The following is a 72,089-nucleotide window of genomic DNA, read 5'->3' on the forward strand; positions in this document are numbered from 1 at the left end:
AGGCTTGACTAAGCACAGCAATGATAGTAGTTATTCACCTGGATCTCAAGAAGACCTTTGACAAGGTGTCACACAGGAGATGTCTGAGTACGATTACAGAGACATGAGGGAGGAGCTGGGTATAATTGACTGGGAGAAGGGCCGAGCAGAAAATGCAGTGCAACAGCAATGACAGGAGACTTTTGGATTTTTGTGAGAGGCAAGATAGTGGCATTGTTAGAAGCTTGGCTGTCAGGCAGAAAGCAGAGAGTGAGGATGAAATGGTCGTTATCATGATGGCAGCAGATGACAAGTTGTGTTCCACAAGGCTCAGTGTTGGAATGGTAACTGTTTACTCGTTATGCTACCAATCTAGATCAGGGAATCGAAAGCACTCTGGCTAAGTTTGCAGATGATGAAAAGATAGACAAATGGACAGGTCGTGTTGAGGAGGCGGAGAGGCTGAAGATGGATTTCAATATGTAAAGAGATTGGCAAATGCATTCCAGTGTTGGAAAGTGTGAAGTCGTGAACTTTGGCACAAAGAATAGAGGCATGGTCTATTTTCTAAATTGGGAGAAAGTTCAGAAATCTGAAGTGCAAAGGGACTTGGGAGTTATATTGCAGGGTTCTCTCAAGGTAAGCTTGCAGATTGAGGCAGTAGTTAGGAGTGCAATTGCATTTATTATTGATGACATTTATTACGAGAGGAATTGATTATAAAACTGGTTGCATACGGCTCTGGTGAGACCACATTTGGAGTATTGTGCGTAATTTTGAGCCCCGTATCTCAGGAAGGATGCACTGGCCCTGGAGTGTGTTCACAGGATCTTCACGAGAATGGTCGTAGGAATGAAAAGCTTATCGTATGAGGCATGTTTGAGGAATCTGGGTCTATACTCAATAAAGTTTAGAAGAATGAAAGGAATTGCAAAATACTGAATGACCTGGATAGAGTAGATGTTGATAGATGTTTCCATTGAACGAGGACCCGAGTGCACAGGCTTAGATGAAAGGGAACACCCTTTAGAACAGTGATATGGAGAAATGTGTTTAACCAGAGATAGGCCAATTTTGAAATTTATTGCCACAGAAGGCAGTGGGGCCAGGTCATTGATAATATTTGAGAAGGAGGTAGATAAATCTGATTATTCAATGGATCAATGGTTACAAAGAAGAGGTCGGAGAATGGGTCAGAGAAAACTGTCAGCGATGATTGAATGGTGGTGCAGACTCGATGGGCTAACTGGCCGAATCTCTGCTCCTATGTCTTATCGACTTATGGTTTAAACCTCAAGGAGGCACCTTGCATCTCTGAGAAGATGGATACATGTCCTTCATCAATGTCAGTAGCTGGAGGGAACAGTTAACTGTTTTAGAATGAAGCTATTGTGGCTGCTGTCAGGGTGGTGGATAATATGATATTTCGTGCTGGATCACACCCACTTGACTGTATTAATGTGGAGAGTTTATTCAAAACCTTGACGTCTCTGTCTCTCTCATTCACCGTGGAGAGTGCAGGTTGGGGTGGGAGGGCGTACCGTCCTCCCAGGCACTTAAATTATCCAGCATCATGCATCCTGAGTGAAATAATAGTCATGGAAACTACGACCTTCTCATTGTCTGTTTAAAATATAAGGAGTGATTGTCGATCCCACTCAGTGTTCAATGCGCTCCCGATCAACTTTCCCTCACTCCTCGTTGTGCTATCATCATAGATATTAATCTGGTGGAACTCTTGTTTATTCTCCTGTGGTAAGAAGCTCACGCTTTATAAAGGAGAGAAAATCTGCCCACAATGCCCCAAATAGTGCCTCAACAACACTCTTGGGTTCGATCGCAATAATTACTTTCCCTCACTTAGCTTGCTCTGTTTCTTTTGTGTGAAATAGGAAACTCTTAATTTACGATGCACTGTCACTGATTAAAAATGTAAAACATTCTTACATCTATCGGTCAGCATCAACAAAGCCAGCACAGGAGGTTTCTGTCGAGATCGACATCACTGTCAGCGAGAGACTCAATCACAAAGAATCCATCTAAAACACTGAATGGCCACCTACCTGAATGGTAATCAGCTGCAGGAATTTAGGAGAGAGGCAGAGGAAGGGAGGTATCTTTCCTTTTGATCTGCCCTCACGGGATGTGTGCAGATCTGATCAGGCCAACATCTTATGCCTTACTTGAACTGAGTGTTCAGTTGCTCCACAGGACAGTAAATAGTAAAACACAGTGCTGTGGGTTTGCAGTAACACAGAGACTTGACCAGGGAAGGATGACCCAATGCTTTCTCTAATGGACATGAGGCAAGCCGATATCAACAGTTTATTATTCTGTGCCCCTAGATTATGAGCCAATGGTGTGACCACCATACACTGTCTTCCCATCTTTGTGCAGAGAACAAGTTAAACATTTCAAGTGCAATTATTTTCCAATGGACTCGTGGTAAGAAGGGTCTTGAAACAGCTGTATCCGGAATTAACAAATGTACAAATTATGGTTTATTCAGGCGTTGCACTGAGGCTGAGGAGGAGCCTGGACGTCATAACGGTGGTACTCGAAAGGATTGGTGAGTGCAGCGGGTATGAAGATGTAAACTGTGCAGGAGAAAATGAATCAAGGAAGTTGAGAACAGTCTGTTTCATCCTCACATATCGGTGAGCAATTTGTATTGGGTAATTTGCTAGTTATAATTTCTAAGGAATGGAATCATTGATGGGAAATGAAACGTTGATTAGCACCTTTCCAAAATCTACACATCATGAGCATCAATTCAGTTCAGACCGTTTCACTAGACAGCTCGAGTGACTTACCAGAAACACCAGCTATAGCAAGGATAGGATAGTAGCCAGCTTGAATAACCATCAGTACATCTTCAATCCGCGATGCTAAAGATATCCAGGGCTGAGAAAGTCATGAAAGACCAGCGGAAAAACTTCTGTCCATTCTTGCAAAATTTCATTCTAATTGTTGTGGTTCTGTTGGCCGAGCTGGGAATTTGTGTTGCAGACGTTTCGTCCCCTGTCTAGGTGACATCCTCAGTGCTTGGGAGCCTCCTGTGAAGCGCTTCTGTGATCTTTCCTCCGGCATTTGTAGTGGTTTGAATCTGCCGCTTCCGGTTGTCAGTTCCAGCTGTCCGTTGCAGTAGTCGGTATATTGGGTCCAGGTTGATGTGCTTATTGATTGAATCTGTGGATGAGTGCCATGCCTCTAGGAATTCCAAAGGAATTCCCATTCCTAGAGGCATGGCACTCATCCACAGATTCAATCAATGAGCACATCGACCTGGGCCCAATATACCGACCACTGCAACGGACAGCTGGAACTGACAACCGGAAGTGGCAGATTCAAACCACTACAAATGCCGGAGGAAAGATCACAGAAGCGCTTCACAGGAGGCTCCCAAGCACTGAGGATGTCACCTAGACGGGGGACGAAATGTCTGCAACACAAATTCCCAGCTCGGCGAACAGAATCACAACAATGAGCAGCCGAGTTACAAATCTTCTCATAAAGTTTGAATTTCAGTCTAATGTTCACAGATTCTGAACCAGCGTTGGAACACTCCAGTCTAATGCTATCAGTTTCTGATCTCTCCTCAGCCTCTCTCTGAAGCAGCGGATCCCTGTTACTGGTGTGGGTGATGTTCACACTCATACGATGGGATAAAACACTGAAAGCATTCCTTATTCATAGAAGAGAGACGCATAGGATCCATGGAGACTGACATAATCAGAATTGCTGAATAAACAGCTCAGTTAATCCCTTTCAATTCAATACAATTTCATTAAAATTCAAAACAACTTTGAACATTAGTGCATTCTGGGTGTGATATGTAAGTGTGACTGAAGGAAGGACTGTTGAAGATGGAAGATTGTTTGCGTATCATCATTCAGTCTGCCTTGGGTATGAAAATGATGCCAGAGGTTTAACAGAACATAAACATACTTCTCTGCTCTTACATGGAGAAGCAAATCCTGGAACTACAGATCAGTCCTTCAGATTGTTATTCCAGAATCAGAGAGGGCTGGTGTGGGTCATGCTGATGATGTTATCGATGCTAAGAAACTGTGACGGTGTATCACTTACTGGACTTCATTTACATTGTGATTATGACATTGGGGAAAAGAGAGAAGGTGGAGAGGATTCGGAGATATGACTGTTCAGTCTGGACGGAGGAACAATGATGTTCCCCAATCACGAGCATTGGAACTTTGCTCTTTATGACTCATACAAAGAACAGATTCAAGGATACATCTACAATGAGGTATTAACAGAGACAATATTAATGAAATGCATTTATGCAATACAAAATACAGGGGATAGATGATTTTCTATACAGACCGAAATATGCACACTACAAAAGGATCGGTTGTTAAAATGCACTCCTGATATGGAGCTATATAAATTGAAATGTGGATTACAAAACTATGGAAGTGGTGTGAAATATTTATCAATCATCATCCTGATTTCATTAACCTGAGACCCTGATTTCCCCTCTGTCAGTGTAATGGAAAATTAACAAACTGAACATTTTCTGTGAAACCTGAAAGAGAATGCTATGCTAAATTTCAAACTTTTCTGAACTTTGCTAATAGTTTGCTGAATTCTGCAGTCGAGGAGACAGCTTGTGTTTACTGAACATTGTAAACACTCAACCTGGACTGGCGAGGAGTCGAATTCAGCAGAAAAGAAAAACATAGAGACAGTTATTTCCACGGCAAAGGAATGAGAAAATAAGAACTCGAATGTTTCCCAGCCCTTATTCTTGAGCGTGTGATACGAACAATTTACAGGAATATATGAATTTTGTTCAGGGTCCTTACACAAAGCGTTTTTTGCCAAGTGCATTGGTTCCCTGCTGTGGTTAAAAATAAAGCATTTTCTTTGCTCTTGATAGCTTCTGAGTTCAGTCAGTTTAATTTCCATGACAGTAAACATGGGGGCTCGTCTTATATCCCGCGTTTAGGTAAGATTCTGAAGATTCCTAGGAGGCGCAGGTGGCAGCGCCTTGACGGTCCTTCACATCATCTTGAGCACGAAGTGTCCTCTTTGCGTGAGAGGACTGGGAATCTGTGGACTGCACCAGAGCCGGGGGTTTGAATCGAATAGTGTCGGGGTAATAGCCGTCACTTTAATATTCCTATGTAGAGACTCATTCTAATATAATAAATTAATCAGGAAGAGGGTTCAGTAAACTCTCGCACGGTATTCGAACAAAACTCAAGGGAATAGATTGCCGTCTCTAGAGTGGTTAAGAGACAGCAGGCTAAGGGTGGTTTTAGACTTGGAACCAACACAGGTTGAGTTTGACTCGCCGAAGACATACCGGGTACGTGGTTTCTTGGTTTACAAAAATCAAGGCATTGTAGCGGACGCGCCCAATGCGAGAGGAGACCTCCAGAGGTAAAGGCAGGTCAAATGGAAAAGATAACGGTACCGCGAGAGAGCTGAACATTTTTCCAGTAACGCTAAAAATGGGCTTCAGCAAGACCAAAAAAAAAGAGGGTTAACAGAGGACTTGGAATGGCCAACCAATAATACAGTATATGTTAAATAATTACGGCCCAGAATCTGTAAAGCAGTTAGAATTGTGGATCAAGGAATGTGATTTTAGTAAAAGGCAATTGGAAATACTGAGGTCACGGTTGGAGGAGAGAGAGTAGGAGAAACGGAAGGGGAAAATAGAACCTAGGAATTGGAGTGTTTATAATATGTGAAAGGCTGAGGCTGATATCAGAGAAAGAAAATCTCAAGTAAAAGACATATCAAATACGCGTACAAACACTAGAGCACATGCGGACGCGTGCAGAAAACACCCGAACGAAGCTAAACAGTGCCTTAAGTCTGTTTCTGATCCTGACATTGACCGCTACCCTCTGAGACCAATAGCCCTCCAAGATCTGATGAAGATCCCAAGTTAGCGACCGCAGCCTCAGGGTCTGCTGAATCACTGATTGCATGCCAAAGCCAACCAACTGAAGGAAGAAGGCCAAAAGAAGGATTCCCACTCCACAGAGGAAGGGATCCAGAGTCTGTCCGCGATCACCCCATGACGGATGATGAGTCAGGCAGTGAGAATTTTGGCGTATGATCATCTTACCAGGTAGTTCTGCAAGCACCAATGGTTGATGTTGCAGGTCCAGACGTTTACCCAGTGTGGGTCCACTGACCATGGACCATTAAAGATTTCGGACGTGCCTCTTGGCCGTTGCCTGATCCACGTAAGATTGGAAGGAATAAGTTCACCGAAGAAGTGACGAAGTTCTGTACCGAGTTGCGTCCCACATTGCATGCGATGAGACGCCTCTTGGGACGAAAGCTTTGTGCTGATGTCACTAAAATCAAGTATAACTGGCCAGCCGTAAATGTCCATGCCATATCAACCGACCCACAAGAGGAAAAAAATAGAGACTTTAATGCTTTTGTTGCAGCGCTGGCAATCGCCTGTAGGGAGCATTCCCAGTGTGAATAGACATGACCAAAACTGCAATGTGTAAACAAGGAGAAGATGAGACAGTGTCCCAGTACCTTACACGCCTCACTGAAGTCCATAACATCCATAATGGACTAAGATCACCCGACGACGTAATGGCAGAAATCACAGCGGATGAGGAACACCTGAGGAACAGCTTCATCAATGGAATGAAGGACGAAATAGTGAAAAAAGGTAAAAGGCACATATATTACCTGGGACACGGGAAAGCTGAATTTGATAGAACGACATGCGATACATGCTGAAAAATTGCTTATCCAGGAGAAGGATAGGTGGAAACTAAAGATGGACAACAAGTGCATAAAGCTCAGCTTACTTTGATGCAAATGGTCATCCAGCCGTTGGAGGGATGTGCTGAAGGAAAAGAGAGAGGCAGAGGGGAAGGTTGTGGAAGTGGAAGAGGAAGGGGTTGCAGAAGAAATGCTGGCAGAGGTCGATCTGGTGGGAGTTTAATTTGTGGACCAATGGACCACTGGTCGTGACAGTGCCCACACAGACAGACTCACTCGGCCCTGGAGGCTAGGCAGCAGCGTGTCTGGCAGGGGAAGACTGAGTTGGAGGTCGGAAGCCCACAAGGTACAGGTAAGCCTCTTTCCTTTATGCTTAGCAACGAAGACTCGCTTATGCTAATCTCGTCTACTAACCTTATTGGCCCCGAGACGTGTCCTACCTCGATATTGAGCACTGCGATTGTGAAGTGTGGACAATACGTTCATTATAACAACGATGCCGATAAGTCGATGCCTACCTATATGTTATTTTTGGAAGGTACACAAGTTACTTTTTTTAGTAGACACAGGGGCAGCATATTCAGTCATTAAATCAAGCCAGTTCAGAGAGTCAACGCCTATAAAGTTGAGTGGAAGGTTCCTGAACTCAATGGGTGCATCAGGAGTTGTGCTACGAGGGAGATTTACGGCACCGCTGCCAGAGCAGAATGCCCGTTAAAACCTGAGGCTATAGCAGGAATTACTCCAGTATTTGAATCCCCCTTTTCAGGCAATAACTCTGTTAATCCACGCGCCTCAAATGTTCCTAAGCCCTGTTCTATATTAGATCAAATTCCACCGGACAGTAAATGATTCTGTGTTGTGGATTTAGCAAATACCTTCTTAAGTGCACTGGGACACCCAGATCGTCAATTCTGATTTATTTTTTTTGTTCAAAGAGAAATCATATAACTTCACATGACTTTGTCAAGGTTACTGTGAGTCCCCCACCATATACAATGAGGCTCTATGCAGGAGTCTGGAGACTTTTGTCTTAACCCTGGGGTCAGGGCTTCTGCAGTGTGTAGATGATTGTTTGATAGCAGCATAAACTACACCTACATTGGGGATTCCGAATCCAAACAAGCCTTTTTGACAAACGGTAGATGAGAAGCGTGGCTGCATGACATCTGCCTTGTTGCAGGCTTATAGGGGTACGATTGAGGCCAGTAGCTTATTTTTCAGTTAAACTAGACCCCATAGCGGCAGGATTGCCTAAATGCTTGCAAACCATGACCGCATCTGAAAAGGCTGTTGTAGCATCCAGGGATATAGTCAGCTATGGTGAATTAACTCTCCTGGTCCCACATGCAGTATCCTTACTGCTTTACGAGTAAAAGACAGCACACGTGTCGTCAGCACGTTGGCTCAGATATAACACTGTATTATTGGAGACACCTGACATTACAATAAAGAGATGTAACGTCCATTACCCTGCTAGCCTTATCCCCACAGAAGGAGACGGAACCCACAGGAGTGTGTTGCTGTAACTAATGAATTTTGCAGCCCTAGACCAGACTTGTAGGATTCTCCACATCAGAATCCGGATATGGAGGCTTTTGTGGGTGTGTTGGCATTCAGGAGCAAGGAGACAGATCAGAAATGTGTTGCATATGCTGTAGTGACTACCCAAGAGGTAGTCAAAGTGGAATCATTCATTTCTCATCATTTGCCTTGACTGAGGCATGTAAATTGGCTGAGGGAAGGACAGTGAATATTTACACCGACAGCAGATATGCATTCGGGGTTGTACATGACTTTGGAACCCTATGGAAACACAGGGTCTTCTTGACCTCCACCGGAAAGCCCATCACACACCGTGGTCTGATTTCTGACCTCCTGCAAGTGGTGCTACTGCCCAAATCAATTTCTGTATGTAAATGTGAAGACCCACGAAAAATAACGATTGTATTTCTAAAGGCAATGCGAAGGCAGACACAGCAGCAAGGACGGCAGTTCAGCAGCTGCGAAGTTATCAGTTTGACATGTGCATGATAAAGATTTGTACCCCAACAGCAGACGTACGGGAATTACAGTCACAGGCAACGCTGGAGGAGAAGCATGAGTGGACAAGGGCAGTGCGCAGCATGAATGAAGCGGTGTGTTGTGGCCCTAATGGGAAAGCCTGTCTACCACAATCATTATTTCCATTCTATGCCAAACTGGCACACAGTAAGGGCCATGTGTCAAAACGGGGGATGTACAACAGTATTTCGGCACACTGATACACTAAGGGATTTACGCATTAATCAAAGAAATATTGTGAACGATGTGTTATCTGTGCCACTAATAATGTGGGGAGGGGATTACAGACGAGACAGGCAGCACACCCCTAATCCCAAAGACACTTTGAGCATTTACAGATGGATTTCTTTGAACCAACTACCAGCGGAGGGAACATATATTGTCTGATTATAGTTGACATGTTTTCCAACTGGTTGGAAGCGTTATCCATGTCAAAACAGGATGCCAGTGCCTCGGCTTTTCTAACTGAAATAATTCCAAGATGGGACATCCCTGAAAGCCTTTTGTAGTGACAATGCGACACCATTTGTCAATAATGCCTTGTAGCAGATCCGTGATTATTTGGGAATAAACATGAGACAACACTGTGCCTACCACCCAGCGAGCGGTAGGGCAGTGGAAAGAAAAAATGCTACCCTAAAACATATAAATGGACGAAATGTTGTGAGGAACTAGGGTTGACATGGACAAAGTTTTGCTAACGTATATGAGATCTAGGAGGAGGGGAAGAGCTAATCTTAGCCGATTTGAGATTTTGTTTGGTAGGCCACCAATTACAGGAATGGTCCCATGACCTAAGGTAAGACAGATAACAGGCCACTGTGAGGGTGAGATGTTGTGTTACTGTGCAAAACTCTCGACACCTTTGTGTCAAGCATCGAATCAAGTGAAAGCAACACTACCCCAATCAGCAGAGGGGAAGTTGCACAATCTGGAGACTGCATAGTGGTGAAAACCTTCAGGCGAAAAAGCTAGAAGGCGAACAGGTGACTGGGACCGTTTCAAGTGCTCCTTACAACACAGGCAGCTGTTAAGATCTCTGATGTATAGATAGTGGCTCTGTATTTTTTGTAAATGTTGTTTTGTACATTGCTTTTTTAAAATTCTGGCTCTGTTTTCTTTGGACTTGTTGCCATAAAATGACAAAAAAGGGAAATGTAAGGGGAAATTAACAAAATTAACATTTACAGTGAAATCTGAAAGAGAATGCTATGCTAAATCTAAAATTTTTCCGAACGTTGCAAACACTTTGCTGAATTCTGCAGTCGAAGAGACAGCTTGTCTTTGCTGAAATTTTTAAACATTCAACCTGGACTGGCAAGCAGTCGAATTCAGCAGAACAAGCTAAGGAAAACATAAAGACAGTTATGTCCACGGCAAGGGGATGAGAAAATAAGAACTCGAATGTTTCCCAGCCCTTGTCCTTGAGCGTGTGGCAAGAAGAGCACAAAAGGAATACGTTTATTATGTTCAGTGCCCTTACACAAGGCGTCTTTGCCAAGTGTATTGGCCCACTGCAGTGGGTCAAAATAAACCTTTTTCTTTGCTCTTGTGAGCATCTGAGTCGAATCAGTTTAATTTCCACAACAGTCAGTGATCCACCTGACTGAGATTCTCTGGATCAGTCTCTCACACAGTGGGGGCTGTCATCATTTCCTGCTGGTCTTGGAATAGTCTATTTTTAAAAAATCCAACTTCTCTAAGATGCTAATCTATTGGCCAAATGGATTTTGTTTAGCTGTTAGTAACCTAGCTCTGTAATAGTATTGGGAACAAGTGATCTGGGCAGACAGCCAGTATCAGCACACTGCTCACAGTGTATGATACCGAGACAAAGGGCTTGCAGTCTAGAGGTATTTCTAAAACTAAGTTCTAACGTCTGTCTGTCCATATCTATCCACCTTCATGCTGTCCTTTGATCTATTTAACTTCACCCTCATCTAACACCTCTTCATCTCCCACTCAGTTAGTCACTCCCCTTTCTATTCTCTCTCAGTTTATCTCTCTTCACGTTCTTTCTCTCTGTTTATTTCTCTCTCACTCAATGTATCTCCACATACTCTCTCTAGCTCCAATTGTGCCGTTGACGAGATTGTGACCCCACGATGGACTGACTGACTCCCATTTGTGCTATCATAATTCCGCGGTTCTCTGACAGACACGCTGGTCTGGTGACAGGTACAGTGCACAATTACCATTATCTCTTCATGTTCTTCTCTGATGTGCAGCTGCCTTGACATGTCTATTCAAACAAAACAGACTGAATGGAATTCGAGCAGTTGGGATGACTTTCATCACCGTGCATTTCAATCAGGATTTAATGAAGGATGAGGTGCCACAATAACATAACAATGATAGAAAAACTGGACAACACAATGAATAACAGTTGAATACAACATGTGATTCCAAGTAGGCTCCATGTTATTACCGCGAGATTATCAATCCAGAACATCAGCTCCTGTCCTGCGGACCAAGGTTCGAATCCTACCACTGCAGATGTTGGAAATTCAATTAAATAATTTTTAAAAATCCCTGGAATTAAGAATTTACCTATGAGAATGAAATCGTTGCCGATTGTCAGAAAAATCCATCTGGGTCACTGATATCCTTCAATGAAGGAATTTTCCATTCGTCATCTGGACTGGCCGACCATTGACTCCAGACCTAAAGCAATGTGATTGACGCTCAATCGCCCTCTGAAGTGGTTTAGTGAGTCAGTCAGATGTGCTACAAAATCTCAAAGAAATGAAACCGGATATATTGGCCTGGATTCCAGAAAAGTGAACGTTAGAAACATCATTGTCGAACCTGCAAAGTCCTCCTTACTAACAATGAGTGCTCATGCCAAAATTGGGACAACTGTTTTACAGACCAATCAAGCAACAGCCTGACATAGGCATACTCACGGCATTTTACCTTAGAGATATAACCCAGACAGCACCATCACCATCCCTGGATATGTCCTGTCCCAAAGGCAGGACCGATCTGACACAGGAGGCAGCTCAGTGCGATAGAGTCGGGTGGTCGATGGTCTGGGAGTCCCTGTGACCTGTAACCTCATATACCCAACATATCCCCCACTCAACAATTACCATCAAGCAAGAGGATTAAACCTGGTTCAAAAGATAGCGTAGGAGGGCAAGCCAGGAGCAGAACCAGGCAGACATAAAGATAAAATGTTAATCTGCTGAAACTTCCAAACAGAACTATTTGCATGCCAAATAGCATAAAATGCAAGGGACAGGCAGAGCTAAGCGATCCCAGCACCAACACATCAGATCTAAGCTCTGCAGTCCTGCGAATCTGATCGCGGATGCTGGTGGACAATTAAACAACTCACCGGAGCAGGAGTGTCCACAAATATCCCCAACCTCAATGATGGAGGAGCTCAGCACATCAGTGCAAAAGATAAGGCTGAAGATTTCACAGAATTCTTCACTCAGATGTTTCGTGTGGAAGATCCACTTCGGTCACCTCCGGTGGTCCCCATCATTACAGATAGCAGTCTTCAGCAAATTCGATTGACTGATATCAAGAAACGGTTGAAGGCACTGGATACTGCAAAGGCTATGGACACTGGTAACATGCTGACAATAGTCCTGAAGGCTTGTGCTCCAGAACTTCCCGCTCCTTTAGCCGAGCTGTTCTAGTATGGTTACAAACCAACAATGGGGAAAAAAAAACTGCTCAAGTGTGTTCTGTACATAAAAGCAAGACAAATTCAACCCGGCCAAATACCACCTCATCAGTCTACTCCCCATTGTCAGTAAAGTGATGGAAGGGGACTTCAACAGTGCTATCAAGCCAGCACCTGCTCAGCAATAACCTGCTCAGTGAAACCCAGTTTGGGTTCCACCAGTGACACTCAACTCCTGACCTCATTACAGCCTTGGGTCAAATATAGAAGAAAGAGCTGAACTCTCGCCCTTGACATCAAGGCTACATTCTTTCAAATGTGGCTTCACGAAACCCGAGCAAAAACGGTATTGTGGGAAAATACTCCATTATTGGAGTCATAATGATAGATAGGAAGATGGTCATTGTTGTTGGAAGTCAGTCATCTCAGCTCCAGAACATCTCTGCAGTAGTCCCTCAGGATAATATGGATGGAGGTTAGCTCGCTGAACTGGAAGTTTCATGATCAGATATTTCATCAACACGCAAGACAACACCTTCAGTGACACTCCAGATGAATCCTAGATCAAAGCATCTTCAGCTGCTTCATCAATGACCTTCCCTCCATCATAAGGTCAGACGTGGGGATATTCGACAATAACTGTACAATGTTCAGCACCATTCACAAATGCTCAGATGCGAAATGCAAGAAGATCTGTCCCTCTCCATGCTTGGGCTGACAAGCGGCAAGAAACATTTTCACCACACAGATGCCAGACAATGACCATCACCAATAAGAAACAATATCACAACTTAGTATTTGCAGCATTATCATCACTCAGTTCCCCACTATCAATATCCTGGGGGTTATAATTGATTAGAAACTCAACTCGACTCACCACATAAATGTAAGAGCAGATCAGAGGCTAGGAATACTGCGTGAGTAACTCACCTCCTGACTTCCTAAAGCCTGTCGATCATCTAAAAGGCACAAGTCAGGAATGAGATGGAATTCTCCCACTTGCCTGAATAAGTGCAGACCCAACAAGACAAAAGAAGCTTGACACCATCCAGTACAAAACAGTCCATTTGATTGGCATCACATCTACAAGTATTCACTCCCTTCACCGCCGTCGCTCAGGAGCAGAAGTGTGTACTATCTACAAGACACAATGCAGAAATTCCCCAAAGATCATCAGACAGCATCTTCCGATCCCATGAACAATTACATTAGAATGAGAAGGCCAGCATACCTATGGAAATGTCACCACCTATAAATTCACTTCCAAACCAATCAGCATCCTTATGTGGAAATATATCGCTGTTCCTTCACTGTTACTGGTAAAAAATCTGGAATTCCCTCCTTCATAGCATTGTGAGTCAAAACACCGCAGGTGGACTGCAGCGGTTCAAGAAGGCAGTTCAACACCACTTTCTCAAGGGGCCAATAAGGGGCGGACAAGAAATGGTGGGCTCATCCAGCGATGCACTCATCCAAAAAAAGGTTTTTAAAAAATATTTCCAAGTTGAGCTTCTCGATGGGACAGGTTATCTGATTTGAGCATGAACAGGAAAACTGAGTTTCTTATACAGAACATGATCGACGTTTCTGTTATTAGAAGGGTGTTCAGTGTTCGATGACTTATTGTTGCTGTGTGCTGTGATAAATTGCAATTGTTTTGTTAAATTCAACAATACTGGCGTAACAGGATCGATCCTTTGAAAATACCAGTCTGAAAATGGCAATTATTTGAGAGACAGTGTACTTCCGCCAGATGAGACTCACAGATAGCTGTGTATATTCAACGTTTAATAGACTACTGGCCGACACTGAATCCTCCCATCATCCATATCACAGGGGTTACCATTGAACAGAACGTGAAGTCAAATCAACATACAAATACAAGTGTTACAGAGATGCTCAGAGACTTACAATTCTGCACTGAATAATAGACCACATGGCCATAAGAGCATGAGATATGGCTATCGATTGAGGCCATTCAGCCCAGTCCTTCTCTGGGAAACTGTGCCATTTTGTCACAGTCTCGATGACTAGTGGATATATCTTCTATACACTGACGGTCTCAATCTTTGCAGTAATCAATCAGTTTCTATCAGATGCATCACCTCCCATTCTTCTAAATTCCATCGAGTACACACACTGCCGCTCATGACAAGCCATCATCCCCAGGATGGATCGCCTCCAACACCAGCTGATCTTGCCCCAGAGATAGTGCCCAAAATAGCTCCCAATATTCCAAATGCTGTCTGACCATTGCCCATTACATTCTCAGCGGCATGTCTCCTCTCTTGTATTCTAGGTCCCTTGAAATGAATGCTAACATTGCATTTTCTTTCCTAACTGCCAACTGAACCTGCACTATAACCATAACAGAGGACGGGTGCTTCAAAATTCTTTTTGTGCTTCAGATTTAATGGATCCTTTTAGAACATAGTGTCTGCCTCTAGTCCGCCTACCAAAGTGTATAATCTCACACGATCCCATACTGTATTCCATCAACCACATGTTTGCCCACGGTCCTAAACTGTCCAAGCTTTTCGGCAGCCTCCTCACTTCATGAATATCGCCTGCCCATCCAACTATCACTGTATCATCTCCAAACTTAGCAAAAATGCTCTCAGGTCCTTTGTTCAGGTGGTTCATGTAAATGGCACTTCCTGACTCCCTAAGAACTGTCCACCATTGAAAAGGCACAGCACTCAAGGTGCTTGACTCCATTCAGGTTCAAGCAGTGAGTTGACTGGAATTATACCTGTAACATCTTCACTCCCTGCACCACTGACACCCAGTAGGAGCACACCCTGCCTCCGAATTGTTGTGAATTACCCCGTTATGGTGACAAAGGATTTGTTGGCGCAAAATCCCAATCTAATGATGTCACTCTGACTCAACACTAACTGTGTGCTGCTCACAACAACAAATGTCACTGTGTGTTGTTGATGACGGAGGGAGGTGGTGGAGGGAATGTCTGTGATGGATGACTGTCAGCATGAAAACTGCCCTGACAGCCTCGGATGTACCTGTGCCCGCTGTCACCACTGCAGACATGATCAGTCTTCCTGCAGGTCAAGTCAAGGAAAGCGACAGGCCTGGAGAGTGTTCCCGGCTGAGCACTCAGATCCTGTGAAGACCAACTGGCAGAGATATTAACAAACATCTTCAACCTCTCTCTCCTGAAGCCGAAATCCCAACCTGCTTCAAGAAGACCACCATCATCCTTGTAAGTGAGAAAGCACATGTAATGTTTCTTAATGACTTCCGCCCAGTGGATCTGACCTCAATAAACATGAAGTGCTTTGAGACGCTGGTTGTGGCCCACACCACCTTCAGTCTCCCAGCCTGACCTGTTGCCCTATAATGTGCCGACTGATGTAACGGGTCCACAACGGATGCCATATACCTGCTCTGCACTCATCCCTGGGACATCTGGACAACAAGATGCCTACACCAGACTCCTGGTCATTGACTACAGCTGTACCTTCAATATCATTATCCCCTCCAGGCTGATCCCAATACTCCGTGACCTTGATCACGGCTCCACCCTCTGCAACTGGATCCCCGGTTTCTGACACACAGACCACAATCTGTGAAGATAGGTATCTGCACATTCCCCATAATAAAACTCAACACTTGAACTCCTGGAGGATGTGTTCTCTGCCCCCTATTGTACTCTCCGTGCACCCATAGCAGTGTCATCAACCCCCTTCTGTACTCCCTGTATATCCACGGCTCTGCACTCAGCCCCCGACTGTACTCCTTGTACACACATGGCTGTTCCGTCAGCCCCCTACTGTACTCCACGTACACCCACGGCTCTGCCCTCAGCCCCCTACTGTACTTCTTGTACACACATGGCTGTGCCCTCAGTCCCCTACTGTACTCCCTGTACTCCCATGGCTGTGTCCTCAGCCCCCTACTGTATGCCCTGTACACACGCGGCTGTGTTGTCAAATTCCAAACAGCACCAGCTACAAGTTCGCTGATGACATCACCAAATCAGGAGGGATATCAAACAACGATGAGTCAGAATACAGAAAGGAGATCGAGGGCTTAGTGGCATGGTGTAATTATAATAACCTCTCTCTCAAATCCGTCAATAGTAAGGAACTGATTATTGACTTAAGAAAGAAAGGAGAGGAACATGACGTCATCTATATCAATGGTTGAGGGAGTGCAGAGCATCAACTCCCTCAGAGTGACAATAACCGACAACCTACCCTGGTTTTCTCGCATAAGTGTGACAGTCAAGAAAGTTTAACAACGCCTCTTCTTCCTCAGGAGGCTCAGGAAATTCAGCATGCACTACTTCGACAGATACACCGTTGAGAGCATACTGTCTGGGTGCGTCACGGCTTCATACAGCAACGCTCTGCCCAGGACCATAAGAAACTACAGAAGGTTGGGTGCACAGACAATCTCCCAAGCATTGACTCGTTGCCGCAGAAAGGCTGACAACATCTAGAACATTGAACATAGAACATAGAAAAGTACAGCACACAACAGGCCCTTCAGCCCACGATTATGCGCCGACAATTGATCCTCATGTACGCACCCTCAAATTTCTGTGACCATATGAATGTCCAGCAGTCTCTTAAATGTCCCCAATGACCTTGCTTCCACAACTGCTGCTGGCAATGCGTTCCATGCTCTCACAACTCTCTGTGTAAAGAACCCGCCTCTGACATTCCCTCTATACTTTCCACTAACCAGCTTAAAACTATGACCCTCGTGTTAGCCATTTCTGACCTGGGAAATAGTCTCTGGCTATCGAATCTATCTATGCCTCTCATTATCTTGTATACCTCAAATAGGTCCCCTCTCCTCCTCCTTTTCTACAATGAGAAAAGTCCGAGCTCAGTCAACCTCTCTTCATATGATAAGCCCTCCAATCCAGGCAGCATCCTGGTAAACCTCTTCTGAACCCTATCCAAAGCATTCACATCTATCCTATAATAGGGCGACCAGAACTGGACGCAGTATTCCAAGTGCGGTCTAACCAAAGTTGTATAGAGCTGCAACAAGATCTCACGACCCTTAAACTCAGTCCCCCTGTTAATGATAGCCAAAACAGCATATGCTTTCTTAACAACCCTGTCCACTTGGGTGGCCATTTTAAGGGATCTATGTACCTGCACACCAAGATCCCTCTGTTCCTCCATACTGCCAAGACTTCTATCCTTAATCCTGTACTCAGTTTTCAAAATCGACCTTCCAAAATGCGTCACCTCGCATTTATCCAGGTTGATCTCCACCTGCCACCTCTCAACCCATCTCTGCATCCTGTCAATGTCCCGCTAGCCTACAACAGCCCTCTATATTGTCAATGACACCTCCAACCATTGTGTAGTCTGCAAAATTGCTGACCCATCCTTCAATCCCGTCATCCAAGTCATTAATAAAAATGACAAACAGTCGAGGCCCAAGGATAGAGGGAACTCACCACAGACTTCCAGGCAGAATATTTTCCTTCTACTACCACTTGCTGTCTTCTGTTGGCCACCCAATTCTGTATCCAGGCAGCTAATTTCCCCTGTATCCCATTCCTCCTGACCTTCTGAATGAGCCTACTGGGGGAACATTATCAAATGCCTTGCTGAAGTCCATATACACACACCCACAGCTTGACCCTCATCAACTTTTCTAGTCACATCCTCAAATAACTCGATAAGGTTTTTGAGGCATGACCTGCCCCTCACAAAGCCGTGTTGACTGCATTTAATCAAGCCATGCTCTTCCAGATGGTCATACATCCTATCCCTCAGAATCCTTTCTAACACCTGGCAGACGACAGACGTGATACTTACTGATGTGTACTTGCCTGGGATTTCCCTATTTCCTTTCTTGAAGAGAGGAATTACATTTGCCTCTCTCCAGTCCTCAGGTACGACTCCAGTGGTGATCGAGGATGCAAAGATCTTCGCAAGCGGTTAAGTAATGGCATTTCTCGTTTCCCAAAGCAGCCGAGGACAAATCTGGTTCAGACCTGGCGACTTGTCGATCTTAATGTTTGACAAACTTTTCAATACATTAGCTTCCTCTATCTCTATCCATTCCAGCATGCACATCTGCTCTTCAATGGTTTCATTCACTACAAAGTTCGTTTCTTTCAGAATGACAGAAGTAAAAAACTCATTTAGAGCTTCCCCTACCTCCTCGGACTCCACACACAAGTTCCCTATAGTCTCCCTAATCGGCCCTACTCTTTCATTGACCATTTTCTTATTCCTCACATAAATATAAAATGCTTTTGTGTTCTCCGTATTACGATCTGCCAAGCTTTTCTCTTGCCCCCTCCTGGCTCTCCTAAGACCATTTTTGAGCTCTTTCCTCGCCTGTCTGTAATCATCTAGAGCTGAGCTTGACTCTAGCTTCCTTCATCTTCGTTTGGAGGAGAAGCTCCACCGCTATCCAAGATTACTGAGTGAAGGGGAAGAGGAAATAGTTGGGGCATGAACAGATATCTTTGTAGCATCCTTGAACACAACTGAGGTCCCGGATGACTGGAAAGTTGTTGTTTAAATAGGGTAGCATGAATACTCCAGTTAATTATCGACCAGTGAGCCTGTCATCAGGGGTTGGGAGCTGCTAGAGAAGATACTGAGGGATAGGGTCCATTCTCATTTGGATGAAAATGGTCTTATCAGTGATAGGCAAGATGGTTATGTGCGGGGAAGGTCATGTCTTACCAACTTAATAGAATTCTTTGAGGAAGTGACAAAGTTGATTGATGAGGGAGGGGCTGTAGATGTCATGTATATGGATTTCAGGAAAGCGTTCAATATGTTTTCCCATGCTCGGCTTACGGAGAAAGTGAAGTCACATGGTGTCCCGGGTGTGATAGCTACATGGATAAAGAACTGGCTGGGCAACAAGGTACAGAGCGTGGTAGGGGAAGGCAGTTTCTCAAAATGGAGAACTGTGACCAGTGGTGCTCCATTTAAGATGTTTCCAGAACGATACATGAATGGGCAGGGAGCAAAGTGATAAAGACCCTGAGAAAATAGGCGACGGAATTAGACAGAAGATCTGGTCGGCGCAAGCTTTAACTGCCGAATGGCCTGTTCCTGTACTCGAATGCTCCTTGTTCTAACATTACCAACGACCCATCACATGCCTGTAAAGATCTCCCACAACCTCTTCAATGAGGCTAAAAGATACAGAAGCTTGAAAACACAGAGCAGCTGGTTCAGTAACAGCTTCTTCCTGACTGTTGTGAGACTGATGAATGGGCTCTCTAATCTTAGATAACGTTGATCTTGTTCATGTTGATCTCGCCTAGCGCATGCGCTGTGCAGCGTAACCTATATGCCTCTCAGTCATGTTTTACACCCATCGTTCTATACATCCTTGCTTACTATGATATGCCTGGACATCTTGTTACAGGTCAAAATAATTCCTCACCTCCCTCCTCCCAGCTCCCTCCAGTGCTCACGCCCAGGTCTCTCTGCACCTCACCCCCAGCTTCACCCACCCCCCCCCAGTTCCCTGTGACCCCATCCCCAGCTCCCCGTGTCCTTTGTCTCTCACTGTGTCTCTCACACTGTCTGTTTCCCTGTGTTTTCCTTTTCCCTGCCTTCTGTTTCTTTCCCTGAAACGACTATCTTCCCTGCTCCCTATCCATGTGACGGTTTGTTTCCTTGTTTTGTTTCCGTTCTCTCTTTGACTGACTGTCCATCTGTTTCCCTCGCTGTGTTCTCTCTCTCCTTCCCTTTGTTTCTGTCTTTTTCTCCCTCGTTGTGATGGTGATGGTTTCTCTATTCGTTTGAAGCCGGTGATGGCTCATTGGTTCAATGTTGGCAATACAATTAACTCACCTGGGTTTTGGTATCGAAGACATAATTTAAAATTATTGGTTAAATTACAATTGATGTCAAAACAGCAACCAAAACATGGGTATCCATTTAACAGCCAATTGTTACATCTATTTTATTAACTATTTTGGAACAATCCGTCTCCCAATGTTCCGTACACTGGCAACTGAAATCATTCTATTCACGTGCATAATAGTCTGACATGGTAACTGCTCTGCTCAGGACCATAAGAAACTACAGACGGTTGTGTGCACAGCCCAGTCTATCACGGAAGACCACCTTCCGTCATTTATACTAGTCATTGTCACAGAAAGGCTGGCAACATCAAAGATTTCTCCCAAACCGGTAATGATCTCCTAAAACCTCTTCCAATAGGGAGGAGACACAGAGGCTTGAAAACATGGACCAGCATGCTCAGGAACACTTCCTACCCTCCATAATTAGACTGACGAATTGACATATCTAACTTTTCAAATAATATTAATCTTGCTAATGTCGATTTTGCTTTGTTCACCTCCTATGAAGCTGGATGCCTCACTCTGTGTAAGTACCCCAAGATCTCTGTTTTCTTGTTTACTACCATGTGCCTGCTCTACTTGCAAAACAAACCTTTCCATTGTACATTTGACTGAAATAAATCAAATCAAATCAGATCAATCATGTGGACTGCAGTGGCTCAAGATCTTCTCAAGAGCAACTGTGAAAATGAACTACTGTTGGCCCAGTCAGAGATACCCATATCCCGTTAACAAATATAAGAAGGTGACCACACTCAGGGAATACTGACAGGGGAAATCAAATCGCTTTAAACATGGACTTAGACAAATACAAGTTTCCCTCGCTATCTGAAAGAAATCGTTCGCGAGCTGATATGGTGTAAAGTGCTGTAGCACTAATTTATATGGGAAAAATTTCGCCTTTCTTCGTAAAAGTGAAAATCCTCTATGGATTTTTTTTGGTTAGCGAAACAAGGCAGTAATGTAGGTCATTCGGAAAGGGAAGAGGTGAAAAGCGAACTTTTGAAAAGCGGGGAATACCTGTATGTACATGGGCATGATATTCAGGAAGATGGGAATGGCGAAAAATAAATGAGGTGAATCACACATTTTATTTCCAGCCCAGCTGATCATCATTCTCTTTGTTTGCTCTTTTTCTTCCATATCCTTCTATTGATCCTATTGATTCCTATTGATTCCTATTGATTCCTCCTCCCTTTCAAAGCAGACTTCCCTGTCAATGGTATTAATCACACTCCTTTCCAGCTGCTTTCTGTTCAGGAAAGTTCCCCAGCACTTTCTGTTTGTTTCTTTGCATTATCTTGTATAATGTCAGATTTTCAGCATCTTCCTTTATTTGATTTCACCTTCAATTTTGTTATTTCGTGGGACGTTGGCATCTCTGCCAAGGGCAGCATTTGGTGACCATCACGAATTGCCCTGACTCCGAGGCCATTCTACAAGCCAATATAAAGTAAAGCATATTGTCATGGGTGTGAAGTCTCACTTAACCCAGACCGGGTAATAACATTAGTTTTCTTTACCGAAGGTGATCAGTGAAACAGGAAGGTTTTCAGACAAAATGTTGCTTTTATGTTTGTTTTTGTGCAATTCACTTTTATTCTAATTCTTATCAGTTTTATTGAAGTTCTGTCATCAGCTGTGGTGGAATTGAAACAAATCACTTGAAACAATATCTTCCGTTTAATAAGCTTTGCTCCTGAATTACATCCAGCGACATTCCTACATTTATATATTGTCCTAATCATGTAGTAACGTCCGAGACAAGAACAATTTTATGATTGAAATATTTGTAATCGAAAAAGTGGTCAGAAGAGACCTTGAAACATTAAGTCTGAATTTTACCAAAGTGGAGGCAACGGATTGCTCAGCCACAGCACTGACGCAGAGATGAAGATTGGGGATATTAGGAGCTGTGAGTGGACAGGTTTGGTGACAGAGAGATCACGAGACATAAATCAGTTCAGGGCAAAAAGGGATCTCGAGGTTTTGCACAGTTTTGTTCTCAGATGTGTGTGAGGGAATGGTCGGCAATTCATAGATAATGAATGGAGACTGCAATTAAAACTGAAGACAATAGATTCTTTCTCTGACAAATATAGATAAAAGTAATTGCAACGAGGTTCAAACTTGTTTGCGGGATTAATGAATGTACAGAGGCAGAGAGCACCAACAATAGCGATAATAGGTTAGTAGCACACCCTCCACCCCGCCCAGAATAATCATAAGCACTGCTAATATCCGATATGGTAGAAATTCCCAACAGGGAGAAATCTTGAAAATACTCAAGAAAAACCTCCTCTCCATTGTTGTAATGTTCCAGTCCGCTATTCTCAGATTCAGATCTGTCCTCTCTCTGTCTACGCAGCTGTTGATCTCTGCTACTGTTGGAATTGATGCATCTGCTACTACATTGGGATAGCGCACTGAATGAAGCCCTTCACCTATAGGAGAGGGAAACCCTCCAGTGACACATTTATATTGCATGGAGACTGACATTAATCATAGTCACTGAGCAATCAGTCCCAACATTCAATCCAGCACATTCAGTTCACAATATGACTGGACTTGACTGCATGTTGACATTGCTGGCTATTGGTCAAATCTCCCATCACCAATTGCTCTAGTGAAGTCAGTTGTGAGGGAGAATGATGGATGTTATCTTTTCGTAGGCTAGATCATCCTGCTCTGTTGTCCGTTTACTATGCTGTAACCATGTCTCCCCAAATCCATCCACCCCCCAAAATAAATACAACCAGGATGTTGTTACTGTGCTGTTCTCTCCTCCACGGGAACAAACGCCAGTCAACACACTGTCACTGGGCACATTTACCCTGAATATTGACAGGAAGTGTGGACTTCTCTGAATGTTCCTCTCATTGCTCTAAAAAAGGCAACTTTGGAACTTCTTTAGGGAATATGCTTCAATAATTTATTTATACAAATTGACAAACTTCTAAATGCAGTTTTATTTGCTATAAAAACGTATTTTAACGCATTTTGTCCTCAGTCCAAAACCAAAAGTGATAATTACAATGAACTTATTCATTAAGACTTATGAATTAATGAGTCAGTTTCGAATGAACATGACATTAGCTGGGAGATAGGACAGAATGGGGATAGTGGCTGTGGAGACTGCATGAGGAGTACAATGATATTCCCCAGTCATCATCATTCTTTCTGCCAGACAGAATTAAATGTAATGCACAACAAGGAAACAGCCAACATTTGGGAGATGCAATCCTGAATGACAATGTGAACTGAACAGGATAATTTTAATTGTGATAAAGTGAACTATATTTTATATACACACCATTTAATCATTGGGAATACAGATTGAGTAGGATCACTGGACCAGAAACATTAACCTTGAGTTCTCTTCACAGGTACTGTCAGACCTGCTGAGCATGCCCTCTAAGTTCTGTTTTCTTTTGTTTGAGTTTGATCGTATTGTCCATATCTGGCAGGATACTTAAAATTAAAAGCAGACACTAATAACAAAATGTGGAGGGCTATGAGGACAGTACAGGAGACAAAAAGGGGAGATATAGTCGTTCCAAGCTGGAAGAGACAATGGGCAGAGTTGCCCCCACTTTTGCTTAAAATAATTCTGTGTTATGTAATCAAAGACTTTGGAGAGGGGGTAGACAAGCCGGTTCAACAAAGGACACAGAGTGTTCCACCATCAATACATTATTCATGTTATCTCATGAAATTTCAGCTGCCTCTGAAATGTCTTTTCAAACAAAGTGGCGTTCCTGAGATTTACAGTTTAATCAGAAAAATATTCTTTTTCCTTTGAATCTTAAAGAAGAAACAGATTTTCGCCGTAACACAGGTGTCACAGACACACCAGCGATAATAGGAAAAGGAAAGGACTACATTGTCCATATATAATCAAATTCAGCATGTAGCCCTGTCAAGACGCATGAAATATAGTGATACGGAAACATGAAAGACAAATAAAAATGATGGAGAAGCGCAACAGATGAGGAAGCATCTGCAGAAGAAACAAAGTTAACATTTCGAATATGATGTGACACTGTTCTGAATAAGTCATATTGGAATCAAAGGTTAATTCTGTGTACCTCTGCTCAGAGAGTGCCAGAACTGCTGAGTTTCCCTCTATCGATTTTTTTCTTTCTCAACTGTGACAAATTGACTGATCTGAACGACACAAACAAAGCTGCTACTCAGTTGAATCTCGAGTAATTTGTAACCAGAAGAGAAAATGCTGGAAAATCTCAGCACGTCTGGCAGCATCTGTAAGGAGAGAAAAGAGCTGACGTTTCGAGTCTAGCAGCCTCTGCAGAGAAACCAGAATTAAAGTTTCTAGTCCAGTGGCCCTTCCTCAGAACGGATGGTAGCCCTGAAAATGTTGCTTTATATACAGAAGAGGCTGAATAGCTGTTAATGGAGACTGTTAGTAGCTTAAAATAGGCGGTGAGTCATGGAAGGCTAAGTGAGTACTCGGCCTGGTGGTATAGGAAGGGGGCATTGAGGAGTTCAGTCCCTAAAATTATTGAACATTATTTTGAGACTGAAGGGCTGCAAGGTCCGCCCACGGAAAATGAGGTGTTATACTTCCAGCTTGCGTTGAAATGTCCTGGAACACTGCAGCAAGCCTGCCACAGAGATATTGGCCAGGGAACAGGATGGGATATTAAACTGGCAGGCAACTGGAAAATCGGGGTCTTTTGCATAGGTACAGCTTGGATATTCTGTGAAGTGTTCACCCAGTCTACCTTTAGTTTCTCCAATGTAGAGCAAATCATAATGTGAGCAGCGAATGGAGTAGACTGGATTGTGGGAAAAGTTGATAGGATATTGATTCACTTGGAAGGTATGTTTGAGCACTTGGATAGTGAGGAGGGAGGAGGTAAATGGGAAAGTGTAACACCTCCGGCAGGGTAAGTGAGGTGGACATGTGGTGGGCGGTGGGGAATTGAGGGGAGGTGTTGGCAGTGAATCTCGAGCGGACAAGGGTGTCCTGGAGGAAATGATCACTTCAGAAGGCAGAAAAGGGAGAGGAGGAAAATATATGTCTGGTGGTGGCATCTCGCTGGAGGTGGGGAAAATGCAGACTGATGATCTTCTGCATGTGAATGCTGGTGGGACGGTAGGTAAGGACAAGGGGAATTCTAACGCTGTTGCAGGAGGGAGGAGAGAGGGTGAGGGTAGGTTTGCAGGAGGTGGGTCAGAAGTGGTTGAGGACCCTGTCTGCAAAAGTGCCGGGGAATTCTCGGTTGAGAATGAAGGTGGACATTTCAGACGCCACATTTCTGCAGTTGACATCATCAGAAGCAATGCGGTTGAGAGGGAGGAACTGGGGGAATGGAATGGAGTCTTTGCAGGAAACAGGGTGTGAGAGTGTATACTCCATGTCGCAGTGGGATTCGATGGCTTAATACTGGATATCAGTGACCGCCTATCCCCAGAAATAGAAGCAGTGATGACGAGGAAAGAAAGGGAGGAGTCAGAGATAGACCAGGTGAAAATGAGGGAGGAGTGAAAATTGGAAACGATGAACCTTTCCAATTCTGGACAAGAGAGAGGTGCAACAGCTCAGATATCATCTACGTATCAGAGAAACAGTTGTGAGTGGGGGCTGGAAAGAACTGAAACAAGGAATGATCTACGTACCCCATGAAGGAACACTTATATCTTATGCCCATGTATGTATCCATGCACCCCGTCTGTATGGCTGAAGCAATGGGTCTGCCCAGGCAATTCTGTTTGTGGATTTTCAGGAGGACATAAAAGCGAGCTATGCTATCAGAGAACCATCGGCTTCGGGACTGTTACGTGGGGGCGAGTGGGTGGGAATCTCCATATGAAATGAGGTCAGATTTAGTTAATAAAATGGCCTGGTGTGCCATGTCAGGGATTATGGAGCAGCAGGTGATTTGTGGAGATATCTGAGAGCTGGCATTCAGCCTCTGAAGTGGAGAGGTGAGTCCACCAGACTACAGCAGCACCACCCTTATCGGCACAGGCTGAATAACACAGTCAGGGTTGGATCGAAGCATACAGCGTACAGTCTGTTCAGAGAGTGATAGGTGGGATAGGGTGAGGGGGATGCAGAGAAATTAAAACAACCAATGTCACATTGAAAGTTCTCAAAGAACAGATTGAATCAAAGCAAAACCAGAGGAATGGGTCCAGGTGGAGGGAGAGTGTTGGAGCTGGGGGAATGGTCTGTGGAGTGGTGAGTGGACTCTTGTCCAAAGAAATGGACACCGAGGAGAAGACGGTGGAAGAGGAGTTCAACGTGACGTCGTTCCTGAAATTCATTAAAGTGGGGACACAGAGGGATAAAGCTGAGACCTTTGCTGAGTACAGAACATTCAGCATTAGAGCGTGGAGGTTTAGGAGGGATGGTGAATACACGACAGGAGGTGGCCTTGGGGCAGGGGATGGACTCAGAGCGCAGTTCATGGGTGGGATGGCAGGTTCTAGAGGCTCGTGGGCATCTCTAAGTTATTGTAGTCCTCACATAACTGGCGAGCACAGCGAATGAGCTGGAGAATGAAGTAGAATTGGGTAATGGTGCAGCCTTGAGCCAATGTGATGAGATGCTGGTGGGCAGAGAAAAATGTTGATCTCAGTGGCAGTGAAATCGAACGATCAGTCCTCAGAAAGTAATTGACTGAAAATAATCGGAATCGTTATCTTATTGTAATGCTCTGATTTCATTGGGGTGACACTCAACCAGCAATGTGTTAGTTTTCTCAGACTTTAGACCAAACTGTGAAAACAAATGATGTTATTAATAAGACAAGTCCATCCATGGTTTTGGAAGGCACTCGCAAAGGCAGAGTTTATTTGTCATTCCCAATAGCTCTAGGGAAGTTGTCATTGTTCAATGAGGAAATTACCAGCACAGAATTTCATCTGATTCCCGTTAACCACAGTTTGCTGAGGGTTAATGATGCTACATGAGTCAAATATTACTTTGATACAAGGGAAGTTACGCTGATCTCACCTCTTATGACATTGGAAAATCTGTAAAATGATAGAGCACAGTTTATTTGAACAATGTGGTCACTGTCCTCACAACGTTTAAGGAAAAACTGATGCATGGACGTCAGTTTCTGAGGAGAGGTTTGTCCTATTTGTGATGAGGCTGTTTGATTACGCACTGTGACACAGAGACAGGAAAAATGTTCCACTCTGTATCGGAAAAAAAACACCCTCTTCACGGTGCATTGGACAGTGACAGACATACACTATTGTCTGTTCCTATTGGACATTGATCATCTGAATCTCATCATTCACTGATGACCATTAGCAGCACAGAAGCCCAGCAGTTCCCATCACCCAGTTGGAAAGCAAACAGGGAAAGGAATGGCCAGTGGAAGTGGGAGTAACTAGGGAACTGGTTTAATTTACAGTGGGAGTGGGAGAAGAAATATGTGAAGAGATATCATCAGTGGAAGAGTATATAGCATGAGAAGGGGTAATGCAAGGGAAGTAGGAGTGTAAAAAAGAGTAGGAAGGCGGAGGAAGAATGGCTAATGAAGTTTTAGTGACTGGGAAAAACTTGCTTTAGCAAAAGTGAGGTTGGGTGAAAAATATCTCTGTTCAGGAAAATTGGGATCTGGTTCCATTGAAGATTAAAATTTGATGTACTTCATTTTCTTTGACTTGATTCTTGATCAGATTGCACATTCACTCTGTATTTCTGTATCTCCATCAAATGCAGATGACATGTTTTTTTTTCTCTTGGTATGGTGTCTCAACATTTTTGATTTTTTTAACAGTGTGTATTTGCTTCCAATTCAAGGTAGACACGAGAACATGATTTGATCTCCTGCAGTTTGTCCATGACGTAGAATTTAATTGAGTATTTATCCTCATCACATTAACTGATTCAAGCAATGAGTCAGTGTCAATCCTGCAGATAAAAAATGTCTTCAGTTCTGACTATTTTACGAAGAACAGTGCCACACAAAAGGCTAATGTTCCAGTGCAAGGTGCCAAACCCTAGTTCATCCTAAATTAGGTACACGCTTTATGAATAAGACATGCAGAGGGGCAGAGTGTAAAAGGTGAATTCAACTCTGTTTCGAAAATGCTATTTGCAGCTCCCACACAACAGGTGTTAACTACATCACTTTGTAAATTCCCCAAAATAAGAATAGCAAAGGATTGGAATTCTTAATTCCACCTTTGTGAATAACATCTGGAGAACAGGAAGGAAATCAAGGTTTGTTTGTGACATTTATAAATAATGATAGTGTGAATGTGGAAGATGGACGGCAGAGGAATGATAACTAATGTTGGGGATGACACAAAGATTAACTGGGTGGTTCACAGTGAGGAGGAAATGGTTAGCCTCAGGACGATATAAACAGATGATTTCTATATCCCCAGATTAATAGCCGTTAAACAGTTTAACACTGATAAATGTGAGATGATGCACATCTGAATTAACAAGACAAGTGAGTACTCAAACTGTGAAGGGCGAGGGCTAAACTTGCTCTTTTTTCATTGCAGCAGGGAAGGTTGAGGAGGAAACCTGGTACAGGTGCACAAGAGCATCAGGGGAATGGATAGGATGAACAGACAGCAGCTGTTTCCCTTACCCCAAGGGTCAAAAACAAAGGGATACATGATTAAAGTGAAAGGCATGGGATTGAGAGAGGATTTGTGGAGTCTGTTTTGAACTGAGAGGGTGGCACAGACATGGAATATAAAATTCCTACAGTGTGGAAATAGGCTCTTCTCCCAACAAATCCACACTGACCCTCCAAAGAATAACCCACACAAACACGTTCCTCCTATATTTACCCCTGACTAATGCACCTAACCTGCACATCCCTGAACACGATGGGCAATTAAGCATGGCCAATTCACCTCACCTGCACATCTGTGGATTATGGGAGGAAACCGGAGTACCTAGAGGAAACCACGCAGACACGGGGAGAATGTGCAAAATCCATACAGGCAGTCACCCAAGGTTGGAATAAATCCTGGATCCCCGCGCTCTAAGGCATGAGTTCTAACCACTGAGCCACCGTTCTGCCCCTGGTGACATGTGGCTGGAGTGCATTCCCTCGGCGGGTGATTGAGCAGATAATCTCACAAACTTTCAAAAAGGCCTTTGGATATGCAATTGGTGGTGCAGGCTCGCATTTTCACTCAATGATTCTATGTGGTGGCTGCCATGAACACTGATATATTCTGAAGCAATAGCTAATGGCTGTTCCTGGTTTGTTCCATTGACTCTCTCAGTAAGTGAGCCTCCAGTGAAGTGCTGGTGTTATCTCTCACTTTCTATTTAAGTGTTTCAGTTTCCTTACGTTGGTAATGTAATTTCCTCCATCGATGATGTCATTTCCGGCCCTTTTTCTCAGAGAGTGCTACATGGAGTCAAAACTGATGTGTTCTGGAATGCCATGTTTCTAGGAATTCGTGTGCTTGTCTCTGTGTGGCCTGTCCTAGGATGGATATGCAGACCTAGTCAAAGTGGCGTACTTCCTCAACAGTACGTAAGAAATTAGTGTTGGGGTTATGTATTTTGTGGCTAGTTGATATTCACATATCCTGGTGACTAGTTTTCTGCTTGTTTTGCCATTGTAGTGTTTGTTACAGTTCTTGCAAGGCTTATTGTTCCTGGAGCAGAACAGACAAAGCTATGAGTTTATTGCAGTGATCAAAAGTATGAAAAAACTGTCAGAGTGAAAAATAATACTCTATTAGTTGGCATTATAGCGGCAAAGATTTCTAATTTCAAGGTTGTCAGCAAAAGAGCGAGGAGTGAAAGAAGGAAAAGTGTCTTTATTAGAAAGTTGTTACGAATTGGAGTTGACATAGCTGGGAAAGTTGTGAATGAAGATTCAAAAGAGAACTGAGTATATATTTGGAAATTATGAATTTAACGGGCAACAGAGAGAGGGCTGGCAAATGGAAGGTGCATGGGAGACATTTTTGGAGCTGATCATGCATAATGCCAATGGCTTCCTCCTGTACTTTAAAGTTTTGTACACTATCAAGTGTCAGCTGTGAATAAAAGTCAGTATCCAATTATTTTACAGTGTAAATGCTCGCAAATATCTGATTATTTTGTGCAGCATAATCATTTGAAATGCAAGTATTGCAAGGTCAGCTTCATTATGAAGTCTAATTATTACTCAGAACATGAATACTTTACATGTTGTATTCCAATTACTAAAACAAATAACCATTGCTTTGGCACAAAACCCTTTGGAAAGCTCTGACTTTTCACTGACACGATATTATGTTCGTTGTTTTTTTTTCACTCCTCACATTTCATATTTAGTATCATTCATTTTAAAAATTGGAAGTTTTCAAATTATGGTTTACTAAAATGTGGTAACACAAATAATTTATTTAATTTAATATTCACAGTCCATGTTGAATTATTGCCAATTTAAAATTGCTGGCAAATAGCTGAAGATCGTACATTTCAGTGAGAAATTAAACTGACTGATAATATATAAATGTATAAGAACGCTAATTCTATTTGTATGTTCAATCTTCTGCTCACTCTGAATATGTAATCATTCAGAAGCCGCCCACTTTAAAAATACTGGTGCGGCAAAGCATTGCTTTGAATCCTGACATTGGATATCTAATTCTAATCACCACAAGAGTTATGTTATTTATTTCGATAAAATAAAATGTAAATGCTTTATTTCTGTTTTAGAAAATCTTGACAGGAGTTTATATTTTAGTTCCATAAATATAGAATAAAAAAAAATGACTTAAGAGATTATAGTTCAGTTGAATGATTGTCGTTCACATCTTATTGTTGTTCAATTGATGAAATATAGCAAACATCCGATTATTGTTCGGGTCAGTAAACTCAACACCTTGCAATGAGCTATGCTGAAAATTGCTTCCAATTTATCTGAAATCATTTACAGTGTTATTGGACCTCACAGCTGCCTGTGATACAGAGAGACTCAGTGGCCTGTTCCAAAATCTATGCATTGGGCTACTAATCTGGTTCAGGGTCGTCAGTCAAACTTTACTTCAAAACAAATAATTTGGAATCCTCCTTGGGCAGGGGTGAACCCGCTAACAGACTATCACTGGTCTCAGTGTCGGTACAAATATTGTCCAGGTTAGATACTAATGGCTGACCAGCAACCAGGTTTTGAAATTCATCTTCAGTCAGAGCCTGGCCCAGAGAGCAGACGGGTTGACATGGAGAGTCAGAATCACACAATACAAGTTACCTACGGCGATGCAATCTGACCTGCCTCCCAGACTCAATATATCTGCACTCTGGACCAGACATGGGTGAAGACGTTAACAAATTGACAATCGATTGCAGTGTTTAGTTTAGTTTACATTACAGTGTGGAAACAGGCCCTTCGGCCCAACAAGTCAACACCGACCCGCCGAAGCGCAACCCACCCATACCCCTTACCTAACACTACGGGCAATTTAGCATTCACCTGACTTGCACATCTTTGGACTGTGGGAGGAAACCGGAGCACCCGGAGGAAACCCACGCAGACACAGGGAGAACGTGCAAACTCCACACAGTCAGTCGCCTGAGGCGGGAATTGAACCCGGGTCTCAAGCGCTGTGAGGCAGCAGTGCTAACCACTGTGCCACTGTGCCGCCCAGTGTCTTGTGTCTCACAAAGAAACCTCTAAAGCCATATCCAATAAATGTCACGTTCACATTCTCCAGTATCAAAATAAAATTGTACATTTCTATGAATGGTCAGAGATTACTATATGGGTCACACAGTGAAATTTATGTGAATCAACCAGCAGCAAACGGCAATCCAAAAATCACATTAATAACTGAACTTGGCGGATTCTGTCTGGTCTCAGTAACCACACCTATTATACTGGCTTTCAGGTGACTGTGACAATGCACACCATAACTGGAGGTTTTGGCCTTACACTCCTCCGAAGCTTCCTGATCTCACACACATCACTCCCTCACACATTCAACAATAGATGAGAATCCACAAGCTGGGTGAAGCTGGAAACATAGAACAGTGCAGGACTGTACAGGCCCTTCAGCTCTAGACGTTCTGTCGACCATTTATCCTACTCTAAGATCAGACTAACCGAAATACCTTTCATATTCTATCATTCATGTGCCTATCCAATTAAATATGCCTAATATAGCTGATTATACTACAACTGCTGGCTGTTCATTGCACACACCCATCACTTTCTGTGTAAAGAACCTACCTCTGACATCTCCCCTAAACCTTCCTCCAATTACCTTAAAATCATAACCCCTCGAGATAGCCATTTCCACCCTGGGAGAACGTCTCTGGCTATCCACTCTATTTGAGCCTCTCATCATCTTGTACACCGCTGTCAAGTCACGTTCCATTCTTCTTCGTAACAATGAGGAAAACGCCCTAGCTCCCTCAAATTTTCTTTGCAGGACATGCCCTCCAGTCCAGGCAGCATCCTGATAAATTTCTTCAGTACGGTCATCAAAGCTTCCACATCTTTCCTATAATGAGGCAACCAAAACTGATCACAATATTCTAAGTGTGGTCTCACCAGGGCTCCATATAGCTGGAGCATAACCTTCCAGCTCTTAAACTCAATCCCTCGGCGAATGAACACATCAACCACCTTCTTAACAACCTTATAAACCTGGGTAGAAACTTTGTGGGAGCTATGCCATGGCCCATATGATACCGCGTTCCTCCACAATGTAAGAATCCTGCCTCTAACCCTGTATTCTGCATTCAAATTCGACCTTCCAAAATTAATCGCATCCCACTTTTCCATATTGAACACCATCTGCCATTTAGCAGCCCAGTCCTGCATCCTGTCAACAGTCCTGCAAACTACAACAGCCCTCCACACTACCCACAATTCTACCAACCGGTGTTACATCATCAAACTTACTAACCTACCCTTCCACTTCGTCATCCAAGTCATTTATCAAATTCCCAACAGCAGAGGTCCCAGAACTGATCCTTACGGAACACCACTGGTCACCTTGTTCCACACTGGATACTTCCCATTTCCCATCACCCTCTGTCTTCTATGGGCTAGCCAATTCTGTATCCAGACAGATAGGTCATCCTGTATGCCATGCCTCCTTACTTTCTGAATGAAACTACCTCGGGGAAGCTTATCAAACACCTTGTTAAAATCCATGAACTCCGCATTCACTGCTCTACCTTCTTCAGTGTGTTTAGTCCCACCCTCAAAGAATCAAATATGAGTTGTGAGTTATGACCTGCCCCTCACAAAGCCATGCTGACTATTTCTAATCAACTATGATTTTTCAGAATCCTCTCCAATACTTTGCCCAATACTGATGTAAGACTGACTGGTCTGTCATTCTCGGGACAATCCCTGTTCCCTTGCCTGAACATGGGAGTAACATTTGCCACCCTCCAATCAACCAACGCTACTCCAATGGAGAGTGAAGATGCAAAGACTATCGCTAAAGGCACAGAAATCTCTTGCCTCTCTTGCTGTAGTAACCTCGGGTGTTTCCCTTCTGGCCTAGGGATTTATCTATCCTTGTGTTTGTACTTCAATCAGTCTGTATTTCACCTCAAATTGTTTACTCCCTGTCCAACCAACTGATTGGCTGCTTTCCATTTCAGGGCTCTGTACAGTGCTGCCTTCCTGAGTAAGTATGGTTCCCAATATCCTATGTATTATGGAATGGAAAACATGGGAAGGCACGAATGCCTTTCTCATGAAGGGCAGATGCCAAATCTTTGACCCTGCTGTTACTCAGATGCTGCCTGAATGGCTGTGCTTTGCCAGCGCCACACTTTTCGACTCTGATCACCAGGATCTTCAGTCCTCACGTTTTCCATTACTGAGGGCTGTCCCCTCTGCACACTGAGCAGGCAATTAATCAGCAGAAACCCGTTGTATTTTGAGCTGACTGTTCAGTTCTGGAAAGCTGCATTTGATGAACACTTTTACTAAAAACGAAATTACAATTCAACAAATATTCATTCAGTCCCAGAGTTACAGTTTTGGTTCATGAATTGGACAGCTTGATAACGAGCAGTAAATGACTGAAGAACTCCGAGGTTACTAAGTATTCCAGGTGATATATTCCAGTCTGGATGTGCTTTATTTTAATGCTGCTAATATTATCAGACAGACAGATATGACAAGGAAACGATATGACATGTGGAAGTGTGACATGTTTGCCATTATAGAGATGTGTTTGAGGGAGGTCGTGGCTGACAACTCAATATTCTGTGGTACCAGAACTATAGTCAGGACAGGAGAGAGGGTAACAGAGGAGGTGGTGTTGCCTTATTAATTATGGAGTCAGTTACTGGCGTAAGAAGGGGCAATATCTTGAAAGGATCTTTTAATGAGGCTTGGTGGTTAAAGTTCAGTCTCAAAACCATGACAGAAACACTGCTTGGAATATATTGTAGACCCCCAGATAAAGGAAAGTACGGGATCAGGCATATAACCAAGTTACTGAGATGTGTAAAAACAATAATAGGTTCATTATATTCACGTATTTCAATTCCAAACATTCATTAGGGCAGTGATAACTTCTTAAGAGGGGGGTAGGTGCTTTGAAACTTATTCCAGAGAGCTTCCTATATCAACATAGAGCAGATATAACAATGGGCAGTGCAGTGCTGGGCCTCACGTGGGGAACTAATCCAGTCAAGTGTTCCAGGCAGAAGTGGGAGAGCATTATAGGACCATTGACCGTGATATCATGCATTTTGACTTTGCTGAGGAAAAGATCCCAAAAATGTTTGAAACATAAAAGCTTTTTTGATTGGGTAGACAGATTTTATGCAAAGAAATGACAGGATCTGGGACAAAGTGCGGTTGCTTCTGGGCGAAACTGTAGCAGAACAAGGTGTGGTGTGGGATGAGGGATCATTTCACTAAAATTGTCGGCCCAGCATGTTACATCGAAGATAAAATTTAGGAAAACAAGCCCAGGCAACCTCAGATGTCGACACAAATTCCGAACAGGGTGAAAAAGGAAAGAGAAGCTTAAAGCAGGTATCCAGTGAGCAGGTCAATGGGGGTCTTAAAAGAATATAGAAAGTGTAGGGCTAAACTTAAAAAGCCAGCGGAAGAGCAGGAGGAGGGGTGATAAAACATTAGCGGGTAAGATTATCAAGAATCCAAATTCATTTTTTTCGGTTTATTAAGGGGAACACGATAACGTGGGAAAGAATGTGAGTGTTAGGGACTAAGGGGACAGCCTGTCCACAGAGACAGAGAATATGTTAAATACATTCTACGAATCAATCTTGAGTTTGGAGAAGCAGTTTCTGGATTCAGGGAGAGTGACCTTTTGACACTTGAGCAAATTGACACAGGAGCTGAGGAAGAATTGGAAGTTTATGCAAGATAGAGTGGGCAAATCACCAGATTAAAGACCACCAAGTTTCACATCAGTGAGAGGGAAACAAATGTAGAAAATTCGGACGGCTGTTGAGGCTGTATCATTAAATATCTTCAAGGCTGAGACAGACAGATTTTTATAAAAGTGTTACGGGAAATTGCAGGAAAGTGGAATGGCGGATTAACAAAATAAATATAACCTAATCGAAGGAAAATCAGACTCAGTGAGGGGATAGACATATTGTTGCCCCTATGTCTAATGGTGTTCTTTTCCAATAGTCCTGTATTCACAAGAACATCACCTCTCTCGCTATGGAGGGAGACACAGTTTGCAATGCAATCGAAGGATTAAAGGAATTCAAAAAATGCGATACTAATAGACAGAAAGTACAGAGGACTGCAACAGCACGGATTGCCTGTCGGGGTGAGGATTTGCATCGACACAGTCACCACTACCAGAAGGAAGACCTCAGCATGACACCCTCCAAGGCCAAGCAGAGACCTGCACTGGGGAACAGGTAGTCAGGGGCCAGGTGTCAAGGAGAGCTGAAGGCCTAAACACTACATCACTGTCGTGTCTCCTTCCTTCCCTGACCAAAACTGTATGTGGAGGGGTAGAGAGACATGCTGTTGTAGCAGAGTAAGCAGTAAGTCTTTGATACGAGAACCTTCGGACAGCTGCAGCTCAACAAAATGTACAGGGAAAGTTCTTTTAACTTTATTGTTACAGCAGTCGAGATGGCAGTCCCATGTTCCTCTTGTGTGATGTGGGAGCTCACTGAGATTTCCACCGTCCCTGATGACTACACGTGTGGACTGTGCACCCAGCTTCAGCTCCTGGGAGACCGTGTTAGGGAGCTGGAGCTGGGCAGCACGGTGGCTCAGTATTTAGTACTGCTACGTCATAGCATCAGGGACCAGGGTTCAAATCCTGGCTCGGGCAACTGTCTGTGTGGAGTTTGCACATTCTGCCCTTGTCTGCATGGGATTCCTCTGGGTGATGCGGTTTCCTCCCACAATTCAAAGATGTGCAGGTTAGGTGCATTGGTCATACTAAATTGCCCGTAGTGTAGGGGAGTGGGTCTGGGTGGGCTGCTCGTCGGTGTGGACTGTGCACTCAGGGTCATCTGAGATACTGAGAACTTCATAGATAAGTGCTTTAGTGTGGTGGCCACACCCAAGACACGCCCCTAGTTATGTTTCTTTAATGACTGTAATATTCCAGTCCAACGTTCATCGCCCTCAGTTCATTAGTTTTACTTGTCAGTCCTGTTGTATTTAAATAAACATAATTTAACCCAACAGGCGTTCCTTGCTTCCTGTCATGTTCCAGGCAGAGAGTAGCTGTGCGACCACCAGGAATGGCAAAGGGAGTAGGCAGAGAGTACAGAAATCCCTGTGGCCATTGCCCTCGATAACAAGTAGACCATTTTGGTTTCTTGGGGGCGATGTCCGTTCAGGGTAAAGCAGCAGTAGCCAAATTGGTTGGTACTACCACTGGCTCTGGGGCACAGCGGGAAAGGGTTAAGGTAAACAGGACGTTAAAGATAGGAGGATCGATTGTTAGAGGGACAGATCGGAGACTCTGTGGCCACAAAAGGGAATCCAGGATGGTGCGTTATCTCCCAGGTACTGGGGTCCAGGAGGTCTCCAAGTGGCTGCAGAACATTCTCAAGGGGTTAGGTGTGCAGCCAGAAATCATTATGCACGTTGGCACAAATAATATCCGTAGAAATAGGGACGAGGTCCTGCAGCGTGATTACAGAGAGCTAGGAGAAACATTTAAAAAGAAAACCTTGACAGTGGTAATGTCCTGAGAGGGAAATTACTGTCCGAGACATGCACTATACGGGACACCAGTATCTTGGCGGCCAGTTTTGCGAGTGTTACGAGGGTGGGTTTAAACTAGATTGGCAGGGAGGCAAGTGCAAGGCTGGAAGGAGATACAGTAATCAGAAATAGTAGGATTAGGCTGGAAAACGACAGAGAGAAATGTCTTTTGGATTAAATTGCATCTATTTGAATGCAAGAAGGCCTACAGGTAAGGCCGATGAACTCAGGGCATGGATATGTAGGTGGGACTGGTATATTATAGCCATTACACAACATGGCTAAGTGATGGATAGGACTGACAGCTTAATGTGCCAGGGTAAAGGTGCTTTAGGTGAGACAGAGATGGTGGAAGGAGGGGAGGGGAGTTGCCACAGCAGTAATCAGAGATAAAATAACTGATGGATCACCCAGTGAGGCTTTGTGGGTGGAGTTAAGAAATAGGAAGGGGTTGGTGCGGTTATTGGGGCGTACTATAGACCCCAAATAGTCAACAGGAATGAGAGTAACAAATATGCAGTGAGAGAGGGGAGACCTGCAGGAGTAATAGAGTTATCATAATAGGGGATTTTATTTTTTCTAATACAGACTGGAACGGCCAGAGCGTTAAGGGATTTGATGAGATAGAATCTGATAAAAGCTTCAGGAAAGTTTCCTCAAGCAGTATATAGAGTATACTCGGGAAGGGGCAAAACTCGAAATTTTCTTAGGAAATAGGGCAGGGCAGGTGACTGAGTTAATAGTGGGGGAGCACTTTGTGACCAGTAACCATAGTTCTATTAATTTTCAAATAGTTATGGAGAGGGACAAAACTGGTCCTCAGGTTCATGTTCGAACTTGGGACATGGCTCAGGTACATACAGCTGGGATCAAGGGAATTCCTGGAGGTATATAAGAGATACAGGATTTTACTGAAGAAGGAAATCAGTAGGGTGAAAAGTGGGCAAGAAAGAGCCTTGGCTGAGAAGATTAGGATGAATCCAAAAAGGTACTTTAAATATATTAAAAGAAAAATCAATAACTGGATAGAAAATAGGACCCATCGAAGACCAATGTGGGCAAGTATGTTTGGAACTATAAGAGATGGGTGAAGTCCTCAACGAATATTTCTACTTTACGTTTACCGTGGAGAAAGACATGTTGACTTGAGAACTTGAGGAAGTTAGTGGTGATATCTTTGGGACAATCCATATCATAGTAGAGGAGATTTTGGATGTACTAGAGTGTTTGAAAGTGGATACATCTCATTGTCCTTACCCGGTATATCCAAGAACACCTCAAGGGGCTCCAGAAGAATTTGCGGGGACCCTGTCTAATAATGTTGATCATCAGTAACCACAGGTAATGTCCCAGAAGACTGGAGGATAGCAAATGTTGTGCCCTTATTCAAGAAGAACTGAACAAAAAAAGCCTTGGAACTATAGACCAGATGGTTTAACATCCGTGGTAGGTAAGTTACTTGAGAAGGTTCTGAGGGATCAGATGTACATGCATTTAGAAATACAGGCTTTGATTAGGAATAGTAAATGTGACTTTGTGCGAGGAAGTGTGTGCCTGACAATTCTCTTAATGTAATTGGATGATGTGACCAGGAAGATTGACTTGGGTGGGACAGTAGACTTCAAAACATGTGGTGTTGGATAAGCACAGCAGGTCAGACAGTATTCGAGGGGCAGAAGAATCTTTGTTTTGGACATAAGCCCTTCATCAGGAACGTCCAAAACATCGATTCTCCTGTTCCTCTGATGCTGCGTGACCTGCCGTGTTTATCCAGTGCCACACTTTTCGTCACTGATCTCCAGCAATTGCCGTGCTCAATTTCTCCAAGGGCAGTAGATTTAGTCGATGTGGATTTCAGTTACGGCAGAACAAAATGAGGCTTTTCAGCCCCTGGAGCCTGATATACAATTACAGGAGGAGGCCAATAAGTCCCTCGGGCCTATAAAATTGTAACCAGATCATGCAGCACCAGTATCCAGTTGCACAGCAACAGGATCAATCTATTCAGCTACTTGAATCAGTAACACAGAAAATGGAAGAGGCCACAAAGTGACTGGACTAAGGGGTATACTGGAATAAAACCAGGCTACATAACCCCTCAGACCTGCCCCTCCATTCAGTAAGTCAGGGCTGATTTACACTCGGCCGCAATTTCTCTTTCATGCCCAATTATTTGTAGTCCTCGACTTTCTGTCGGGTCAAAACCCATTGAAACTCACTCGCTCCCCCCAAAAATTTCAGTAATGTAGCCTCCCCTAACTGTGTGGTCCCAACCGTCACTACCGCCTGAGAGAAGGAAACACTCCCCACACATATACCTTGGCCTATTGACATGGATAGAAGATATGAACACAACGTAAAGTGATTGGCCCTGATATCACGGCAGTAATTGATTGAGCAAGATGTCAAGGAGACTGAACAAAATTGAACTTGATGGGAATCAGTTGTTAACTCCTCACTGGTTGAATCATTCAGAACACAATGGCGCTGGTGGACATCAATCCTCCCAGTCCCTGGATGTCTCTGTGGGCAATCCTCAGGGGAGCTTCTTTGGCACAAACATCTTCAGCTGCTTCATCAATGTCTTTCCCTCTGTCATACGATCAGGGATGGGGATATTCTGTAAAGATTATGCAACGTTCAGAACAATGAGTCGCCTCCTAAGGTACTAAGGTATCAAATCTGGACAACATTCAAGCTTGTGCTGTTAATGTGCAGGTAACATTAATCAAAAGCACTGCTGGCCACTAAACATTTCCACGGTTAAAGGAAAGAACAACCCCTTCAGCAACTCTAGCTGGTTTCACAGTAATATAAGAAAGCCACTCAGCCTATCAGATCTATTGGAGAACAGGACGCACAATGCATTCACTCACTCCTGCCTATTACACAAGAAGACAATTTAAAATAAAAGCACGTGTTGGAATCCAAAATACATACGCAGGAAGCTGGAAGAACGTAATAAGCAAGGCAGCATCAAGACTTTGAGAAGTGAACGCCTTGGATATAACCCTTCGTCATGGCTGTGGATGGGAGTAATGGGGGCTATAGATAAAGTGGCGGGTGAGGGAGGAGGAGGCAGAGTGGCGAGGTGGGCATAAGTGAACACAGACAAAGGGTATCAGCGAGTTGTTGATGGGAGGGCTGAATGCAGTTGGTGGCTGGACAAAAGGTTGCTCAGTGTAATGGAAGGGAGTGGAGGGCTCGGGAAGGGAGTCGGGGGATTGGAAGGGAGGTTATTAGAAATTGGAGAATTCATGTTGAGTCCCCGGGGTGTAGGCTGCACAGGTGACAGATAAGATCTTGTTCCTCCAAATTATGGTTTGGTTCATTGTGGCAATGGAGGAGGCCAAGGATGACTATGTCGGAAAGGGATTGGGAAAGAGAATTGAAATAGGAAGTGAATGGGAGGTCTTCCATTCCACGTAACAACCCTACCTTTCAGCTCCCAACCGGATTCATCCCTCCCATTGCCCAACCAGGTTGCACCAACCACTTATGTCCACATAGCCATAACTCACCATCCCCTTGATCTCCCCATCCTACTCCCTTCCCTCTTTATCTGAAGCTCCCTCTACCCTCCAATCCAGTTCTGAAGAATGGTTATACCTGAAATGTTGTCTTTCCCAGCTCATGATGCTGCTTGGTTTGCGGTGTTCTTCCAGCCTTTTGTTTTTCTCCTTTAATTCAGGAAGATAGAGTCTCGTGAGCACAATGTGCTGGTAGGCAGAAACCAAGGGTTGCCCACTGAAGTCCTTGAACCTCTGCCCTTGGGTCAGGAGGAAGACATTCAGTCCCTCGAGACACTGACACATGAGCAGAAGAGGACATTCAGCCCCTCCAAACTGTTAGACTGAAATAAGAGGATGTCATTGTTGCTGCAACACGACAAACCTATGAGGCACAGACTGCACAGACAGACTGCTCCATGATGTTCCTCCTGGCTCCATTGCTAATGGTACACACGTGCTATGTTAACGTGGGTTTGCTGATCATGAGGAGGGAAAGTGATTAGTTTGTGCCAAGTCCCAAGAAGGCAGCTTCCATCTCTGAGATGTTATGAACTAGGCTAGACTACTCAGAACACTTGGAAGCAGGCAGCCCAGAGCATACCTTTTCAACTTGTTTCGGTAAGTGTACAATGAAAATTAACCGGAGTAATTTAGCTGGGGTGATGAGTAGATTTTAAAACAGACAAAAACTTTATTCATAAAATTACACAATGAAACACAAAGAACAGTATAAAGAATCACGATAGAATTCAACCTATTCAGCTAGACTTAATTATGCTATTCCGAATATACACAACTGTCCCAGTAAGCAAACTCCCAATAAAAACCAGTATAAATGGAACACAAACTTCCAGGTTGAAGTTGAAGGTCAGAAAAGAGAAAGAGTTTCCACACAGCTCCCAGTTGAACTTCCCAGTTCAAGACTCAACTGAAAACTGCTCAGCGCAGCGAGTTCAGCTAAAATAGCTCACCATTCTCTGTTCATTATACTGGTCACTTATAAAACATGACCACTTTGGCCTGAAGTCTCATCTGTTTCCATATAAACAAAAGGCCTCTGAAAATCCTTTTCATCTCTGTACCAAACCAGACTGATCGGAGCTTGGCCCCGTTTTATTACGCCTCTGAAAAAAACCAAGGGCAGAGTCTCCTTGAGCTAAGGAACAGCTTTTAGACAAAAAAGGGAATTGCTTTGTGACATGTCTCCCCCCCCCCCCCTTAAAAAAAGAACCATCAATGCTAAAAGGTGGCTGCATTTTTAATCCTTCAAACCCAGTTAGTAGTCTCAAAACTGACAGATACACTATACTAATTGTAAACATTCAAACATGCACAAACCATGCAAATTCAGGCCGCGGTGTACCCCCACCGCACAGCTCCGTATCTCATTCGAGTCTGAATAACTCATCAGCTTTCACGTTTTCGCGACCTGCCTCATGCACAATTGTCAGATGGAATAGCGGCAACAACAAGCTCCATCTAAACAGTCTGGCATTTTTGTCTTTAAGTTTTTCCACAAATGTTAATGTGTTGTGATCAGTGTATACGATTATCTCAGATGCATTGCTGGTAATATAAACACAGTTATGGTGTAATGACAACACCACGTTTAAAGACTTTTTCTCCACTATTGAACATTTCTGTTCATGAACGTTCGACTTCCCAGAAAAATACCCGATGTGTCTTTCTATTCGCTCATCATCCTCCTGCAGGAACACCAGACCGACACCCACATCACTGGCATTGGTAGCCACCTTGAAAGTCTTCGTATAATCTAGTGTAGTTGATACTGGGGGGAGTGTTAACACAGTTTTTAGGTTGTAAAATGCCTCTTGACAGTCCTCTGTCCACTAAGAGTCCTTGCCCTTGACAATTCGGAGAGGGGAGCAGCCACACTGCTTAAAGTTTAGCACAAACTTTCAGTAAAATCCAGTCAATCCCAGGAATCGTAGTATTGCATATTTCTTTTTTGTCGACGGTGTGGAACATTCCCGAACTACTTTTGTTTTTGTATCTCATGGGGCCATTGGTCCATGTCCAATAACGTGACCCAGGAATGTGACTTAGGCTTTCTCAAATTCACTTTTAGCTAGGTTTAACAACAAGCCTGCCTTCTGAAGTCAATCAAACAAGTCCGCTAAATGCTGTAAATGTTCCTTTCATGAGTGACTAAAAACCACCAGGTCATCAATGTACACCACATAGTTGGGTAATCCGGCAATGACCTTATTATCAGTCTCTGAAATGTGACTGGATTGTTTTACATACCAAATGCGACAGCTTTGAGCGGATATAGTCCAATTGGCGTTATGAAAGCCGAAATTGCCTTTGCTCTCTCTGACAGAGGTCCTTGCCAGTAGCCTCTGAGCAAATCCAACTTAGAAATGTAATTAGCTTCTCCGACACAGATCTTCAAACATGGAATTGGATATGCATCAGTCTTTGTAATGAAGTTGACTTTGTGATAGTCAACACATGTCCATTGGGTAACATCTGGCTTTGCCACCATGGCTATACATGAGCTCCAATCACTGGAACTCACTTCGATTATGCCATCTTGGAGCGTGAGCTCTATCTCCTTCTGAATCTGTGCCAACTTTAGAAGGGTAATGCCTTTAAGGATGTTGCTTAATCGGAACAACATCTCCTGTGTCTTCATCATGCATAATTATGTTCGTACGTCCCAGTTTATTTCCGCATATCTCTCCACAATACCATAATAACTCTTTCAGGTCACGATGATTTTCTTGTGGAAGGTAACTCAGTAATTTATCCCAATTTTTGACAACTTTCTCATTGTTCAATTTGATATAAGAATGTCCAATTCAGAATCCTCTGAACTTGTTTCTTCCTTCTGTGCTGTAAGCATTAATACCTTCTCCTCTTGCTTTCTCTCCCCATCAAAATACTTGTTGAGCATATTCACATGACACACTCTGTGAGATTTCATCCTGTCTGGAGTTCGTACCGAGTAGTTCATCTCATTCAATTTCTTCCCAATTTGATAAGGTACACTAAAACCTGCTTCTAAAGGCTCAACTGTTACTGGAAGTAACACCAATACCTTATTCCCAATTGCAAAATTGCGAATTTGTGATTTCTGATCCACTTCCTGTTTCATTGTATGCTGCGATACTTTTAAATGCTGTCCAGCCAACAGTCCAGCTCTACTTAATCGTTCCCTAAAATTTAACACATCGTCCAAATGGGCGGTCTCTGAATTCTGAATTATTAATTTCTCCTTAACCAATGGTAATAGTCCTTTTACTTCATGCCCACAAATTAATTCAAATAGTCTGAATTTGGTCGATTCATTCCGTGCGTCTCTGATCACAATAGTTCAAAAGGAATTTCATTATCGCAACTGGATTATCCTGACCATAAACCATCAACATGGTCTTCACTGTTTGATGCCTTCTCGCTCATGTTCACTGTGATTCCGAATACTACGTAGTAGATTTGAATTGCTTTATTCCAAAGTTATCCATCACCTGCTTGAATAGTTCGGATGTGAGGTTTGATCTGTCTGGATCTCTATTGGTAGTCCGTACCTAGTTAAAAAATAAATATTTTTTCTACAACTCTTTTAGCTGTGATGCTGCATAATGGGTCTGCCTCGGGAAATCTAGTCGACACATCTATTATTGTTAATAAATACTTATTCACACGTTTTGTTTTAGATAGGCGACCTACACAGTCTATCAACACTCTTGTGAAAGGTTCCTCAAATGCTGGAATAGGTATTAAAGTTGCAGGTTTTATTACTGCCTGTGTGACATGTTTGAGACGTCTGGCAATATTCAACTACATCTTTGTGTAGTCCAGGCCAGTGAAAATATCTTTGTATTTCAGCCTGTAATGTCCTGACCCTGAAATGATCTCCAAGTGGTAGCTCATGTGCCACCCGCAGCACCTCCATCCTATTCCCAACAGGCAAAACAATTTGATGAATTTCTGTCCACGTCTGATCTGCTTCAGTGTGTGCTGATCTCCATATTCGCATTAAGACATCCGCATTTGTTAAGTAATAACACACAGAAATACATTCATTCTCTTTCTTGCTAAATATTTTTTGATATAACTTTTGTAACTCCTCATTTTTCTGCTGTAATCCATCAGCTTAGCAGAGCTAAAAATACGTTCATATTTTCCAACTTGCTCCTTCTCTGTTGCACTTATCTGATCAAAAAGAAACTTTCGGATAACTCTACGTCAGCTTCCTTATCTGTGCTTTTATCCTGCTTAAACCTGTGCATCTGTGATCTTCTGGTCACGCAATCAGGGGAAAGTCCTGGATAAACATTCTCCAGGTCATCAGTTGCCTGCAACTCCACTGGCTTTTCAACTAGAGTAGGCAACACGCCTACCAGTGAATCAGCTATATGATTTGCAAGGACAAATTTTATTCCTGGAACTGACAGCTAGGGGCCCAGTTTATTACAATTAAAACACCATAGTATTTAACTTCTTTGTCCCCCCCCAAGGTTTTCTTTATTATTGTGGCAATTTTTCCTTATGATCTACGCTGTGATCTACCTTTCCCTTTGCACGTGAGGATATCTCTTTGCTCCAATTTCTTCCCCTCAGAGACCAGAACTGGTTCTGGAAGCCAAACCAAGTTTATGGACCAGTTCATAATCACCAGACATTTCAGCAACTAACCTTGCTGCTTACACTCTCTGCTCTTCCACCTGAGTTTGCATTACTTCAGGCAGTGAATTTTTGAATTCCTCCAAGTACTAAACTCTCTAAGGGCATGAGAGCTTTTGCTTGAATCCAACTAACGAAATTAGTCTGTTTGATCCTTACAAACTCAGTGTAGGTTTGACCAGGATCCCTCATTAGAATCCTGAAAGGTTGCCTAAGCAGATAAAATGTTGTGTTTTTTAACCTCCTCATACTCCCCAGATACCTCCTCTGACAGGGATGTGAATACTTCACCAGTACTACCAACAAGTTTCGTTTGGATCAACAAAACTCACATTGCCTCTGGCCACTGCATTTGTTTAGGTAAAAACAATGACTGCAGATGCTGGAAACCAGATTCTGGATCAGTGGTGCTGGAAGAGCACAGCAATTCAGGCAGCATCCGAAAAGCTTCGAAATCGACGTTTCGGGCAAAAGCCCTTCATCAGGAATAAAGGCAGAGAGCCTGAAGCGTAGAGAGATAAGCTAGAGGAGGGTGGGAGTGGGGATAGAGTAGCATAGAGTACAATAGGTCAGTGGGGGAGGAAATGAAGGTAATAAGTCAGGGAGGAGAGGGTGGAGTGGATAGGTGGAAAAGGAGCTGGGCAGGTCGGACAAGTCCGGACAAGTCAAGGGGATCGTGTTGCTGGAGGTTAGAAACTAGGATGAGGTGGGGGAAGGGGAAATGAGGAAGCTGTTGAAATCCACATTGATGCCCTGGGGTTGAAGTGTTCCGAGGCGCCAAACGTTTCTTTATTCCTGATGAAGGGCTTTTGCCTGAAACGTGGATTTCGAAGCTTTTCGGATGCTGCCTGAATCACTGCATTTGTTTAGCCAACTTTTCAAATGAGATGAAAAGGGCATCACATTCTACTCATCAAATTGAGGCAATGCTTGAACATACTCAAACAAATTCTCACTAGGCTTCTGACTACCAGGGGCTTGCTCATCCTCACTCTCTTCCAGACTAAACCCACCCTCAGCCGTTATCTCCAGCCATTTACACTGACTTTACTTTTTAAGTGTCAGTTTTTGCTATTCAAAAGCTCTTTCTTTCTCTCTCCCCGTTGTCATTCTTTCTTTTTACTCTCTGTTCTGCTGCGCTCTTCTCCCCCTCTTCTGCATTTTGTCGAAAGTCAAATGTTTCATTTTGGCCACCCATTCCTTACCTCTCGACGTTAACTCAAGATGTTTCATTTGCAAATGAATTCTTGCCATCTCTGATTCTGATGGTTTCCCCAGCAAGTTTAATTGACGAGCTATTGCTGTAATTAACTCTCCTTTCCTTACAGATGCAGTCAGTTCCAATTCAAGCTTCTCCGTTAATTCTTGCAACTTGGTCTTATTCACTTTTCGTAAAATTTCCAAAGTCACTGCATGCACACCCAGGAAACGTTTGGCGACTGAAATAGCCATTACTATTCTAAGCTTTGTCAACCCAATCAAACTAATACCAGAAATAAAGATACTAGCATCTCCCACTCGCTGTTAAAAATCCAGCAATGAGCACCCAGTCTGTTATGGACGAGGCCAGACTACTCAAAATATTCTTAAGCAAGCAGTCCAGAGCTTTGCAGTTTGTTTTGGTAATTATCCAATGAAAATTAACCGGGGTAATTTAGCTAGGGTGACGACTAGATTTTAAATCAGACAAAAACGTTATTCACAAAATTACACAATGAAACACAAAGAACAGAAGAAAGAACCCCTACAGAATTCGACCTATCCAGATAGACTTAAATATGCTATTCCAAATACACACAATAGTCCCAATTATCAAACTTTCTTGAGAAAACGTTATAATGGAACGCATGTTTCCAGGTTGAAGCTGAAGGGCAGAAGAGAGAGAGCGTTTCCACACAGCTCCCAGTTGAACTTCCCAGTTCAAGACTCAACTGAAAACTGCTCAGCTCAGTTCAACTCAGCTAGGTCAGCTAAAAGAGCTGACAACTCCCTGTTCATTATCCAGGTCACTTCTAAAGCCTGACGACTTTGGCCTGTAGTTTCAACTGTTTACATATAAATAAAAGGCCTCTGAAAATCCCTTTCGTGTCTGATCGTAGCCTGGCCCCCTTTTATTGTCCCTCTGAAAAACAACAAGGACAGAGTCTACTTGAGCCAATGATCAGCTTTTAGCAAAAAAAAGGATTGGTTTGTGACAGAGAAGACAGGCTAGTGTTCTGCATGGAGGTCAGAAGCTGGTGGGAATGGCTAATACTATGAGAGTGTGGCTGATGACAGATTTGTGAACAACATGACGTTCAATGCAGGGTCACACACCAATTGTACATCCAGACGAACCTGGAGCTCTCTCTCAACCAACATGGGGGCTCCATAGAGATCTGTAAACTATCATAGAGTCATAGAATCCTATAGCACTGAGACAGGCCCATTAGCATAAACTGGTTCATGCTAATCAAAATGTCCGTCCATGCTAACCCCATTACCCCGCGCTTGGTCCATATGCTTCTAAATCTTTCCTATCTATATATTTGTCGAAACGTGAAGACACATATCATGGAAAACATGTTATACCTAATGCTATCCGTGTTTTGTTTTGGAAATAATGAGTGTTGATTCATAACACTCCAGTGTTAATGCAATCACGTTTTATTCTTTTTGTGTGTTTACAGATTAAACACTCATTTCCTTCACACTCTCCTCATGGTACCATCACCGCAAGGATTAGTCTGGTGAAATTCCATCACACCGTCTCTCTGTACCAAGGAGATCGTTGATTATAAATGAAAGAAAATACTGTCTCAAGTACACTCCCCAACTGCAGGACGGTGTCTTCACTCTTATACTTTAATCATTTGTAATGAACGCTCCTACTCATTTATTGTGCTGATTACTTGCTGAGTCATAGAGTCATAGAGATGCACAGCATGGAAACAGATCCTTCGGACCGACCCGTCCGTGCCGACCAGATATCCCAACCCAATCTAATGCCAACTGCCAGTACCCGACTGCTCTGTATGAATTGTGTTAGTGCCTCATGATCAAGGACATTCAGCTTCTTTTCACCAAGAGCACTTCCCATCATCTCTCCTTCTCATAAATACAAAATGAGAAGGATGGCATTTTTTGCCAATCATTTATTTGCCTTATGAAGCAAAGTCACATCAACAACAAAATCACTGTTGCCATTGCAATTGACTGGAGATACTGAGGAGGCGATGATCCAGCTGTATTATCTCCGAATATTAATCCAGGGAATCAAGTAATGACCCAGACACCGGATCCGAATCCCACAATGGCAAATGTTGGAAATTGAATTCAATAAAATATCAGGAATTAAGAATCAAATGAAACAATGAAACGTTGTTGATTGTCCTACCTGGCACCCTCATGCCCTTCAGGAAAGGAAATCTACCATCTTCAACTGGTCGGGCTTACATGTAACTCCAGACCCACAGCAATGTGGTTACTCTCAGTTGCAGTTTGAAATAGCCAAGCCAGCCACTCAGATATATCAGTCACTTCAAAGCCTCAAAGGAAAGAAACCGCATGGACCTCAGCACTGACTACTTACAGCCCACAGACTGCAGTGGGTCAGGAAGGCAGCTCACCAAAACCTTCTCAAGGACAATGAGGAAAGGGAATTAAATATTGGCCCGGCATCGCATTAATGAATAAAGGAAGATGATCCCACTCAGGGAAGAGAGAAAAACAGACATAAATAACTTTAAACAGGGACTTTGACATATACCTTACATGGTGATGATTATCAGTAATATGGGAACAGGAGTAACATAAGCAAGATTTAATTTCATTTTTTATTTCCATCCCAGCTGATCATCAACAATTCCTTTGTTTGCTTCTTTCTCTCTATTTCTCTCTTTCTCCATCTATTCAACTCAGTCCTTCTCCCCTTCATAACAGATGTTGGATGTCACCAACATCAATCACGCTATTTCCCAACTGTGTACAGTTCTGATGTATGGTAATTAGAATCGAATTGCCAATTCTATTTTTCTCTCGACCCGAGGGGGCTGCCAAATCTGCTCAGTTTGTCTGGCACTTTCTCGTTCTTTATTGTTTCTGATCTGTTGCATCATTCTTTGCTTTATTTAACCTTTAATTTTGTTATTACTTGGAATGTCTGCATCGTTGACAGGGGCAGCATTTGTTGACCTAACCAAGTGTCATTTACTGCGAGGTCATTCTTTCAGGAAGTACAGAACCAAGCACATTGCTGTGGGTCTCACATCAGTCTTAAGCCAGACCAGATAATAACGCAAGATCTATTTACCAAAGGACATCAGTGAAATAAATAAACGTATAGACAAAATGCGGGAAATGTTATGGTTGTTATTTCCAATTCCTGTCTTTTGTATTTACTTTCTGACATCGTCCGTGGTAGGATGAGGAACAGTGTCTTTCTGTATAATAACCTGTGCATCTGAATTACATTTCTTCCGACATTACTGCTCTGAGAGAGTGTTCCTGTCATTAAGTTATTTTATAGAGAAGGACAAAGTTGAGATCGGAATATTTGCAACTGAAAGAGTGCTTAGAGGGGAGGTGGAACCATAACGACTGAATTTTACCAAAGCATAGATAATGGTTTATTAAGCGTCAGCATTGAAGTCAAGATGGTGACTGGGCATATAATCGAGCTGGTAGTGGTTAGGTTTTGTGATGGACAGAATACCGAGATATAAATGAATTTTATTTATTTAAATTCGGTATTGTGAACAGTATCGTTCTCAGATATTTGTGAGGGCGGGGGTGTGGGTGGTTCTGAAATTTGTGGGTAATCAATGGAATTTGCATTTGAAACTGAAGACAATAGTTTCCGTCTTTGTCAAATATAGATAACAGAAATAGCAAAGATGTTCGCCATGGTTGAAGAGATTCATAAATGGATAGAGATGAAGAAACTTACCAGGAACACCAACAATAGCGAGGATAGGATAGTAACCCGCCTGGATAATCATCAGTGTACCATATATCCGAAGTGATAATGTTGACCGAGACCAGGAAAAATAGAAAAGTCCCTCGGATAAACTCCTGTCCATTGTTGCAGCATTCTAGTCTAATGTTTGCAGATTCTGATCCATTAATGAACCATTCCAGACTATTCTCAGATGTTTAAATCTCCTATTTCTGTCTCTGCAGCTGCTGATCCCTTTGAGCGTTGGAGTTGATGCATCTGCTGCTACAATGACATAAACCATTGCAAGAGGTCCCTTACTAATAGGAGACGGAAAACATCCAGTGACACAACTAGGATCCATAGAGACTGGCATCAATTGCAGTCACTGAACAAACAGTTCCATTTAACCCCTTTCAGTATGGGTCCTTCAGTTCACAAAAACTACTGGACTGGATTAAATGTTGGCACCGTTAGATCACATCTCCCATCAGCCATTGCTCTCGTGAAGTTAGTAGTGAAGGAGAATGATGCATGTTTTCTTATCGCAGGCTAGATGATTCTGCTGCGTTGTCCGTTTGCAATACTGTAACCGGCTGAACCTCCCCCCACCACCACCCTCAAAAATCACAATCCACATGCTGTTACCGGGCAGATCTCTCCTGGACTATAACAGGCACCATCCAATATATTTACAGTGGATATATTTGCACTTCAATACATAGGAAATGTGAATTTGCCTGGGTATTCCTTTAATTTATCTAATAAGACAATTTTGTATCTTCAACACTCAATGTGCTTCAGCACTTTTTGTAAAATATAATTTCACAAACACCTTAACACACTTTATTAAGCACACGTTTCTTCACTTTCTCCTCATGGTAACATCATGCCAGGGTTTAGTCTAGTGAAACCCCTTTGGACTGAATCGCTTACAAGATTATTATTTATAAAGCTGATTCAACCTGTACACAATACACCAAACAGTCTCTCAACAAAACTCTATCATTGGGAAAGATACATTTACTCTGGTACTTTAATCATTTTGCACGATGAGCCACATATCATTTACTTCCTGCTGCGTAAAAATTCTGTTTGTGACTTATGACCAAGCACATCCAGGTCTGTTTCAACAACAGCACTTCCCAACCTCTCATTATTTAATGAACATAAATGCGAATGATGATATTTGTTGTTCATATCTGAAACATTTTATATATTGTGAAGAGCTATTGCCCAAACACTGATTCTTCTGATACCCCAAAGCCTTCACTCCAGATAATTATACTACTCTCTTCATTCTCTCGATTATCCAACTTTTAATACATTCGGTGTATTTCACCCCTACCTACCCATGATTCTAACATTATCTACTCACCTGTATTCAACCTTGTCAAATGTCTGCTGAAAATTCAAATACTTCATTCCCACTGGTTCTCAATTGTCGATGTCACAACAGACAACCTCTACAAAATCCAGCAGGTTTATCAAAGATTAAGATAATTTCCTCTTCCTGAATTTAGATTGACTCTACCGAATCATGTCATTATTTTCCAAGGGTCAAGTTGTCACATTTCTCACAAAAGGTTCCAATGTTTTCTCACAGCTTACATCAAGCTAACCACTGTTTAGTTTGCTGTTTGCTCTCTCCGTCCTGTTTTAAATATTTAGGTTTACAATCGCTGCTTTCCAGTCCGGAGGATCCTTTCCAGAATCTAACCAGCTTTGAAGAATAATCAGTAATTCTTTCACTAGCTCTACTGCCACCTCCTCAATACTCTGGGATGTAGCTCATCAGATGCAGCAATATACCAAACATAAATTGAATGAGATTTTGAAAGACGTACCTTTTATTAATTCTAATTTCCTGCTGTTCCCCATTTTCATCAGTCACTCTGTTCCCGTGTATTTCTGGAAGTTACTTTCTGTACCTTCCTCAGGGAGATGGACACAATATATTGCTCTCAGCGGACAGATAGGTTCTGTCAGCCAATGAATATATCGGAAGACTGCAAACCGGTGATGATGGATATGCCTTGAAAGTTCCAGAATTAATCCAGTTTAATTCATGATGAGCATCAGCACAGTCCTGTCACTGGTATGTGAGGCTGCACAGTATACTGAAGGAGGGAGCACAGCTCAGTAACAACCTCAATTTTGAAACAAACTGGTTTCATACCTGATACCTGGTCCAGCTTAGACAAATGTCACGGGGAATCCCAGGAAAGATAATGCACTGTCCTGCACCTCCCTATTTATAGAGCTTCCCTTCTGTGGAGCCTCATCTCCATTTGTTTACCATGGACCCAGACCCTCTGTAAATGCAGTGTATAGAGTGGGGTCACCAGACCCGGCAGCTGATGATACAAACCCGAGATAAGCATCCACAGAAACTCCACTGATTTTCCAATGACAGGAACAAGTCAATTGCCCACACGGAACGTGCACGCGCTCAGTGTTGAAAATTGTTACCACTCCTGAGTTTCTCTTGCTGGCTGAGAAAGCCGTTGCATCTCTGCACACTCCCACAGTAACTGTTTCTCTCTCCAAAGAAGTAGTTGACAATGTAACATTACCTTTCTCTATATCTCAGCAACTATAAGGGCAGCACCAGCATTGCTAATGGATTTAATCATCACACTCAGAGAAGAGAGATTCAGGGACCTAACTCACTTTAATCAGGGACAAATCTAAATGGATGCGATATACAGGAATATGGGAAAATGGTGAAATGTGAGAATAACTTGCCATTTTGTTTTCCTTTCAGTTCATCATCAGCAATCCTTTTGCTCACTTTTCATTTCTTTTCCTCTCTTTTTCGGCCATTTCTCCATCCATTCAATTTAAACCTGCCCCCCACCTCTCTCTCCAACCCAACCATCCATGATATTATATAATATTATTTCCCAGTTTGCATTCAGTTGTGAAGCAGGGTCACTGGACTCAAACCGTTATCTGCATTTCTCCTGACAGAGGCTGCCATACCTGCAAGATTCTCCAGCACTTTCAGATGCTGGAGAATTTTATTTTCGATCTCTAGCATCCACCGTTTCTTGGTTTATTTCACCTTTCATGCTGTTGTTTCTCGGGATGCCAGCATCACGGGCAAGGGCAGCATTTGTTGTCCATCACTAATTGTCCTTGACTTCGCGGCCATTTGTCAAGACAAAATGGAGCCAACAATTCTGTTGTGGGTCTGAAGTCACACGGCGTTCAGACTGGGTAATAATGTTAAGTTTCTTTAGCAAAGACTATCAGTGAAATAATAAAAATAAATCTTAACGATTTCTGGTTTCCATGAGTGAAATTAAGTTTCATTCCAATTTTTGTCATTCGAATTTAAGCTCTGTCATCGGCTGTGGTAGGATTTTAAACACTGCCTTTGAGTCACGGCCCGTGCCTCTGAATTACCCGTCTAGTTAGATGATCACTCTGATACAGAGCCCTTATTGCCTAGTCCGTATTCCCTAGTTCCTGCCAGAGAGAGATGGCGGGGAAATCAGTTTAACTACCAACAATAAAAAGGATTTTGCGGAAAAAAGCGAAAGGAGATTGAGAGACAATTTCATTTAAGATCACAGGTTTCAGAATGCTGAAATGCAGGCATTTCGACGGCATCCTACAATATGAGCCAGTATTCCCATGATCATAGGTGAAGGGGATATTGGCTTCAATAAAGATGAGGGAGAGTTTTAGATGAACATTTGTTCTGCAACTTTGTATCTGGGTGTGGGGTCAGCAGAGTCTTCGACTCATTGGGCTGAATCTAACAATAGTTTGTTTCAGTGCCATTTTTATTGAGTGTGACAAAGGGATTATCTGTACGAGACTGAACTAGTTTCATGGTGTTATCTTATCGAACTCACCACATTAACTATCCACTCAATCTCATAATGTTCCTCGAATTCAATGCCACCCCAATTCTCCAACCCAACATGGCTGGAGGGACTCACCATCGTACTGATGCCCCGGGCTATTCTATGATCACTGACACGGGTACCATCTTTCAAAGGCCAATGGGCACACTGTTGTCCTTCCTCAGTTTAAACCACCCTGTACAGTTGACCCCGAGCATGGCAGGTAAGGGGAACTAACACCACGGTTTTTCAACAGGGGCACAGAGGTCCTAGTGGATGGGCTAGTACAGGGGGTCCATTCTCTTCCCAGGGAGGCCTCACCACCAGCCCCACCGAGCATGGTCTGAGCTCACCACCCAGCTCAGTGCAGTATCTGCTGTCTCTCTCTCTCTCTCTCTCTCTCTCTCTCTCTCTCTCTCTCTCTCTCTCTCTCTCTCTCTCTCTCTCTCTCTCTCTCTCTCACACACACACACACACACTCTTTGAATATGGAAAATTCCAGATAGTGTTCCAAAGAATTCCCATTTTCAGGTACAGAAACTTTCAGTCATTCAACCCCCTGGGTTCCTGCAAAAATATGCACTTATTTTATATCCAATCAGAGTTAGTAATTCTGGCTAGTTCACTTTGTCTCACTTTATTGTATTCAGCCAAACACTGCTTCTCAACACTTGTCGCATTATGAAATACAATTTTGAGCAGAGAACATTTTATCCTCAGCTGTTATCTTGACCGTTATCTGAATTGTACCATTTTCCTTGTTAAGAAAGTTTCTCTTCCCCTTGGCCTGTGCCTGTTTCTGTCTGTAACAGTTACATTGTCGCCCACTCAGTTGGCTGGACGGCTGGTTTGTGATGCAGAGGGAGGCCAGCAGCGCAGGTTAAGTTCCCCCACACTGACAGGGGTTACTATGAAGGGGACGCTCTCTCAACAATGGGGAATCGAGCATGGCAAATCCACTCTAAGCTGCACATCTTTGTACTCTGGGAGGTAACTGGAGCTTTGGGAGGGAACTCACACAGATACGTGGGGAATGTTCAAACTCACCTGAGGTTGGAATTGAACCCAGCTCCTTGGTGATGTGCGGCCGCAGTGCTAACCACATATCCATCATACTCCTCAGTTAGTTCTGTTAATTACTTGTAGCTGACTGAAGAAATCCAACTGGCTTGTTCTGATAACTGAACCTGACCCGGTATTTGACCGTTATCATCGGCCATATCGCCAACCTGGTTACATTTAAAGTTTCTTGTGAGCAATGGAGGAGTGGGAATAGAAATGGAAACAGTGGCACACTCCAACATCAGTCAGAACCGGACTGAGGAGAAATTCACAAAGTGGGAATTCATTCAAGTGGGAATTCTCTCACCCAGCAGATTGGGAGGGCTAAATCTTCATATTATAACGAGGCTGACTTTGTCTGATTTTCCATAGGCAGGTGAATCAGGGATCATTGTGAAATCAGAGAAAAGTGCAGCTGGGAACACAATGAGATGAGCCATGACCTTATTGACTGGTGGAATAGTGTCAAAGTTCCGAATGGCCCAGTTGTGTCCGTTCCATTCAGCCCTTCGGTCCTGCTGTGCAGGAGCAGATTGAGGCCATTCCGATGGTTTGGTGTTGTTTGGCAAATATATTGGAAAATCCAGGCTGGGTCAGGTAGTGACACTGCCCCCCTCCCCCAATCCCTCTTTTCAGGCTTCTCCTCTCTGTAACTTCTGCTCCTGATGAAGTTCATGTTGCAGGTCCAGATTCACATTGAATACAGCCCCCATGCCCCACACAAAGTCAACTGAGACAAATCCTCTGCCGTCTCTAAATGCAACATTTTACATCTTGACTTCCAGGAAAATAATCAAGTATTTCCAAAAACATAAATAAGAACGTAAGAAACAGGAACCTGCGCTGTCATTCAATAAGAACATGGCTGATCTACTCCACGGCTCACTTCTTGCATCCCTCAACTCGCTGAAATGTCACAAACCAATCCACCCGTCTGTAAATACAATCAGTGACCTAACCTCCACAACTCTCGGGGTTAGGAAATTCCAGCCTTCTGAAAGACGACATTTCTTTACATTTCAGTTTGATATCGATATTCCTTATTCTGTATCTACATCCCTGATTTCGAGACACTGCCCTGGTGTGGAATCACATTCTCAACACGACCTTGTCAAGACCCCTCTGTATCTTATCCGTTTCAGTAATGACACTCTCATTCATTGAAACCACAATGAATAATCACCTCAGCATTTTTGATGTATTCAATAATTCAATCCTTTCATCCCAGGAACCAGTCTAATGAACCAACATTTCTGCATCAACATGCTGACGTAATGTTTCATGTACAGGAACAGTCCAATTCGTTGTCCTGCTCCTTTTTTGGGAGTCCTCTCCATTTAATAACAGCCTGCCTTTTGGTTGTCAGTGTCATCCTAAAATTCGAATGTATATTGCACTCAGCTCCCGCCGTCAAAAGCTGAGTGCAGCTCTTGTAAGCAGCTCTTGCCACCGGACTGATATTTGTGGTACTCCAGTCGACACATTTTTTTCATAAAGATCAATGAATCCTGACTCTCCGATTTCTCAGTGTTTACCAAGTGTCATCCCATGCTCATGCATTATCCATCATACTATGAGCTTCTGTCTTGCGTAAGAACCTTTATTTTGTTTACCTTGTGGAAAATCTCTGGAAAGCCTCATGTCTACCAGTCCACCTTTATCAAGGCCACTTGTTATATTCTTATGGATTTCCAGAAAGACTTTGCAGATTTTACAGGCAAAATGTAGTTCGCCTTTAACAAGACCATTCTGACTCTGTGTGAAGCTTTTCTAAATGTTCTGCAGTCCTTTCCTTAATAACAGACTCTCAATATTTCAAAATAAACTATTCCCATATTCTTGCATTTGGCCCATATGCCTCTAAACGGTCCCCATTCACATGTTCGTCCAAATGTCTTTTAAATATTGGAGCTGTACTTGCATCTGTCAGTCTTCCTATGGCAGCTTATTTCATAAACACGTCACCCTTTGTGCAAAAAACAGTTCCCTCTTCCTCCCTTTTAAATCTTCCCTCTTCCACCATAAACCTATGGCTCTCTGATTTGATTTTCCTATCCGGTGGAAAAGACCTCGGCTTTTCACCCTGCCCAAGTCTCCCCTGATTTTGTAAATTACTATAATGTCACCCCTCAACCTCCTACAAACCATCTGATACTAACTTCAAGAACAAGCATTTAAAGATCAGCACTGTAAATTTGAAACAATGTTAAAAGTTTCAGGTAAACAACGCTCAGTCAAACTTTATACTGTTATTTGTTTTCTTCTTTATGTTACAATACTAAGGCAGCATGAAAATCTTACTAGTGCCAATAAGCCGGCAAGCACCTGAGTTGCTTTGCCTGACGGCAATGATCTCTACGGTGAAAATGTATCTCTGGCCAGATGTATATAATATCACATGTTCAACATTCTCCTTCCTGGCCTCCGTATGACCTTATGTGGTTGTGTCTTCTTTATCTTGCACTCAATAGAGAGAACCCCTTTCCCCCATCCACATCTTAATTTAAGCTCATTTTATACCATCTTATCTTTTCACCACTGCTAAAAGCCTGTTTATCTGTTGTCACACCCTCTTTTCCCTGTCATCTAACCCCCACCTCTGGCAAGGAACTAAAATGCCCAGTTTCCGATCCTTTTCAGTTCTGAAGGGTCACACTGGACTTGAAATGCTAACTCTGATTCCCTGTCTCTGCAGATGCTGCCAGACCTGCTAAGTTTCTCCAGAAATGAATAGGCACAGCACAAATTTTCAATTAAACAAATAACTATGAATATTAGAAATAAAAATGCACAAATTGCTGTAGAAAATGGGAGCTTTGTCGAAGGGTCGCTGTACACGAAAGGTTAACTCAGCTTTCACTTCACAAGATGCAGCCAGACCTCCTTAGTTTCTTCCGCAGTTTCTGTTATTGAACATTTTCCAAAGACGTGTGTCGAATCTGCTCAAAAGCCATCTCCAGCAGAGAGCGCTGTACATTGGGAAGGGAACAAAAACACAAAGTGCACAAGTTCATTGACATAAGGCTGGCATCACTGACACGACAGAGGTTTTAATCATGGTTAGGGAGAAAAACAGAGGAAAAAACATTCACTTCAAACATAGAAGATGTTATGATGGGAAAGAAAATGATTCAGATTAATATGTTAAAGTAAAGTAACAAATTGGAGGCTTGACATCAGGGAGAGACCCTCAGCAGAATGAGATTATGAAACTGGATGTGTTTGCACTATCAGAAACCAGGTTAGGTTACTGAGTACAGGGCTGATGGATGAATGGGTATGGTTGTGAACTGGGGGAAAGTCGGTAGAATTGATTTGCAGATATTGCAGCTCGCACTGGGTTATCAAGTTATCACAGCAGCAGCGGCAGCAGAATTGCATTCAAACACAATCCATAACGTTTCTCCCATGCATCGCTCTACCATTATCATCAAGCCGAGTGATGGTTCAGTGACGAGTTTGGGTGAACATGCCAGAGTCAGAACCATGTATATCTAAACCTGATGACAACCCATTAAAGCTACCACACTTGACTGGTTACATTATAAACAGCAGAAGTACCATCTGGTGGAGAGAGGGAAACGATTCCAAGACAAACAGATAAAATCGAAACCTGCAGTCAAGCCACAACCAGTCATCAATGTCGATGGACTAATAAACAAATGACAGGAGGAGAGAGCTCCACAAATATCCCCAGTCTTGTACATCAGTGTAAACGACAAGGATGTAGTATCTGTGCCATCCTCATCCAGAAGTGTTGAGTCGATAATCCACCTCACCCTCCTCATGATGCCCACAGAATCACAGATGCCATTCTTCAACGAATTCGATTCGCTGCACGTGACATGAAAAACAGCTGAACACAGTAGATGCGAAAAAGGCAATGGGCCCTCACCCCAAACCTGCAATGGGACTGAAGATTGTGCTGCACAAAAAGCCGTGTCGCTGGGGAAGCTGTTTCATTCCAGCTCCAACTCTGACATCTGCCTGGCCATGGTAAAAATTACTCAACTATATCCAGTCGCATAACAAGGGAATTTCTACAGTCTGACCATTTACCACACCCTCCGTCCCGTCGAGATAGTCGCATTGGTGGGAGTTCTTTTTGACTGAGCTGACAAGCAGCACAGGAATAATGTGCTCAGTGTGGTTTCTGATAGGTCCCCATGTGAAGATTCTGCTGTTGTGCAAATATCACTGGATTACTGATTCAGACCAGGATTATTCTGGTGGAAGTTGAAAACAATTCACAAAATATCGAGACATAAAGTCTGGTCCAGTAATATTGACCTTGAATCTAATGTCCATTGTAAACATATATTCACCTTCAGGAAGTGAATCTCCCGTGCCTCCCGGTCTGGCCTACAAGTCTCTCCAGACACACAGACATGTGCGAAACTCTATAATGGTCTCTGAAACGGCTAAGCAAGACACTCAATTGTATCAAATTGCTCTGAGTTCTTAAAGGATAAAACCAGACAGAACACCGGCAATGAGCTTTGAGCTGCCTTCCTATTATTTAAGAGCTTGTGACAACATTGACAGAGCTTTCCCATAGACTGCACAGAAACATCAGGAAGGGAGCAGGGCATTAGATACGTTTAGCTTCCCTGTTCTAGTACATGGGGACAAGTTCACTTTTATAACCCTGGTTAATACGTTCTTCAGAAACTCATCAATTCCTGTCTTATGCTGCTCAATGATTGACCGCCCAACCCATACAATCACAGAAGCACCGACTCTGTCCTGTCAGAAATACAGCATGATCTACATTAATCCCACTTCCCTATACGAGGCACATAGCCATGTATGTTATGGCACTTCAAGGGCACGACCACATATTTATTAACGGTTGTGAGGTTACCTGTGCCAGCTGCCCTCTCAGGATGTGCATTCCTGACCCCAACAGCCTCTGGATGAAAACCAACCCTCAAATCCTCACTAAACATCAAACCCTTCACTCTAAAATGGTACTCCCTTCTTCTTCACCCTTTGACTGGAGGGACAGCTACTGTCTACCATCTTGTCCATGCCCCTGGTAAGCTTATCCTTCTGAAGCACGTGCCTCTCAGCCTTCCATTTGGCCTAACATAAGTTACACATAGCTCTTATAATCGGTGCCTCCATGAATAGAGGCTATGTTTATGGTTGCTATGGTTTATCAAGTTGTACATTAACCTGTTTAATCATATTCAGGGATATTAGATTAGATAACTTACAGTGTGGAAACAGGCCCTTCGGCCCTACAAGTCCACACCGACCCGCTGAAGCGCAACCCACCCATTCCCCTACATTTACCCCTTTACTTAACACTACGGGCAATTTAGCATGGCCAATTCACCTGACCTGCATATCTTTGGATTGTGGGAGAAAACCGGAGCACCCGAAGGAAACCCACGCAGACACGGGAAGAATGTGCAAACTCCACACACTCAGTGGCCTGAGTCGGGAATTGAACGCGGGTCTCTGGCACTGTGAGGTAGCAGTGCTAACCACTGTGCAACTGTGCCACCCACTATGTGGTGAAACACCCTCTGAGCTTCCTAGTGTGCTGCTATTCATTGAGTCCTCCCCTGTCAGGTTGCTTCTTCCAAAGTACATCTCCTCATATTTATCAGGGTAAAATTCCATCGGCCATTGATCCACACATTTCATTATTCCATCTGTATCTTCCTGTAATATAAGGCCTTCCTCTTCACTGCCAACCAACCAGCCAAACTTTGTGTCAAACGCAAACTGATTTCTCACACTCACCCCAATACCTTCCATATTCATAGCTGCATCATTTATGAATACTACAAATAATAAGGTTAAAAAAACCTAAAATATCAGTTTATAATCCAACAGTTTTATTCGGGCGCACTAGCTTTCGTAGCGCTGCTTCTTCATCATGTGATTATGCTCTTCGAAAGATCGTGCCTCCAAATAAACTGTTGGACTTTCATCTAGTGTTCGTAACTTTTTTTAACTTTGCCCAAGCCAGTCCAACACTGGCATCTCCGAATCACAAATAATTTGGGACACAGCATTGACCCCTGTGGTACACGATTGGATACTGGTCTCCAGTCAAACAAATAGACTTCTACCAGCAGACCTTCTGTCTCCTGCCACTAAATTGATTGGATGCAACTTGGCAAGTCACTAATGGGTCCTACCTGTTTCGGGTTATTCTGTTCCACTTGACGTACCTGTAGAATATCTGGGGATTCTCCCTAATCTTGTCCTGCCAGCAGGTTTCCATGCCGCTGTTTTTGTCAGTCCCCTTCAAATGAAGAATTGCCTTCTTATTGCAGTCTGAAATGGTCTATCCTTTACCTGCCATTATTTGCCTTAAATGTAGAGTAGGTATCCAGAGAAAAATCCTGTTTATTTCCACCTTGTCATATGTTTAGTGACTTTTCTAAATTTCACTGTGATCACCTCTCATTTTTGAAACTCTAAAGAACACAGGCCGAGTTTCCACATCAGGCAATCTCACCATCTGAGGGATTAATCTGGAGACTGTCCATTGCACATCCTCGGTGGTCAGTATATTCTTTCTCAGATTGGGTCACCAACACTGAACTCAACACTCTATGTATAGTTTCATGAGCAAGCTGTGAAACTGCTTCAACATGACCTTCAGACTATGTTCTGATTCTCTTAAATGAAGGCGAATCTGACTTTAACTTTCCACTTCTATGTATGTCTCCAATTACCATTTACATTACTTTATTTATGAATTCACTGCATGAGTTCTGATTACAAAAAGCCTTCTGAAAATCTAAATATGCCATTTCTATGTTGCAATAAACAATTTCAAATCATTCTGAAGTTTGCCAAATATGAACACTGTGTCAGACTCTGTCAGTGCAAACTGATTCTCTCCAATGTTGCTGTTAATTTAGAAATGTCCAATATCAGACCCTATATAGTAAATTCCATCAGTTTCCCTACAGATGTCAAGTTAATTGGTTTGCAATTCTCCACGTTATCTCTTCTTCCCTTTGCAGATGCTTGAATTCCATCCATTCATCTACAATGCGTGGAACACATTTACTAACTCTCAGCCTCTGCAGAATGTACAGGATAAAAAAAAGTCATCGACAGCACAATTACTGCGTCTATTGCTGATTTGTTTCTACTATTTTGATACGAAGTGCAATTGGCTCATCAGACTTAGCAATGCTCAATCCAATACTACGATGCTAGCCTTCAACTACTACCTTGGTACTCATATGAATTGACTTTATGTCTTTAGTTCCACAAGTTCCATGTGATTACTTAGTATTTTTCAGCGATTTTCCTCCGTGATGACAGATGCAAAGTAACTAGCTGCTTTCTTCGCCATTTCCCTGTTCTCCACAATAACCTCTCCTCTCCCCACTACAAAATTCCACATTTGACCTTGCTTTTATTTTGTTTTCTTTGCAATACAGTTTGTAGGTTTACGTAGTCTTTGTGTTCTTCTTTCACAGAATCATTAAAAGCCCACTGTATGGAAAAGGCCCTTGGGCCCAACAAGTCCATCCTGTCCCTCCGAAGAGTAACCACCCAGACCCATTCCCGTCCGATTCTACATTTTGCGACGGATGCAGCTAATCGACATATCGCTGAGCAGTTTGGGCAAATAAGCATGGCCAATTCACCAAACGTGTAAATCTTTGGACTGTGGGAGGAAACTGGAGCACCCGGAGGAAACCCACGCAGACAGGGGGAGAATATCCAAACTCCACACAAACAAATTTCTGAGAATTCTCCGGTTTCCACAATGTCTAAAATTCTTCTGAAATCACTTCCTATGATTAATATAATCTTTAATTTATCATGTTAGCATTCATTAAGTCACTTGCCCTTTCCTTGGTGATTCTACCTTAAACAAATATATATTTTTTTCAGACATGACAGTATTTCTGTAATTCTCTGGTCTTGACCAGGTGTATCCAAGAACACAGCAAAAGACGAGAGAAGATATTGCACGGGTCCTGGCTGATTTTTTGCATCATCGCTGACCATGGGGGAGGTGCGAGAAGACTAGCGGGTAGAGAACGCTGTACCCTTGTTCAAGGAGGGTTGCGAAGAAGAACCTGCGAACTGTAGACCAGTTAGCATAACAACTGTGACATGTAAGTTCCTTGAGAAGGTTCTGAGAGATAACATATACATGCATTTGAAAAGACACGGATTCATAAGGAGCAGTCAGCACTGCTTTGTGCATAGGATATCATGGCTCACAATTCTTTAGCGTTGTTTGAGGAAGTGACCTGGAATGCAGATGAGGTTAGGGTGGTAGACGTAGTCTATCTAGATTTCAGAAAGGCATTTGATAAGGTTCCATATCATAGGCTGCTCTGAAAGTTTCAATAGCATGGGCTCCAGGGGACTCTGGCAAATTGGACACTCAATTGGTTTGATGGTAGAAAGCAGGTTCTAATACTGGAAGGATGCTTGTTGGACTTGAGGCCTGTGACTAGTGGAGTGTCTCAGGGCTCTGTGCTGGGCCTATTACTGTTTGTTATCTATAGCAATGATCTCGATGAGAATGTGCAAAGCAAAATTAGTAATTAGGCTAATGACAATTAAATAGGCAGGACTGTGAACAGTGAGGTTATCAGAAATTGCAGCAGGACCTTTATCAGCTGGGGAAGTGGGCCGAGAAATGGCAAATGGAGATTAATATGTGGGATGTTGCTTTTTGAAAAGTCAAATCCAAGTTGGAATTTCGTGGTGAATGCTAGGCCCTGAAGGATTGTAGTGGAACAGAGGGACCTTGGTGCTGAGATCCGTGGTTCTCTGAAAGCAGTTGCACTTAGACAGGGCAGTGAAAAAGCCTTTTGTCACTCTGGCCTTCATCAGTCAGGGCATTGAGTATAGACTTTCGAGAGTTACATTGCAGTTGGACAGGACGCTGGTGAGGCATGCACTTGGAGTATTGTGTTCGGTTTTGTTCACTTGCCATAGAAAGGATGTGATTAAATTGGAAAGAGAACAGAATAAATTTACAAGGATGTTGCCAGGACTCAATGGTATGAGTTGTAGGGAGAGTTTGGACAGGCATTTTCCTTTAAGTGGAAGAAACTGAGGGGAAATCGTATAGAAATGTATCAGATCATGAGATGCGTCGATAAGGTGAATGCACTCATTCTTTTTCCCAGTTTTGGGAATCAAAGACTAGAAGACATTCAGGTTGGAGGTGAAAGAATAAAAATGATCCTGAGCGCTAAGTTTTTTACGCAGAGGTTGGTAGACATATGGAATTAGCAGACAGCGGTTTGATTGAGGCACGTACATTAACAACATTCAAAAGGCTTTTAGACAAATACGCGGATAGGGAAGGTTTAGAAGAATAAGGGGAAAGGGCAGGGAAATGGAATTAGCAGGATGGACATTTTGGTCGGCACGGACCACTTTGGTCCAAAGGGCCGGTTTTCATGCTGCAGGGCTCCATGAGTCTATGACACTAACAACCATTTCGTGTCTACCAGTCCGTGTTCAAACATTCGAGATTGTATGCAGGCGCCATGTAAAATGCAGTCTATTAACGTCTCGAGTCCTCAGAGCAAGGTCATTAATGAGTCCTTCTGACCACACAACACCAAATCCAAAATAACCTGCTCTCTTATTTGAGTCACAACATACTCTTCAAGCAACCTGTAATACGCTTATGGAATTTATTTTTCACAACAAAAGCAGTCACTTAGTTAACGCCGTTTAGATGCAATTTGAGATCATGCAATAATACTGCAGCACCCACAATATTTGCATCTCTAATTTACAAGCATATAATGTACAGAATTTGCATGAGAGCAAATAATACACTAATGCTTGCTTCTCCTTCCTATTTGTAAGATCCACCCAAACTGATTCTGTGGAATCTGAGGGATAGGGTCAGTGACGTTATTAGTGATAGACGTGAACAAGACATTCGGAGAGGTTCACCTCGACGCTGACATGGTCTGAAGAAATGACCAGCATCATAGGACAAGCATCACTATCCTGCCCACTCTACCAGGTTAACTTGCACCGTACTCTCTCTGCGCCCTCATACTCACCACCTATTATAGCACCTACCCCCGAACAAGGCTCATACCTTATCTCCAAATAAGGCTCAGGCACTACCATTCATACCCCTCACCCTGGAGTTCAGTTACATGCACTGATGTGTTTTAAGTCAATTGCTATTTGCCATTTTTAAATGGACCCAAGATGAGGGCTTAGAAGAAATTGTTAGTAAATGTGCTGACGATACGAAGTTCATTACAATAGTGGACAGTGTGGAAGGTTGTTGCAGATTACAGAGGATCATGGATAAGCTGCAGAGCTCGGCTGAGATGTGACGAATGGAGTGTAATACAGAAAGGTGAGAGATGATTCACTTTGAAAGGAGTAACAGGAATGTGTGAATAGTAATATGCTTGGTAGTGTAGATGCTGTCCATGTACATAGACCCTCAAAGATGCCACGCAGGTTGGTTGGCTGGTTGAAGCTTTTATTGGTGGAGGGATTTAATGTTGGAATCATGTGGTCATGCTGCAGCTGTTCAAAGCTCTGGTGTGGCCGCACTGGGACTATTGCGTACAGTTCTAGTCACTGCATTATAGGAAGGATGCAAAACAATTGGATAGTGTTCAGAGGAGATTTACTGGGATGTTCGTGTCAAGGATGTGGTGCTTGAAACCTACAGCAGGTCAGGCAGTATCCGAGGAGCAAGAAAATTGACAATTGAGCAAAAGTCGAAAAGTCGATTTTTCTGCTCCTCAGATACCGCCTGCTCTGCTGTGCTTTACCAGTACCACACTCTTGAATTTTATCTCCAGCATTTGCAGTACTGACTTTCGCCCGTTATGAGGATATTACCTGGTATGGAGGGGAGACCTGTCGAAGAAATTTGAGTGACATGCGGCTGCTTTTCTGAGAGAGAAGAAGGGTGAGAGATGAATCATTTGAGATATACAAGTTAATCAGATGGTCGGACCAAATGTTCAGTTAGAGCTTTTTTTTCCGGGGATGGTTATGGATAGCATGAGCGGGCATAATTTCAAATGGAGAGGTGATAAATATAACAAAGATGTTAGAGTTAAGTTCTTTACTCAGAGAATAGTCAGAGCGTGGAACACTCCTCCTGCAACAGGTGCACACTTTCCAAACTTACAGGCATTAAATGGTCACTGGACAGGCATATGGACGACAATGGATTAGTTTAAGTTAGATGTGCTTCAAATTGGTTCTGCAAATCAGCACAACATCGAGGGCTAAAGGATCTGTGATTCGTCCAATGTTCTATGATCTATGTTCTAACTCTGTATTGCTATCTGCGCAGATGCTGGCAGACTGGCTGAAAACGCTAGCTGGGCATCACCTTAACATGTAAAAGCTTGGCGCTTTGAAGGAGCTGTGGTTGTTTCAGAATTGCATGCGCCTTACGAAAATCCAACACGATCTTACGGACATAGAACATTACAGTGAAGCACAGGCCCTTCGGCTTTCGGTGTCGAGCCGACCAATGAAAGCAAGCTGAAGCCCATCTAAACTACACTATTCCATTTTCATTCATATGTTTTCCCACGACCATTTAAATGCTCTTAAAGTTAGCAAGTCTACTCCTGTTTCAGGCAAGCCGTTCCCCACCCTTCCTACTCTGAGTAAAGAACCAACCTCTGATATCTGTCCAATATCTATCACCCCTCAATTTAAAGCTGCACCTCCTCGTGCTAGCAATCACCAACCGAGGAAAAAAGGCTCCAACTGCCACCCTATCTAAACCCCTGGTTATCTTGTGTGTCTCAATTATGTCAACTCTTAACCTTCTTCTCCAAAACGAAAACAGCCTAAAGCCTCTCAGCCTTCTCTTACAAGACCTTCCGTCCATGCCAGGCAACGTCCTGGCAAATCTCCTTCTTCCATATTCTTCAAACAATTTGGCGACTAGAATTTTAAGCAATACTCCAAGTGCAGCAACACTAGAATTTTGTACAGCTGCAGCATCATGTAGTGACTTCGAAACTCTATTCCTCTTCCATTGAAAGCTAACACACTGTATGCCTTCTTAACAACACTACCAACCTGTGTGACATCTTTCTGGGACTTATGCAAATCGTATGCAGATCTATCTGCTCATCTGCACTACCAAGTACCTAACCATTAGCCTAGTACCCTGCATTGCTGTTACTCCTTCCAAAGTGAATCACCTCAAGCTTTTCCACATTAAACTCCATTTGTCACCTCTCAGCCCAGCTCTTCAGCTTATCTATGGCCCTAAGTAACCTACACATCGTTCAACACAATCCACAATTCCACCGACCTTAGTGGCATCCATAAATTTAATAAGACATCCTTCCATGCTCTCGTTGCACATCTCTTATAAAAGTGCCAAACAGCAGTGGCTCCAAATCAGTGCGAGGGCACCAGTAACTGAACTCCAGGATGAACATTTCCCATGCGCCATCACCTTCTGTCTTCTTTCAGCTACGCAATTTCTGATCTAAATTATGAAACCACCCTCTATTACATGCCTCTGTATTTTGTGCAATATCCTCCTGTGGGGAACCTTATAAAACATTTTACTGAAATCCAGATGCACCACAACAACTGTTTTACCCTCATCCACCTGTTTAGTCACCTTCTCAGAGAACTCAATAAGGTTTGTGAGGCACTACCTTTATCTCAGTATTCTCTTCTACGTCATTGTCTTTGTCCAGTATGAATACTGATGAAAAATGTCCATTTAGCGCCTTTCCATTCTCTTCAGCCTCCACCCACAACTTCCCACTCTTGTCGTCGATTGGCCCTAATTTGACTCGAGTAGTCATTCTTTTATTCCTAACAAACCTATTGAAAACTTCATAGTTTTTCTTGATTCTACCTGTCAAAGATATCCCATGCCCCCCTCCTGGTTATTCATAGCTCTCTCTTTAGGTCTTTCTTGGCTAACATGTTACTCAGATTTTGTAGTAAACCACGGATCTTGCGGTCGACCACTTCTTCATTACCTGACAGGTAATTTGTTATCAAGGACATTCCATAGCTGTTACTTGAACAAACTCCATATTTCAATTTTGCATATCTCCTAGAGTTTCCTTCCCCGTCCTATACATCCTAAATCTTGCCTAATCGCATCGTGGTTGCCTTTCCCCCACAGCTATAACATATGGCCTACAGCACATGGCTGTTCATTTTCATCGCTGAAGTAAAGGTAACTGAATTGTGGTCACTATCACCAAAGTGCTCACCTAGTTCCAAATCTTGCAGCTAGCCTGGTTCATTGCCTCTGTTAGCCTGTCTCCATACTATGTCAGCAAACCTTCCTGCACACATTGGATAAAAACTGAACCATCTAAAGTTCTCGAAATATAGTGTTTCTAATCAATATTTGGAAAGCTAAAGTCCACATAACCCTGTTACTTGTGCTCCTGTCTAGAATCATCTGTGCAATCCTTTCCTCTATTTCTGGAATTTTTCAGAGGCCTATCGAAAACCCCGAACTACCTGACCTCTCTAATCCTGTTTCAAACTTCAGACCATACTACCTGAGTAGATGAGTCCTTATCAAACGTCCCTTATGCCACCTGAATACTGTTCTTAACTACCAACGCCACACCTCCCTATTTTCTAACACCTTCCCCGTTCGTACTGAAACATCTGAAAATCGCAACCTGCAACAATCATTCCTGTCCATGTTGTATCATGTTTGCAGCAACCATTCCTGGTCCTGCTCTATCCATGGCTCCGAAATGACCTCAACATCGAAGTCTCTGGTATGAATACTTGCTGCAAGTTCACCCAACGTATTTCCAATGCTCCTGGTGTTGAAGTAGACATACTTCAAAACAACATTTTGCTTGCCGTTTCCCTCTTGCGATCTTGAAACTTTTATATTGACCTCACTACTCTTAACCTCCTGTACTCTGGAGGTAAAATTCAGTTTCCCATTCCCCTGCTGAAGAAATTTAAACCGAACTGAAAAGCATTAAAACATTATTCCCGAAGATATTGGAACTCCTTTGGGTCGGGTGTAGACCATCCCGTTTGTAGAGGTCCCACCTACACAGAATGAACCACAATTATCCAAGTATATAAAGCCCTCCCTCCTGCACCATCACTGTTGTCAGATGTTCAACTGCTCTTTCTCTCCTGATTCCTTGCCTCGCTTCCATGTGGCACGGGTAACAAACCAGAGATAAATGCTCTGTTTGCTCTACAAAGAATGCTGCTCATGTGCCATTGAAAAGAAGGGAAGAATAAACAGAGAAAGGGACAAAATAATGAGACAGAATGAATCATATACTTTAAATGTCATTTATGTGCACCGTTTGAAATATTCATTGTAACCTGTGCGCATTTTATATGGGGGGGAATATTTTTCCCTAATCTGAGTAATCCAAATCATTAAAGTTATACCATTCGACTTTGAACATATGCCAGTGAAAAAAAATTAAATAGAATTGACTTCCAAATGTACTAAAGTACACGACAAGGCCACCTGACAATTCACAGATTCAAGCATCTTATCTGAGGACAAATAATTTCTCGCCGTGGTGAGTAGATTAGTCTTTTTACCTTTGGGAACTGTTCAACGGGAAGTAGTTATGGAAAGCTATAACATTACTGGTGTGTAATGCTGACAAATAGAGGTTGAGAACAGAATACACGTGGGCTTCGGATCGGAAAATGTTGAAATAATAGTGATAAGGATTTTGAATTGTTTGAAAATATCATGGCTGAATTTGTGTTCATTTCTGACACCATAAACCCTGCATGTCCTCTATTTTGCCTACTCAATACAATCTCATCCGCTGCATCAAAAGTAACTGCGCTCCGTAATTCCTGCGTCTCATTCATTCCAGGAGGAAGACAGCCCACGGTAGGGCAGATAGAACCAAAACTTGTGGTGCCTGTCCAATAATCATCTCCCCAAAACTTACGTGGACAACATGCTTTCTCCGACTGCCCCAAGCAGCTGACTGACCATGGTCAAGCTCCTGTATTGATGTCTGACATGGCCCTGATACCAGATACACCTGCTGACAACCGTGAAAAGCTCCCTGGTGTTGTATCTGCACTAAACAGTGCATCAAATATTAGTACTGTGAACCTGTCATTTCTAGCTGAGTAACGCAGAGCTCAAAAAGTCAATGCAATGCAAGGTAGGTCACCTCCGAATCATTGAACCTGATAGCAGCAAAGAACAAGTTCCAGCTGCGGCTCAGATCAGTCCATGGACTGTGTGCATACCCCTTCGTGCACAGTGTTCTTGCTGCAGCATTGCAGTGGTAATTGCTAGTACAACACTGAAGAGAATAACAAAGTTGTAACTGGATTCGATAAGTGATCAGAGGGTTATTAAAGGCTGGGATAGCTGATGCGAATGTCCACGGATGTGGCGTGTATGTAGCCCATGCCCTGAGATGTGATGTCTGTTATTCAACATGCCGGTCCTTCAGAGCAAGTGATGAGCTAAAGTCGCAAGGAAACAGCTGTGACTTCCATGTCAAGAATTCTCGATATCTCACTTACTTAGCGTGTGTGGTAAGAGATGAAACTGATTTTAAAGAAGCAACTTATGCCTTTAATAAGGCAGAACAAATTGTAGTCCCTCCTAATTACAAACTCACCACTCAGTTGCTAGGAATTTTGCAGTGCTGCCTGAAGATGCATAAAAGATTGGATGATTTTCTCCAAATATCAAAATAGGACTCATCAGGTTTCTCATTTGATTCAACCACAAATCTCATGTCAAAGACCACATTTTACAGGTGCCTTCAAATTTTTACCGAAAAAGACTCAATATTCTGTTCTGCAGATACTGCCTGTGAGACTCCTGTGAGATCTGACTTAATCTCTGCTGAGACCATTCAATTTTCGGTGTTTCAGCCATTTCAACATGTGTGCATGCTTATTTCTTTAAATATATCAGAATTTTTTTTTCTGAATATGATAACAGATACAAAAGCAAACGATTCACGGCAATATGAAAAATAAAACCTGCAATTGCACAAATAACTAATAACTAAGCTAATAATGGAAACTCTTAGCAATAATAACGATGACAGTAACTATAACGCGGCTCAACACAACAAATCAATAATCCTTGATCATCGAGTGCATACGTTTATGCATATTTATTGAACGTAGTTCCTCCCCTCTGGTTGCCAGATTCATTACATACAACTGCCATTGCTATGTAAAGCCTCTTGATAATATGGTGGACAAATCTGTACCTGGGTAGTCCAAAAAGGACTTATGGAAATTCGCAGTCTTATGGTACACCATACTTGTAAGAAAGTCCAACAGGATGTAATCCACGGATAGCTTACTCCAGCCTGCCAGCCCGCCAGCCCCGGGTTATTTTCTGACACACACGCTAATAGAATGCTCTTTCTGGCAGAAAAAAATGAGGATAATGAAAAGCGTTTTTTGTGTGCATTTAATAAAAGTTAACTAAGAAAGCCAAGAAGAAGAGATACCCAGTCCATCTCTACCTCCGGCCCAAGGCCTTCTCTATTTTGCCTACCACACTGCTTCAGTATGTCCACAGTCCCTGGAAGGACCAAAGGCAATGTGTAAGTGTGTCCATGCTTACTTTGCATTTAGGACACATTGGAGATGATCCTGCTTTTAATTTAGCAAGGCGGTCTGGGGCCAGATGGAACCATTAGAGAATTTTCAATTGCAAGGCGTGTGCCCTGTTGTAAATCGAGATCCTTCTTGCATTTTCCCAGGCATCATCCCATATT

Source organism: Chiloscyllium plagiosum, unplaced genomic scaffold (assembly GCF_037043375.1).
Source record: "Chiloscyllium plagiosum isolate Xiang-an unplaced genomic scaffold, Cpla_swu_hap1 HiC_scaffold_39, whole genome shotgun sequence".
In the NCBI taxonomy this organism is placed as follows: Eukaryota; Metazoa; Chordata; class Chondrichthyes; order Orectolobiformes; family Hemiscylliidae; genus Chiloscyllium; species Chiloscyllium plagiosum.